Below are 72,089 nucleotides of genomic sequence, written 5' to 3'. Positions count from 1 at the left end.
TTTTAGTCACACTAATAGTTGTGTAGCGGTTCCACATTGTGGGTTTGATTCACTGTTTCCTTAGTGAGTAATGGTAATCCACATCTTTTCTTATGCTTATTTCTCATATGCATATCTTCTTTAGTGAAGACTCTGCTCATATCTTTTGTCCATTTATTACTGATTTGTCTTCTTATTTAGTTTTAAAGTTTTTTATCTGATACAGATGCAAGTGCTTTATCAGATATATGGCTTGCAAATATTTCCTCCCAGTTTGTGAGTTGTCTTTTGATTCTCTTAACAGTATCTTTCAAAGAGCAGAAGTTTTTAATTTTGATGAATCCACATTTATCTTTTATGTTTCATGCCTTTGATGTCATATCTAAAAATAGAAAATTGCCCAACTTAGTTCTAAAAGGTTTTTATCCTCTTATTCTATAAGTTTTATAATTTTAGATTTTACATTTAGGTGTTTATATTTACATTTAGAATAATGTAGTTTGTTTCCCCAACTTTGTTCTTCTATTTCAAATTTGTTTGGCTTTTGTATGCACTTTGTATTTCAAATGAATTTTAGAGTCAGTTTGTCAATTTCAATAAAAAATTGGATAGCAATTTGGAAGGCATTGTTTTGAATCTAAATATATATTAGTTTTGGAAGATTTGATTTTTAAAAATATTGAAAAATTAGACCCATGAGCATAGTACATCTTTCTATTTATTTAGATCTTTAACTTTTTTTTTTTTTTTTTTTGTGGTACGCGGGCCATTGCGGAGCACAGGCTCCAGACGTGCAGGCTCAGCGGCCATGGCTCACGGGCCTAGCCGCTCTACGGCATGTGGGATCTTCCCAGACCAGGGCACGAACCCGTGTCCCCTGCATCGGCAGGCGGACTCTCAACCACTGCGCCACCAGGGAAGCCCTAGATCTTTAACTTCTTTCAGCAATGTTTTGTTATTTTCAAATGTTCAAGTCCTACATATCTTTTGTCAAAGGTATCTCTATACAGTTCATATTTTCAATGTTAACGTAAATGGTATCATTTTTGTAATCTCAGTTTGTGATTGTTCATTGATAATTATAGAAATAAAATTCATTCATGTTTATTGATCTAATATTCTTTAATCTTCCTAGAATCATTTTTTAGTTCCAATAGCTTTTTTGAGGATTCCATCACATTTTTCACATAGGTGATCATGTATTTGGTGAATAAAGAGATTTTAAAATTTTCTACTTTTTCCTTTCCAATTTGAATGTCTTTAATTCCTTTTTTTTGTTCTTTAATGCACAGGCTAAAGCCTCCTGTTAAGTAGAAGTGATGAGGAAAGTCATTCTTGTCTTTTTCCTCATCTTAAAAAGAAAGCATTTATTCTTTCCTAATAATAGTCATTATTCATCAATGATGAATGTAACATTTATCAATAAGGATGATAGCTGTAGGTTTTTCAAAGAGTACCTTCAACAGGTTGAAGAAGTTCCCTTTTATTCTTAATTTTCTGGGTTTTTTTTTTTATCAAGAATAGATGTCAAATTGTGTAAAATGGGCTTCCCTGGTGATGCAGTGGTTAAGAATCCGCCTGCCAATGCAGGGGAAACTGGTTCGAGCCCTGGTCCCGGATGATCCTGCATGCTGCAGGGCAACTAAGCCTGTGAGCCACAACTACTGAGCCCGTGTGCCACAACTACTGAAGCCTGCAAGCCTAGAGCCCATGTTCCACAACAAGAGAAGCCACCACAATGAGAAGACCGCGCACCGCAACAAAGAGTAGCTCCCACCTGCTGCAACTACAGAAAGCCCATGTGCAGCAACGAAGACCCAACGCAGCCAAAACTAAATAAATAAATTATTTTATTTTTAAAAAATTGTGTAAAATGCTCATTCTGCATCCATAAAATAATCAAATGTTTTTTAAATTTTGATTTTTAAAAAGGTGGATTATATTTATTGATACCCAAATGTAAAACCAATCTTGCAATCCTGAGATAAACCTCACTAGTCCTGATGTATATTGTATACATTTATATTTATATATAAATATTTTACATTATTTATATATTCATTTATATTTATTGATATTGTATTCTTTAACCTATAAACATATATATACATATTTATGTATAGATATATTTACATATACAGTTGACACTTTGAACAGCATGGTTTTGAACTGTGCAGGTTCTTTTTTTTTTAAACATCTTTATTGGAGTATAATTGCTTTACAATGTTGTGTTAGTTTCTGCTTTATAACAAAGTGAATCAGTTATTCATATACATATGTCCCCATATCTCTTCCCTCTTGCGTCTCCCTCCCTCCCACCCTCCTTATCCCACCCCTCTAGGTGGTCGCAAAGCACCAAGCTGATCTCCCTGTGTTATGCAGCTGCTTCCCACTAGCTATCAATTTTACGTTTGGTAGTGTATATATGTCCATTGTGCAGGCTCTCTTATACAGTATTTTTTTAGTAGTAGTAAATATTACATACAGTACTACATGATCCGAGGTTGTTTGAATCTATGGATGCAGATACAGAGGAACCTTGGTTAGGAAGGGACAACAATAAGCTATACGCATTGTTCAAGGATCAACTGTATATAGCTGGATTCAATTTGTAAATTTTTTTTATTATTTATTTATTTATTTATTTATTTTTTGCGGTACGCGGGCCTCTCACTGTTGTGGCCTCTCCCGTTGCAGAGCACAGGCTCTGGACGCGCGGGCTCAGCGGCCATGGCTCCCGGGCCCAGCCGCTCCGCAGCATGTGGGATCTTCCCGGACTGGGGCACGAACCCGTGTCCCTTGCATTGGCAGGCAGACTCTCAACCACTGCGCCACCAGGGAAGCCCCAATTTGTAAAACTTTTTAAAGAAATTTTGCACAAATATTTCTGAAGACTATTGTTTCTAACTTTATTTTCTTTCAAAATTTGTCTGGTTTTGATACCATGACCTCATACTGGCCCTTCTATAAAAGCTTTTATTGAATTGCTATTATCTCTTTCTTCAAAGTTTGGATGAATTCCCTAGCAAAGTCACCTGGGCTTGAAGTTTTCTTTATGGGGAAGTTGTTAACCACAAATCAGCTTCTTTTTACAGATAAATGGCTAAGAAGTTGGATTTTCTATATAAATGATCATATCATATGTAAAAACAGACAGCTTTATGTCTTTCTTTCCAACCTGTATACCTTTTACTTCCTTTTTGTCTTATTGCACTATCCAGAAACTCCAGTATGATGTTAAAAAGGAGTGATGAAAGGGGACTTTCTTGCCTATACCTAATCTTACTGGGAAAGCTTCAGGCTTCTCACTATTAAGTATTATGTTAGCTGTAGGCTTTTTTTTTTTTTTGGACAATCTTTATCAAGTTGAGGATGTTTCACTCTATTCCTAGTTTACTGAGGGTCTTAAAATGAATGAGTGTTGGATTTTGTCAGATGATTTTTCTGATACAGTTGTGTAATTTTGCTTTTTTAAGCCTGCTGCTGTAATGAATTACATTAATTGATTTTTGTTTGTTGAAACTGCACCCCTGGAATAAATCCCTCTTTGCCATGGTGTATAAAATTCTTTTTATACATTGTTGACTCTGATTTGCTAATATTCTATTAAGGAATTTTACATCTATGTTCATGAGAGAGATTGGTCTATAGTGTTCTTTTCGTGTAATGCCTCTGTCTGGTTTTGGTATTGGGGTAATGCTGGCCTGATAGGATGAGTTAGGAAGTATTCCCTTTGCTTCTGTCTTCTGAAAGAGATTACAGAGAATTGTTATACTCTTTTCTTCAAATGTTTGGCAGAATTCATCAGTGAAGCCGACTGGAACTCATGTTTTTAAAGGTCATTCATATTACTTCAATGTTTTTAACAGATAAGCCTATTCAAATTGTCTATTTCTTCTTCTGTGAGTTTTGGCAGACTGTGTCTTTCAAGAAATTGGCCCATTTCATCTAGGTTATCAAATTGGTGTGTGTAGAGCTGTTCATAATATTTCTTTATTATTATTTTAATTTCCATGGGATCTATAGTGATGACCCTCTTTCATTTTTGATATTAGTAATTTGTGTCCTCTCTCTTGTTTCCTTAGTTTGTCTGGCTAAATGTTTATTGAATTTATTGATCTGTTCAAAGAAGCATCTTTGATTTTGTTGATTCTATTGACTTCCTATTTTAATTTCATTGGTTTCTAGTCTAATTCTTATTGTTTATATTTTTCTTCTTCTTTTGATTTAATTTGTTCTTCTTTTTCTAGGTTCCTAAGGTGGACACTTAGGTTATTGATATTAGATCTTTCTTCTTTTCTAATATATGCATTTAATGCTATAAATTTCCCTCTTTTGCCTTTGCTGCATCTGAGAAAGTTTGATAAGATGTGCTTTCATTTTCATTTAGTTCAGAATATTTTAAAATTTCCCTTTAGATTTCTTCTTTGACTCATGTGATTTTTCTTTAGAAATTGTGTTGTTTAATCTCCACGTATTTGGGGGCTTTCCAGTTTTCTTTCTGTATTGATTTCTATATAGTTTAATTCTATTGTGATCTTGGAGCAGACATTGTATGGTTTTTATTCCCTTTAATTTTTAAGGACTAAATAAAATAACAAATATATTTGCTAGTTGGGAGTTTTTTAAAATATCTGGATGCTCTGAAGGCATTTAATATAAAACTATAATATCGTACCACTCATGGGCAACTGAAATAAATTTTTCTTCTGGTAATATAGAGTTATAATGATCATGTTGGGCTTTCTTCTTTCAAGTTGTACTTTTTCATATATATATATGTATGCATATGTGTGTGGATATATATTCCTCTTAGTCTCTACCCTAGAGATCCTCTATGTGCAGAGGTATAGCCAAGTCTCTTGACTGTCATAGCAAGATTCCAGATATAGAAACAGTTATTCATCAACCCTCATTTTGAACCCCAACCCCAGGCCCTCTACATAAAAGAAATGTGTGCAATATCCTGGGAAGGAAAGAGCTGTGTGGAAAACTGAAGAATTGTTTCACTAAGAATGTCAACCCCTCTGCTGGAGACCCCCTTTTTTCCTTCCCCAACTTCTGAAAAAAAATATGCTTCTCTTCTTTCCAGGAGGTAGAATAAACAATGCCCATCATAGGAGGGAACAGCAAGTAAACTTTGGAAGGAAGTAGTAAAGGGAATAAAGGTTACCTAAGTATCAAAAAACTAGAACTAATTAGTGGCCCCCATGTTGGGACCTCAGCAAAAACAATGGCTGTGTCAGTAAACAAACCCAAAGATGCAATGACTTCTTAAGTCAGGTTCATAAATTTATTAGGTTTGAGGGATATCCAGGTTACATGCACAAATATTTATACTTCTCTCACATTTTACAGTAGCTTGAACTTTAATACTTCACTGGGATTCATGGATTTTTTCTACAAATGTTTATTTGTATTTAAACAGATGTAATTTAATCTGGTGAAATAAAACCATGAAATAGGGGTAGAAAGATCAGTATCTAAAAAAGACATGTTATAGGAACAGAGGAGGACAAAGACTGTGAAACAGCAAGAGGAGAGTTAATCTAGGGAAATTATAAAGAAAGACATTACTATCTCAAAAAATAAACATGTAAAAGAAAAATGAACTGTCTAAATATGGCATTCTTATTTTTTCTTTTTTAGTTATCTCATATTTATTCATTCATTCAACCAACAGTTATTATGTGTCAGTGCACCATTACTATGTTTAAAATATATTTTTATTGGTAACATATCACATATTCTGGTTGCGAAAAATCTAATATAGGTAAAGGATTCTAGGAGAAAAACAAATAAAACAACACTAAGCAGGTAACCTTAAGTAGTAATGGATCAACAATCAGATCTGGTCTTTTGTCCTCTGTTTAAGGTTGTTGAGAATCTGATACATGAATTATTGAATTTATGTTGTGTCTCAATCTACACGTAACATTAGGTTGAAAGCATTTTTAAAGTTTTATGTTACTGGAAAAATCCATCACTGGTTATTCAACTCATTTTCAACAGAAGGGAAAAAAAACTTTTGTGTTAAGAACTAAATCAAATGAAGTCTCCTCAGAATATCTTCTTTATTATTTCAGAAAGTAAGTATTTGAACTTTAAAAAGCTAACTAAGTACATTCTAAGAACTGGTTTTTTTTTTAAATGAAGTTACCGGCAACAACAAAATCTTGTGAATCTTTTCTCCTGCTTATTTTAAAATAACATTGAAAATTCTTTGTAGAGAGCACAGCATATACTATACAAATAACAAAATCACCCACAATCTCTTATTTTTACATTCTTTTACTTATTATTCCAAGTATATAATGAAATATATGTATTTTCTTATAGAAGTAGTATCTCTGCTTTTAAACTTTTTTCAACAAAATAATAAAATGTGAACATTACCCATAATCACAATTATACCTCCATAACATCATTTTAAATGGAGACACAGTATTCCATTATTTACTGTATCATTCTTCCTAGATATTTAGTTGGTTCCCAAATTGTCACTTTATGCAACAAGCACATTGCAGTAAACATACTTGATGCATAACTGTTAGGTGACAACTTTATGTCCTTTTGACCCATTCCTAGCAGTGAATTTTGTGGACCAAAGGATATAATCATTTTTAAAGATTTTGACCTATATTCAAATTCCTATATTAAAGGTTGCAGCAATTTGCATATTTTCCTGTATATTTGGCAACATTAGATGTTAACATGGAAAGAAAAGGTGACCAACTGAAATAGATTAAACACAATTTTACTTTCTTATCTTTGAGACACTTTAAGAATTACCAAAAAAATCAACATAAAACTTTATGCTTTAACTTAACAGTTACAACCACAATCAACAAACAAATCAAAAAGTCTTATGTATTTGTTCTGATCACACTGAAAAATGAGACCCTCCTGGTTGGAGCAGCACAACTGAAATTCAAAGAAACATTGAAATAATGAAACCAAAAGATAAACCTGATGAAACTACATTTCAAAGGTGAGGCACAATGAAAAAGGGATTCCACATATCACTAAATGAGTACTTGGAGAGTTTCGGGTTTGGCCATGGGTTTTCTGACCCACTGAACCTTAAAAACTTGGTGGTAGTGGCGGGGGTGGAATTTGGGGGTGGGGGAGAGATGTGCCCCATGGCAAGGAAATACAAATTATGTGAGAGTGATTTGAGCCAACCAGAATAATTTGGAGATTCACTACTACAACTCCACTCCACAATAAAATTTGATACATTGAAGATAATTGATAATTAGGAAGAAATTGACACAAAACTAATGTATAGATACTGTAAAATAAACAACATGCAAAACCATAGAGAAGTGAAAAAGAAAAAAGTGAAAAACACATTGAGTATTAAAATCATTTGTCACCATCATCTCTTTATGCAAATTCTTATTTTTAAAATCTTCCTTTTAATTTGTTTTAGAGTTTAAAGTATAATAAGCCATTCTGATTCCTCTAAATACATATTACTTTTAGATACAAGAAGACATTTCTCAGTAATAGAGAGTGAATTTTAGCTGGGCTCTAAATATGAAGTCGTAGGAAAGAGTAAATGCAAGTCAAATTTCTAATTTCACAAATTTAACTAATTATCTAACAGGTTTCTCTGATCTATCGTAACATTTTCTGAACCAGTCTCTTACTTTTCTTCTTATTTCTTTCTCTTTTTTTTTTTTGTCTTATGCTCTCTATTTGTCTCTAAGATTACAGTAAGAATCTCAAAACTTGGGATATTTTACTGAAGATAGCACCAGTTCTTTTAGGGTTCTTTCTGTACCAAGATAAAATATATTCCATTAATGTCAGTATCAGGAAAATAAGTTTCTTTCTTTAGGCATCAGTAGACTGTAGTTGAGCCTTTTTCTATGTTTTCATCTTTTCTGGACTGTGAAATCAAAAGACTGACACAGTTTAATACACATACGGAGAAACACAAAAACATGTCACTAGATTTAGTGCAAGATGTAGATATTTTCCAGTAAATATAAAAGCTGATTTCTTTCAAGTTAGTGTGTAAATATAACTGATGTCATCACTCTGGTAGCTCCACATTAATTTCATACTACTCAAGCTGTATTCAAGAACACAGTGAAACTTTTCAGCGCAAGGATCCTATCTATCTCACTCATTTTAAAATTTCTGTGCCTTGCAAATTGTGGTGCATAAAGTAGGTACTTGCCTTAGTCATAACAAAATATCAGGTTGCCATAACAAAATATCATAGACTAAGTAACTTAAACAATAGGCATTTATTTTTCATAGTTCTGGAGGCTGGAAAGTGTGACATCAGGGTGCCAGCACAGTTGGGTTCTGCTAGAGAACTTCTTCCTGGCTTTCACAAGGCTGTCTTCTTGCTATATCCTCATATGTTGGAGAGAGAGAGCTCTGGTGTCTCTTCTTTCCAGCATGGGGGCTCCACCTTTATGACCTCATCTGAGCCTAATTACCTCTCAAAGGCCCTACCTCCTAACACCATCACACTGGGGGGGTGAGTTCTTCAACAGATGAATTTTGGGGAGGACACAATCAGTCCCTAACAGTGTTTAAACATATTTGTCAAATAAAAGTGGATTAAAATAAAGTATCAATGGCAGGAGTGATAAATCTTATCATGCCCATACAGATAGGTCAAGCATAGCAAATTGGTCAAATGCTGGGTCCCATTTGACTCAGCTCTGTACTAGTACAATTAATATATTGATCTCAGATATAATAATGTCTTACGTGATTTTTTTAATTCCCATATAAAGATGTTGACACTTTATTGTGCATATAATTTGAATGGAAGCTTCCATTAAAGATTTCATAAAGATTCTTCCATAAATATTCCAAGGATCTTCTCTCCATTTTTCATTTAATTTTTCTATATGCTCTTAATCTTGCTAGAAATCTACAATTAATTTTTTTCATGGAAGAGAGACAATGCTTATTGAGTATTAATTCTCAAACCTGTGCATAATATTTTCTTCCAAATACTTTGTGTAGTGGACTTTGCAATCCTGTTTAATGGTTGACTAACCTAATTTTTCCAAAATATAAAAATGTCTGTGCCACTCTTTCAATTCCCACTGTATAGATGTTAGTACTATATTGTGGGTACAATTTTAATGGAAGCCAGAATTTTTTCCTTATGCTTCACAATACACGGAGTCCCCAAAGTACAGTCTTAATTCCCCTCTTCACTTTCACCATAAAGGCCCTTAAATTTCTCCACTGGTTTTTTAAATTTATTTATTTTTTTTTGCGGTACGCGGGCCTCTCACTGTTGTGGCCTCTCCCATTGTGGAGCACAGGCTCCGGACACACAGGCTCAGCGGCCATGGCTCATGGGCCTAGCCGCTCCACAGCATGTGGGATCTTCCCGGACCGGGGCACGAACCGTGTCCCCTCCATCGGCAGGTGGACTCTCAACCACTGCGCCACCAGGGAAACCCTCTCCACTGATTTTTGCCAACTGGTAATTTCATAACCACTTTTTCCCCTTTCTGAGAAACTTTGAGAATTAGACAATGATATATCATGAAGCTGGAGAGGCAGTAGAATTTGGGTGTAATTAAGCAAGCCCTTGGAAATTTTTGCCTAATACCAAATTGGACTCAGTAAAATCAAATCAAATAATTTATTCTTCCTCCTCTTTCTTTAGCCAAAATATGATTTCTCCCTCAATTCAATTTTATTACAACTAGTAACATAAGTAGAGTGTACAATTTCTAATAAATAGGACTTGTGGGAAGTTATATATCCAATCACCAGTTATATAATTTTCTTGCTATAAGGAATATCTTCTAAGTTTGAAACAACCAGTGTTCAAATAACCATTTAGAGGAGAGAAAATATGAAGTCTGCTGGTAGCATGGTCCCAATTTACAGTATGGAATAAATACAGCTATTTACATGTCCTTTGTTCTCTGTTATACAAACACTAGAGAAAGGAATAATTTATAGACTCCTGCTTCCCTGGAAAGGCTGTAGTATAAGCTCAACATCTCCTAATACACATTTTAAAAAAGGGTTTAGTCTGTAAAGAAGTTAGTAATGGACAGATCAAAAAGCAAACCCAGATTTATTTGTTATTCACTAGATGAACTATCATCATGTGAGCAAAATTTTCAATAAGTATCTATGCACATAATGTTGACATTGTTCTTGTGGTAAGAACGGTTTAAATTGTGAAGGAAGTTTGAGAAAATCTTAGGGTCAGTTCTCTTAACTTTAGAAATAATTGCAGAGAATTCTGAACAGAAATCTAATTGTCCGAGCTGCAGATATTCTTAACATGTTTTCATTTAGCAACCCTGCCCTAGTTTCTTTTAATAAGAATAGCGAGTCCATGTTATTTAAGGTGTCATATATTAATTGGTTATGAGAAATGCTCAGCGACTTCTTTGAGACTTGACAGTTGCCTTGCATAGCAAGCACAGCCCTGTTTTACTTGCTGCACTCAATTAAAATCTGGGTCTGCTGAGCAGTTTCTAGGTAGAGACCCAGTCTGATAGCTAATCATTAGTTCATATCCTAATGACACAAAAACATTCCTGGAGACATTTAATTTTTAGCACCAGAGGTTTTCTTGATAAAAGATTTTTTTAATAGCGAATAAAGTCTTACTTTAAAATCGTACTTTAAAAATCAGAAATGGCATCACTGCCTAGTAAAATAAAGGAACAATCACTGAAAGGAGAAGAAAAATAACGATTGTTGTCATCACTTGACAATGTATTTAAAGTGCTACTTTGTACAATAAGAATTTCTTCTACACTCAGGAAGGAAATAAGATGGTAGAGCTAAAATAATTAGGCCAAATTATGCTTAGTTTTTCAGCTCATTTTAGAGGTGTATCTGCATGTTTATTACTGAAAGTGTGACTTTCTTCATCAAGACTTGTTCCCATTATATGCTGAATCAGAAAGAGCAAATATTTTCATCATTCTCCAAAGGAAAGTTTAAAAATTTCTCTCATGATATTATGAAAGCAATGGCTCAAGGAAAAAGACCCATCCTTTAAATTTAGGAATGCTTTGAAAATAGTATTAACTCCAAGCCATTCTGATGTAATCTCTTAGTGACTATATGTCAACTCTTTACATTATGCAACATGCAGCACCCCAGCTTTTGTCCATTTTTACTCTACCATGAAATAAATGGGCTAAGCAAAAATACTATCACCCACCTCTAAAACAATATGTCATTTTATCAGTGGGCTAAATTTTATCTTTGAGGTTTGCATAAAATGTACTCACTCTGTAGATTCATGAAAAAATATAATTGGAAACATTTACAAATTTCTTTGCTGGCACTCCTCAGATCCTGGCATCAGTGCTGCTTCTCTCTATCCCTTCACAGCCAAGCTTTCTTTTAAAAATTATCTTGTGCTAATGCTCTGTATTTCTTTAAGCCCATTCATGCCTTCCTTCTTCAGTCTAACATCTCTTCCTGTACATACTTAAACCACTCTCATTTAGGTCACCAATAGCCTCCAGATAGCTAGATCCAAAGGACATTTTTATATCTGTATTTTATTGCACTCTGTGGGTTTTGATAATGTTGACAACTTGCCACCACCTTAAATTTTCTTTTCGCTTAGCTAGTGTGACAAGATTCATTCTCATTTTGGAAGTCTGTGTTTAAATGTCACCTCAGAGGCTTTCTCTGGCCACCCTGTTTAGAATAATCTCCTGTCTAGATCCATGCCCTGTTTTATTTTCTTCACAGTACATATAACTAACTGAAATTATGTTGTGTACTTGTCTCTTTGACTATTGTATATGTTCATCCTAGGTTCTAAGCTTCATGAGAGCAAAGACTGTTCTCTTTGCCACTAACCCTCGTACCTATAACAGTGCCTTCCACACACAAAAAGGAAGCTTAATAAACGATGACTGATAAACATGAGTGAATGAATACTGGGTCCCAGACCCTTAAAGCTAACTGGATATTTTCACTTAGATGTTTTGCAAGTATCACAAAGTCAAGATTTTAGAACTTAGTTCTTTCTTCCCAAACATGATCTTTGAATGCTTCTTGTATATCTGAATTCCTTCATTTCATCACCCTTTGCATCTAAAAGGTAGACAGGATTTGGGGGAGATAATTCTGTAATTTTCTTGAGTTGTTTTTCTCTTATTTATTTCTGTTTCTTCTGTCTTAGTTCAAACACTCCCACCTACTGCAATAGGCTTCTAACTTGTCTATTGTGCCCAGTCTTGACTCCATTCAATCTATCCTCTACATTTTTACCTGCATAAACTTTCCAAAATGTAAACCTACTCATTTTCATCCTTAGGTAGAAATCTTTCAATATTTCACTAGGCTTCAACAATAAAGTGGAACTTTTTTTGCTTAGCATTGTGAGGATCTTCATGACCTCTATCTCACCCTTTACCATTCTCCTCCATGTTGTCTTCATGCTATAAAGGTACTTCCAGTGACCTAATTGCAATATGCTCTTTTATTACTCCCTGCCTTCATATATACTGTTCTCTCACATGTTAATACTCCTTCTCATTCTTCTCCTCCAATTCTTCTAGCTATTAATCACTCATTCTTTAACAACAACACTTATTGAGTACCTACTACATGCCAAGCATTGCACTAGGTGCAGAAAGTATAGCAGTGAGGAACAGCTAGACATGTCCCTTCCTGAAGTAATAGTGTGGTAGGGAAAGAGGTCATACGGTAGGGGTAGGGCTTGAGGAAGACAGAGGCATGCATTAAGTTATTTTAGAAAAGGTTATTTCATATTAAAATTCTCAAGAAAATTTCTGTGTTACACTAAAACAAAGACACAGAGGGAAGAACATTAATTTAAACTGCATGTGTTACTTGGTATGAAAACAAAATCCATAAATATCCCTTTAAAAAAAATTCAACTTCTAATTTCTCCTTTCAATGGTTGGGTAGAATGTCACATTAAAGAATCAAGTTGCATCTGGCTAACTTTTACTTTGATCTAGGTATACAAATAACAAAAACCATATAGGATCCTTAATCTCATGTGTGTGTGTGTGTGTGTGTGTGTATTGATATCTAGATAGATAGATAGATAGGTAGATAAAATTTAAATATATATATATTATTTATATATATTATTTAAACCCATCAAGTATATTTCACCTGGGGATTATTGTTCATCATTTATACAGTGATAATTTATTAGATTAATCCAAATAATAGACCAACATTGTTGTAATGATATAATTTATAAATGTAGTTATTAAAACAGATAATTATGTGAGTTAATTATATATTTTTGTACAACTCTCAAATTTGTAGAAGTTATGTTCATTCACTCTCTTGTTTAGTCAAATGCAAACCAAGTTATATATTCTTGTTTTGGAAGCTTTAAAAGTAATATACTTTTGTTCCCAACAATGTTACCCTCTTTCCAAATACTGTGTAAGGTGCCAATAAATAAAAGCTTTAGAATAAGCAAGCTTTATCTTGAACTAAAGCCTTGAACTAAAGCTTTATCTTGAACTAAAGCCTGATTGATTCTTGCAGTAAGAAAAATCTATACAACAGATAAATTGAAGTATTTACAGAACTCAATATAGAGAGCTTTATTTTTTTAAATTTGTTTGGTTGCATCGGGTCTTAGTTGCGGCAGGCGGGCTCCTTAGTTGTGGCTTGCAGGCTCCTTAGTTGCAGCTTGCCAGATCCTTAGTTGTGGCATGTGAACTCTTAGTTGTGACTAAGAGGGATGGGGGATCTAGTTCCCAGACCAGGGTTAGAACCTGGGCCCCCTGCATTGGGAGCGCAGAATCTTAACCACTGCACTGCACTGCACCACCAGGGAAGTCCCTAGAGAACTTTTATAATAACCAGATATTTTGAGGAAAATCAGGATTAAAACTTTTTTTTGAAGTCACTTACCTATTTTTATACCATATTCTCCATTCAGTTATAAATTTGCTATTTAATGAGTAGCTACTCTAAGGCTCAGTTCTTCCGTCATGACTACTTTGGTTTGTAAATAACCAAAATGCAATTCAATTTTTTGATAAAAACAGGAACTTATTGGCTTACATAACCTAGAAGTACTTGGATAGATGCAGGCATGACTGGATCCACTGGATAAACAACATTGTCAAAGTCCAGCGTCTCTTACCTCTCTACTTTCCTTTTCTTTATCTCATGTCCAGGCTTCATGGGTTGAATCCTTATCTAAGCCCTGGCTTGAATCAACCTTATTACCAACAATGCCAGGTGGAAATGATATACCTTCTCCCTAAGCATTCCATAAGTGCACATTCCTGAACCCATCACTGGAATAGGGGGAGATAGCCAGGTAACATAAGCTGAAGTATAGAGCTGGAATCAATTCCATAGGAGATTTCGGCAATTTAAAAAAATAGGGTGTTTTCCCAGTAAGGAGAAGGATGTTTTTACAATAAAAAGGTTAAGTTGCTTAGGCAGCAAAAAGCAAGAGTCATCAGCTAGACATGTAGCTCAAGGAATTTATACCTTAGTGAGAAAGAGCGATAGATTCATAATCATAATTTCCACCCAATTTGACAATTAAATTTAGCTTTTTACCAAATATTAGAATAAAATTATATCCAAAAATTTACCGATTCAATACTGTATTCAAAGCAGTGCTCTAAGCATCTAGTGGAATCAATGAGGCATAAGTAAGAGAGTCTCTGCAGTTAAGTTTATCTGTTTTAAGGGATGTGGCTAGATTTCATGTAAATAAATAGATGGTAGATAGATAGACAGTAGATAGATAGACTGAAACTGCAGCAAAGTATAAAACAAAGTAGAAATCAATCAAAATGATGAGGTTAATTCCTCCTCTCTTTTACTAGTTATGTGACTTTGAGCAATGCAACTCATTTCTCTAGGCTCTTTTGTTTACCTACATAATGGAAATACTATCTGCTATATATCTCTTACTCTTATGGGAATTAAAAATGATAAAATATCTGAAAATTCTCTTCCAGTAGTAAAACACTTTCCAAATAAGGCTTTTAAAAAGTTTCACGGGCTTCCCTGGTGGTGCAGTGGTTGAGAATCCGCCTGCCAATGCAGGGGACACGGGTTCGTGCCCCCGTCCAGGAGGATCCCACATGCCACGGAGCGGCTGGGCCTGTGAGCCATGGCCGCTGGGCCTGTGCATCTGGAGCCTGTGCTCCGCAACGGGAGAGGCCACAGCAGTGAGAGGCCCACGTACCGCAAAAAAAAAAAAAAAAGAAAGAAAAGTTTCACAAGTAAATAAGTAGTTTATGCTACTTTGTACTAGTATCTTACTGTCATTACAGTTCAAACAGTTATTTATTGTTGGTTTTAATGACTTCTTGGAGTTTCACAAATAATAGTAAACTGAAAATAAACCAGTATATGTCATTTAAAGTAATTGAGGTAACATTAGTCATCAGTTTTCCTAAAAGCACTGAGGAAAAATTAAATTAGAAGTGGGAAATTAACTGAGGTATTTTTAACATCCCATGTAAGGGAAATAAGATATAGTTTTAAACATATTAATTGAGAAATGCCCATGTCAAAAGAAAGAGTATAATTAATGGGATATACACAGACAGAGTCTCAGCAGAAGGCAAGGAAACTGTTTAAATTATTGGCTATTTTGTGGTAAATGATTAAGGCACAGGTTGGCAAACTTTTCAACAAAGTGCCTGATAGTAATTATCTTAGCCTCAGAGTAACATAAGTTCCCTGTCACAATATTCAACTCTACCAGCATAACACAAAAGCAGCATAGATAGTATGTACACAAATATGTGTGCCAGTAAAATTTCTACACAAACTATGGCCCAAGGCAATAATTTATAGACCCTTGGTGTAAAACAACAGAATCATTAACATATCTAACTGGATATAAGCCAATTTTTTCCCTTCTAACGTCTAACGTTTGTTAGCTTTTTTGCAAAAGGAAAAGTGGAAGGATTATAAAAGGTGTCTTATTATGACAAAATGTCATTTTAAATTATAATCTAGAGGTAGAAAATGTCCTAAAAGTCATTTTACAAGCCCCATTTTGATATGATTTAACTGAACCCTGAAATTGTATCCACAAAAATTACTCCATCTTCTATTTCATATTTACCCATCTCGTCACCACACACAAAAAATAATGTCATTTCTGGGCTTCCCTGGTGGCGCAGTGGTTGAGAGTCCGCCTGCCGATGCAGGGGACACGGGTTTGTGCCCCGGCCTGGGAAGATCCCACATGCCGCGGAGCGGCTGGGCCCGGGAGCCATAGCTGCTGAGCCTGCGCGTCTGGAGCCTGTGCTCCGCGACAGGAGAGGCCACAACAGTGAGAGGCCCACGTACCGCAAAAAAAAAAAAAAAAGTCATTTCAGTTATCAGATACAAACCCAAATTCTTTATTCACTAGAGAATCATTCCAGATCAACTTCATAGCTTATAAATGAGCCAAAAAAACTTAACAGGCAAAGGTCTTGATGAACATGCATTGCTCTTACAATTAAGTAGAAAAGGCCAATCATCTATTATTAACTAAAAAGAGAAGGATACATGGTAATAGTGATGTGTGTGTCTGTGTTTGTGTGTATGTATGTATGAGAAAGTGTGATATATAAATACACACACATATATATGGAAATTCATGAAAATAGTAGAAAATGTGGTAGCCATCTTTGTTTTCTGTTTTTTTTTAACTTGCCAAAACCATTTCACCATTTTTCTGGCAATAGTTCCCCCAGTTTTGAGGAATTATTCTTTTTCACTCAAGCCATGAGGGTTTTCCAGTTTCTATACACAGGCCTGAACACGTGGCCCGAGCTGAGCCAATAAGAGCCTCTGTTCCTTCCAGTCACAGTGGTTCGCTGAGAGTTGAGGGAATCGATATGGCCCGTTCGAAACTTTCCCTGGAATTTTATGATTGAAGCTGGGAGAGAGTCTCTATGTATCTTGCCAGAATTATGCTAGATGCTTATGGAAATATTCTCTAATAATACATTTCTATATATATATGCATACAAAAAGATAAGCTTTTTTAAAACTAAAATAAGATCATGATATAACTGTAATTATCCAATTTTCATGTAAAAATGTACACTCTTATTTGTAATTACATTGCGAGCTACCTTTATTAGTACCTAATTCATTTTCATAAGATATTTTATACACACACACACAAATTGACCTTCTAAAATAGTGTACCATATTTTTCTCAAATTTACATTTACAGGTACAAACAATGTTCATTTGTTTTTTACATTTATTTATGATGTTTTTCTCTGTAAAGACCTTTCAAACATTTTGTGTAGTCAAATCTGCCAATCATTTCATTTATGGTTTCTAGTTTTTGTGACTGGCTGAAAATGATCTATTACAAGAGAATCCAAACATTTTTTCTCCTAGTGGTTTTACTGTACTATAATGTTAAAATCTTTACCATTTTGAAGTAAGGGGCCTTAATTTATGTTTACTGAAATTAAGAACCAATTACCCCATCTATTGAAAAACCCATGTTTTCAACTGATTTGAAATGCCACATATATTATTCCAAAATTTCCACAAGTCCTTTGTCCTGTTTCTGAACTTATTATTTTGTTCCATTGATTTATATGTCTTCTCCTGAATCAGTAATGTACTTCTTTTTTCTTTAGAGATTTATAATGATTTTGACACCAGATAAAGCAGGTCCCACGTAATTGTCCCTTGTTTTCAAAACTTTTAAGCTATACTTAACACTTCTTCCAGATGGACATTATGGTTAGTGTACTTAACATTCTTCCAGTATTAAAGCTTTACACTCAGAAAATGTTCTTTCACACTACAAGGCTTTTACTTTTATGAGCCATTTTACATGTTTCCTCATATACAACCTAAACATTTACTTTCTTTATGTTTTGATGCTTCTCTATGTGAGTGGTCTTTTTCCCCCCACTGTATTTTCTTACTAGTTTTGTATCAGCATTTTGCCTATAAGTCAGCCATCCTACTAGACCATCATCTTAATTATAATGGTTTGTAACTGAATCAATTGAGTTTTCCTGGTAGACAACCTTATTAACTATCCATAAGGATAATTGTTCTCCTTTCCAAATCTGTGGTTCTTTATCTTATTTATCTCATCTAAAATAATTGACATAAATATTCAGAAAAGTAGTTGAACAATCTACATCCCACTGCAGTAATATCATACTGGGTTGGATGGTGTCCACATAAACTCATGTCCTTCCCGGAACCTCAGAATGTGACTTCATTTGGAAATAGATTGCTGCAGACATAACTAGTTAAGATGAAGTCATACAGGAGTAGAATGGGGCCTTAATTCACATCACTGGTGTCCTTATAAGAAGAGGAGAAGGAGACACAAAGATAGAGACTAAGGGGAAAGCACCTTGTGAAGACAGAGGCAGAGATTGGAGTGATACAAGCCAAAGGATGGCAAAGACAGTGGGAAACCAAAGACAGTGAGAAAAAAACTAGAAGAATTTTTTATTTAGAATTTTGAATTTCTGTTCCAGAATAAAACGCCTTGTATTTCCAGTAATTAAAATATTTTAAATGATATTAAAATTCAAATAATACTGAAAGTGATAAATGCATCCTTTATAAGTCAGTAAAAGATATTGTTACAACAGCCAAATATAACCTTTACTTTATCATTTGCTGAATCCTCATTATATGCAAGGGACCTTGTGTCATTTTTCTACTCAATAATCTATACATAACATTATTATTCTCAAATTTACTGTAAGGACTGAAGCTCAAATAAATTAAGTAGCTTGTCCAAGATCAAGCTATTAGTAAGGGTTGCAATTAGGTTTAAACTCTTACGTGAATAATCCCCAAACTTAATTTCTGGACCACTTTGAGGAGGTCTGGAGAACAAAGGAAGATCAGAGGAGGTAAACTGGGATGGCTTTACATCTGCGTCATAATTTACTCTGAAAACCAAATCTCTTCCTCAATATTTTCAATACTCAAGAGAAAACTGATAAGATACTTGAAAATATCCATCTGATAAATCAAGATAATCATAAAATGATTCAAAAAATTTTTATCTCTGAAAAATAGTATTAAAATAGTATTTTATAAAATAGTGTTTTATTTTTACTTAGCTTGACATTTTTATAAGAAGAAGACCTATTAAAATGTAACTTGTAACTTAGTGAATGGTCAGTTGTTAAAAAGAAGGTTTTTTTAACAATGGTCCAGTCTTGCTGTTTATGCCCAGTTTGGCTGTGGGAGAAGTAACATAGTTTAGTAGTTGTGAGCACATTCTCTGGAATCAGATTATTTGGCTTTGAACTTCAGCTATTCCACTTACTATCTGGGTGACCTTGAGCAAGTTTCTCAGTTTAGCTGTGCCTCAGCTTATTCATATTTAAAATTCAAATAATATAAAATCTTTATCATAGGATGGTTATGAGGATTACACTAGTTAATACTTGTAAGAATCTTAGAATAGTGCTTGGCGTGTGGTCAGCACTATGCAAGTCTTTATTAATAAAAAAATTATAGAGTATTCAGAAACATCATATCCTTTTCTTTACACTAGCTGTAATAAATACGGTAATTTGTTCAGAGGCCACTAAATATCTGGGAAATGTTTACCAATATGAAAGTAGAAAAATCAATCAAAAACCATTGGCTCAATTGTTTATTAATAATATCACAAAGTGAAAATAGTTCAAAATGAGTGCTCTGGAGAGGAGTAAGATGCTTAAAGATCTTACAGAACAAACTGAGGAACATCAGAGTCCAGTTTTGTTTCCAGAATTGTTCACTGTTAAAATTCTCAGAAGACATAGGGAACCAGAGGATGTGTTAATGATGGGATGGGTTGCAAGACTTTAAGCCTGAGACTGCAGTTAGCCATTAATTGGTTGATTTACAATTAGGAAGAGGGTAGGAACAGTTTGGAGGCTAAAATCTTGCTAGAATCAGCTGAAAATTTTCAGTTCTTCAGCATCTTTCACAAGAAGGAAGATGAAGAGAACGAATTTCAAGTAAATTAAGATGCCAATACGGTTTACTTTGTGAATGAGGTGCTTTACCATCCTCCAAATGTAGCCAGAGACAAGCTACTCTAGCAATAAATGGTCACCAGAGACAGAGTGTATAAATGTATAGTTAGATGGTTTATATTATACCTTTGGTGCAGTGAGTTGCACTAATCACAAATTTACACTCCAGGGGTAATGATGGTAGCAGTAGGAAGAGGAAAGCAGCCCTCAACTGGACATCATTGTCAGAGTCTTTAATATCCAAACAATGAATATTAGAAATAAGCTTTTGTGGATGAAATTAATAGACTGTCTATTTGGATAATATACAGCAAAAATGAGTTCTTATTGGTGATATAGTCAAGAAACATGAGTTGAATAAAATATCCGACAGACACTCCTCACACTTGCATAAATGGGACATAAGACACTAGCAAGTCCAATAGCCTCTAAATTTAGGGATGGTGATCCATGCCTAAACCATAAAGGATTTTATGTCCCCTGCCTACTTTAAAGGATTCACTGTCTTCTGACTCAAGCAGATGTGCAGCTGAATCCTTAAACTCGAATGCTGTTAAGTTTTCTTCAGGTGAAAATTTTAGACAAAGTGTTTGCCAAGGTTGCCAAAGACCAGAAAAGAGAGAAAGAGATAAAAAGCCAAGGCCACATCAAGTTTAGAAAACAAGTCGTATGACAGAATTTTTTTTTCTGCTTTACAATATATATGTGCTATTTATTATATATGGCAGAATTTGGTCCCTGACTCTTCCCCTTACAAACTAATTGTGGGATAGCTAATTCTTTCCTGCAACTAACATTATCAAACAAAACAAAACCAGCACACTAACAAAAATAGCTGGGGGTAACCAAATTGGCATAGATCAGTTTATATTTTCAATTTCATATCAATAATAAGAAAGTATTCCTTCTCAGTGAATTGTAGATACCCATATGTATTTAAATTTCATGTCATGCCATTCAATTATGTGTGCTACATTGCCATTTTAATATTTGAACACATTAAATTTGGGTCATGGGACACATGGAAATTTGCCTGGCAGAATATCTTGAGTCTATGGGAAAAAAACTAGCTGAGAAGCAACCATCAGGGATTTAGCTCAGCAAAAGACTAAGATTCTGCATGGGTCAGTGGGTTCTAATACCACTTTTAGGAAGTCGAAAAGTTATTGCCACTATTAACTGTCAATTGATTTATTTGACACTTAGAGCTGTGGACCGAACAGTGAGCAATACACTTTACAACAGACTTAAATTTGTAACCATCTGTGCAGTTTAGAAACAGATGGTGAATATTCTGGCCTGATTTTTTTTTCTTTAAACCTGGCTTTAAGGAAGGCAAAAAATACTCTTATTTCACAAATTGGTACATGCAGTTACATTTAACTTATTTAGTGTCTATAGGTTTTCAAACAACTGCTTTTATAAATCATTAGAGCATCTTTAAATAGAATCACTTGATTTCTTTGCTTTTGCATTGTTTCTTAAGTTAGATTTATGTAATAAAGATGAGCAATATATCTATAAGTATAAAAACAGACTAAAATAACTGTATTAACATGATCATTATATTCTGTTAAAATACTATCTCAAATTTGATTTATTTTTATTAAAAACTTCAACACTGGCAGGATGAGAAGAGGGGTATTAGGAGTTTTTGCAGTTACAACTTTGCTTTTTATTTCAAACAAGTTGCCTAGTTGTCTGCTGAATGTTTGAGACTAAAAATCCACAAAGTACAGATGGTAAAGAGATTCCTTCTGCACTGCTTACAGATATTCTTACTTGGCTTTAGAGTTCCTTAGGATTCAAGGAAACCAAAGCGTACTGCAGCGGCTTTCTAGAAATAACTAGTGACTGACACCTTGTGTAAATTTAAATTTCAACAAAATATGTTAAAGTGGTAGGGATGTTATATGGCAACAGCCTAACTCAAAAGAATGTCCAGGACCATATCCATCCACATTTTTCTTCAGCCAGTGGGAAATGGAAACACAGGGAAGAGAGAAGGATGAAGGAAAAGGATTTCCCTTTGAAGATACAATAATTTCCATCTTATGAATAATGCATTGCTAAATTTGATGGATTACAGTACAACCCCATATGTCTGCCCCAAACCTGTTTATCCACACCCAAATTTCCAGTTTATCTGCATAATTTAGTCTGGCCTGAGACCAGAAATGAAGATGGGGCCAACCATATTGGACTTAGAAGACTTAGTCTGGCATGAAAATATGGAAGAGCCAGAGCTAGCAGTAGAGTTAGGGCCAGCTGGATCCAAAGATGAATGGCATGAAACTGTGGTGGGACCAGTTCCCAAAGCAGAGACAGGGCTAAGCAGAAGGAAGGAGAACAAGTGGCCACATGGCTGAAAAGAGAGCCAGGCTTTCAGGATTCCCCTATATCTAAATCAGCCTCATTCCCCAATGATCCAGATATAAGAAGTTTTGTTTTATTTCTATGTAAAGACAGTATTTGGGATGAAGCCCAGACAACACAAGGATTTGCCAGCAACTATGGCCTAATTCAGTCAAAATTCATAGGAAAAAAATTATTCAAATAAAAAGATAAGCATGGTTACAGTCTTGTATTAATACTACAGATACCTGAATTTGAGGTTAATACTATCATACTGCTTATTGGATGACAATACCAAATCACTATGATGTGTAGAAAATTCAAATGAAGGCCACATTAAATGATTCAGATGTATTCATTACAATATATTGTGTTTAAAAATTCAGTGAAGGTAATGGTGTTGCTTTTTAAGAAAATATGATACTGAATCTTGCCTCTTATGTAGTACTAATAAGACATGACATGACAATATGACTTGTGATCTGAATCTCATAGCCCTCCTGTCTTCTGCTTTTTGAAGAAATTTCCCCTGCTTACAGGCTTCTTTCCACCAATATTTAAGCATGTTCAAGTATGTCTTATATTAAAGTAAAACATCTTTCCCTGGGCCAAGATGACCAAGCTTTTATATTCCTACATGTATAATTTGTTGGATGTTGGCCACCCCAGAAAGGAAGTGACCATGGGCAATCCCTGAAGGGCTGACAGCTGAAGACTTTCTCCAGAAAACACTCCCAGCATCTTTATCAACAAGTCTTTCATTGAGAGAGACTGAGTGGTGTATCACAGTACCCAACATGGGTCATTCCTTTCGTTGTTTGGATTTACTTCTTTAAACACATTTCTGGAAGCAATTGCTCCAGGATTCTGGTGACCTCTCCTCTTTAGGGGAACCATGGGAAAATAAAATCATTGTTCCTACAGTTGCAACTGGTTTCATCATCTCCTTCATCCATTATCCATTTCCCATCCTTAGCAACCACCTCTGCCATCTTGGTGGCTTGACTCAAGATTTTCATCTCTGAGAGTTCTGAGCCCCTGATCACTGTGCTTTTTTCAGACCAGGGTTGATGAACTTGTCCATTTACCATCAAAAGAGCCACTTAATTGGATTATCTGGCTGACAAACATATGCCTTCCTCCTTTCTTCATTATGTAACAGCATCCCTGTCACTTTCTAATAAAGGTCAATTACCCCAGCCTGGATAGTGACTCTTTTTGCCTTCTGGTCCCTTGGAACAAGGAGCCTGAAATCCTCAGACAAGTTACAACTTACAATTCAATGTCTCTGTCCTTGACAGAAGGATACCCCATTTGAGAATTAAAGTCTTTAAACCAGCAGAGCACACAGTTGCAAGGACTGGAAGTAAAAATTCTGCAAGTGAGGCCATCTTTTTTGTTATCTGTTTTTCTTCTGAAAATTAATAGAATTTATCAATGACTATTTATTTTTTCCTTTTAGTGACTAGTTCCTTATGATTTCTCAAATACCTAATGTACCATGAAGGCTAATGCATCCCCTTCCACCAATATACCATCCCAATTCTTTACCTTGTGCCAGGGTTAACTGCTCCACCTACGACCAATGATGAAATCCTCAACGTCCGCTGAGTAGCAAGTGATCCAGGTACAAACTTCATCTTTAGTACCTGCCTTCACAGACAGGTTGCGTTTTTCTGGAAAGATGTTTTAAAGTGGAGTTTAGCATGCAGGTGGTTTATTAAAGAATAAGTGAAAGGAAGTAGGAGGGAACAGAGGGAAAATCAAGCTGTAATGCAGACTTAACAATTTTGGGCAACGCTATAAGAAGCTCCACAGCTAGAAAGGTTCTTCAGTTTTTTGTCAATTGGACAGAGATGTCCAGAGCTTTATATATCTGCATCAGTGAGTCATAGGATGTGGGTTGTCCATAGAGGGGCTTGGGCTTTTTTGCAGCTTTTTTTGCATACCTTGGTATACCTTGAAGGTGCTGAGACTAAAGGTTGTCTATTGACAGCACTTGTAACACATAGTGCAATAAGTCCTTCATTGAAGGAGAATCTAGTAGGTGCATAACCATGTTCACCACTCTTGTAGTTATGGAAGTTGCCTTCAACTCTATACTACTTGTGAGTGGGATTTTTTAACATATAGCTTAAATTTGATAAACACTATCATATTATTTTCAGATGTTCTTAAACATTTGTATTCCAATAACCTCAATATAAGTTCCAACTTCTCACAGTCTCATCAACACATAAATGAAGTTAGGTAATAACATACCTTTCTGATTATAGCCCTTCTATTTGGTAATAGGCAGTTTTTACTACTTATATTACATCTCTTCTTATAACTTTTAGCCTTTGGGTGTTCCCTCTGGAAGTTGCCTTTTCACTTCTGTTAGCCAGTTTTCTACTGAGTGTTATGTCTTATTTCTGTATGTTTTTTAGGATTTAATCTTCTGTCAATTTCATATGTTGCAAATATGTTCCCACTACTTAATCACCTGTGAAATAATAAAAAATATAGGTAGTGGTCTCTGTTCCTGGTTCCTGACACAGAGCTCTAAAACACTTGTAAATAGGGCTTCTAGGAGAATCTTTTGTTCAAGTATTTGGTCTTTGACCTTGGTTTATGGCACAGAACTCCTAAATCCCTTGCAATTTTTTTAGTGATTAGAATGACTTTTGTTCCAATGTGGTGATTCTTGGTGGGCTCCTGGATGGGGGCTGGCCACCAGAAAGATCAAGCCATGATTAGAAACTTGGTACTTTCAGCCACATCCCCCATTCTCCAGACTGAGAAGAGGGCCTGGAAATTGAGTTACCAATCAATCATACCAACATACAAACCCCAAAAGTATATGTAGGTCTAAGAGAGATTCCAGGTTGGTAATATGTCTACTAGCTAGGAGGGTGGTTTATAATATCCTTTATAGTAAACTGGGAAACAAAAGTAAGTGTTTCCCTGAGTTCTGTGAACCATACTAACAAATTACTGAACTCAAGGAGGGGGTTGTGGAATTTATAACCAGTCTGTCAGTAGCACAATCTTGGACATGCAGTAGCACATCTGACAATCTTGACATTTGGAGTAGTGACAGTCTTCTGGGACTGAGCACTTAATTCACGGGATATGACACTGACTACAGATATACAGTGTTAGAACTGACTTGAATTGACCAGCTGGTGTTGGGAAATTGGTTGGTGTGGGGAAAAATTTACACATCTGGTGTCAGAAATATTCATTGTGTGAAAAACTTAAAATGGATTAAAAACCTAAATGAAAGGCCAGTCACTATAAAACGCTCAGAGCAAAACATAGGAAGAGCACTCTATGACATAAACCACAGCAAGATCTTTTTTGACCCACCTCCTAGAGTAATGGAAATAAAAACAAAAATAAACAAATGGGGCCTAATGAAACTTAAAAACTTTTGCACAGCAAAAGAAACTATAAACAGAATGAAAAGACAACCCTCAGAATGGGAGAAAGTATTTGCAAATGAATCAATGGACAAAGGATTAATCTCCAAAATATATAAACAGCTCATGTAGCTCAATATTAAAAAAACAAACAACCCAATCAAAAAATGGGCAGAAGTCCTAAATAGACATCTCTCCAAAGAAGACATACAGATGGCCAATAGGCACATGAAAAGCTGCTCAACATTACTGATTATTAGAGAAATGCAAATCAAAACTACAATGAGGTATCACCTCACATCAGTTAAAATGGGCATGATCATAAAATCTACAAACAACAAATGCTGGAGAGGGTATGGAGAAAAGGGAACCCTCTTCCACTATTGGTGGGAATGTAAATTGATACAGTCACTATGGAGAACAGTATGGAGGTTCCTTAAAAAACTAAAAATAGAATTACCATATGATCCAGCAATCCCACTACTGGGCATATACCCAGAGAAAACCATAAATCAAAAAGACACATTCACCACAATGTTCATTGCAGCACTATTTACAATAGCCAGGTAATGGAAGCAACCTAAATGCCAACAGACAGAAGAATGGATAAAGATGTGGTGCATATATAAAATGGAATATTACTCAGCCATAAAAAGGAATGAAATTGGGTCATTTGTAGAGACGACAATGTATCTAGAGACTGTCATACAGAGTGAAGTAAGTCAGAAAGAGAAAAACAAATATTGTATATTAATGCATATATGTGGAACCTAGAAAAATGGTACAGATGAACCAGTTTGCAGGGCAGAAATAGAGACACAGATGTAGAGAACAAATGTATGGACACCAAGGGGGGAAAGCCACAGTGGGGTGGGGTGATCGTGGGATGAATCAGGAGATTGGGATTGACATGTATACACTTATATGTGTAAAACAGATAACCAATAAGAACCTGCTATATAAAAAAATAAATAAAATGAAAAATTTTTTAAAAATAAAAATTAAAATATAAAACAGAAAAAAAGTTCTTCCCTTCACATAGATGTATTTATATGAATGAATTATTTTCATCTTATATCTTTAAATACAAAAAAAGAGGAATAAAATCTACCTTGAACCAAAAAAGAAAAAAAACCAGAACCTACCAGTAATACAGAGGAAAACCCTATCAGGGCACCGGCTTCAGTGGTAAACAATTCTGAAGTTGGTCAGAGGTGGGGAATCGTCTCCCATGCAGCCAGCAGCACCCCCACAAGGAGCGTCCTCATTGCAAAGCTGGAGGACCGTGCCAAGGCATCTCTGAGTAAACATAAGCTGAGCCCCAGGCCAGCTGCTGGTGAACTTTTCCCACCCTTCCCAGGTAAGACACCTAAATGTGTGCAAGGACTTGAAAGCCTAGAGGAAGGGCCGTGGAGCCACACCAGCGACAGCACGCAGGCCGACTTGGTGCCTGCAGGCCAGCCAGGATGGTCCTGGCCCCGGGCGCTCTTCTGGAAGCTTTCCATTTCCCTGCCTTAGATACCCCTCCTGTCCCAGCCCCCACTGCTTTTTTCCTTCCTCACCTCTGCCCGGGGAGAAATTCCAGCGGCAGGTATGGGTGACACATCCTCTTCTTTAGCAGGTGGCAGCCTGGCAACTCCTGTAGAAAGTCCAGCAGAGCCCCACTCACACCGGGCCACCCACAAAGCCGTGACCCCTCACTCCCTCCCAACAGCCCAGCTCCGAGACTGCTGACAGGGCAGAGAATATGGCGTCAGGCACAGCTGCAGGGGCTCTTGCTGCCTGGAGCGGTGTTTATATTGACCTCAACCCAGGCACACCTGGGGAGGGCTGGCCAGCAGGGTCAGGTTGCCCAGGTCAGCCAATCCTCATCCCTCAGGAGCTCACAGTTGCAGAAAATGGACCTTGCTGAACCGGCCAGGTCCAAGGAACAGGTGTGGGCTCCTGAGAGTCAGGATAGACAAGGGGCTGCAGCTCTGGCTTGCTTTCTGATAATTTTATCTGACCCATGAGTGGGAGACAACTTCAAGAAGACCTTCTCCTCATGAGAGGAACCCAGGAGTCAGAGAGAGGAGGGGTGGTGGGTGGAGACAGAGGCCTGGTGCCCTGGCTGCTGTGGACGTCTCTGGAAGACCAGGCAGAGGGAGGCCACACAGAGTGATGTCCAGGGTCACAGACCTGTGGGTCTGCTGTTTGTTAGTTCAAGTCCTGCTCTGAGGTGCTCTGTGTCAGCTCTGAGCGACAGGTGAGCTGGGGGTGCTCTGCAATGAGGGCTATGTGCACGGTTCCTGTGTGTCCAGCCCTGCCAGGGTACCTGCCCAGGGGAGCTCCGTATCCTGGGAGGGGCAAGACTACGAGTTTAATTACGTTTCATAGAATTATTATCCCTGAATCATAATTCTGTTAGTACACCAGGATGGAGATTATTTCTTAATATTTAGGTGAGAACCATTTCCTTCTGTTTTTGAGAATAATTCTGTAAACTCATTTTCAGTATTGGCACTCTTCCCCAAATCAAAGGTTTAACAAAGGAGATGCAGGCAGAATAATCATGAAAACACAAAGCAATACAACAGCAACAAAAAATTTCTAACTTGAAATAACTGCTCAAATTAGAAGAGGGTTTATATCTTCAGAACAAAAGAATTCCTCCTTGACTTCTAACCAGTCAAAATCTGTGTATTCTACAGAAAATCTGTAATGTTATTCCCATAAAACTACCCTTTACTGCTTCTGCCTCCATTAGATTTCCTAAGCACTAGTGTTTTAATATACAGGTTCAAAACAAAATCCTAATGTGATTTATTTATAATGTGTGTGTTCTGTTTCTTATCCTAGAGTCTAAAGTCTTCTCCTTGGCTGGACCACAAATAATCTTCCTGTCTGTGCTAAGTGATATCTGGAGAGTGGGAGAGGTTTAATAAATACCCTAAATCTAAAGTGTACCCTAACCCTAACCCATACCCGTACCCTAACCCCTACCCTAACCCTAACCTGTACCCTAAACCTAAAACATAGCTGTATCTTATCCTGTACCCTAACCCATACCCTAAACCTAACATGTAGCCATACCCTATCCTGTACCCTAACCCGTACCTGAACCCTACCATGTACCCTAACCTTAACACGTGCCCAAACCCTAACATGTACCCTAACACATATCCTAACCCTAAACCATAGCTGTCCCCTAACCCGTACCCAAACCCTAACCCACACCCCAACCCGTACCCTAATCCTAACCCATATCCTAACACTGACCCATACCCTAACACGTACCCTAACCCTAAACTGTAGCCGTACACTAAACTGTACCCTATCACCTCACAAAAACAAACAACCCAGTCCAAAATTGGGCAGAAGACCTAAATAGACATTTCTCCAAAGATATACAGATTGCCAACAAACACTTGAAAGGATGCTGAACATCACTAATCATTAGAGAAATGCAAATCAAAATTATAGTGAGGTATCACCTCACAGCAGTCAGAACGGCATCATCAAAAAATATACAAACAATAAATCCTGGAGAGGCATTTATTGGAGAAAAGGGAACCCTCTTGCACAGTTGGTGGGAATGTAAATTGATATAGCCACTAGGGAGAACACTATGGAGGTTCCTTAAAAAACTAAAAATAGAAGTACCATATGACCCAGCAATCCAACTACTGAGCACTAACCCTGAGAAAATCATAATTCAAAAAGAGTTATGTGCAACAATGTTCATCGCAGCTCTATTTACAATAGCCAGGACATGGAAGCAACCTAACTGTCCATCGACAGATGAATGGATAAAGAAGATTTGGCACATATATACAATGGAATATTACTCAGCCATAAAAAGAAACAAAACTGAGTTATTTGTAGTGAGGTGGATGGACTTAGAGTCTGTCCTAGACAGTGAAGTACGTCAGAAAGGGAAAAACAAATACCGTATACTAAAAGAGATATATGGAATCTAAAGAAAAAAAAGGTTATGAAGAACCTAGGGGCAGGACAGGATTAAGGACACAGACTTAGAGAAAGGAGTTGAGGACACGGGGAGGGGGAAGTGTAAGCTGGGACGAAGTGAGAGAGTGGCATGGACATATATACATTACCAAATGTAATGTCGATAGCTACTGGGAAGCAGCCACATAGCACAGGGAGATCAGCTCGGTGCTTTGTGACCACATAAAGGGGTGGGATACGGAGGGTGGGAGGCAGATGCAAGAGGGAGGGGATATGGTGATATATGTATATGTAGAGCTGATTCAATTTGTTATACAGCAGAAACTAACACTCCATTGTAAAGCAATTATACTCCAATAAAGGCATAAAAGGAAAAAAATAAAGAAATCCCAGAGATAAACCTACACACCTATGGTCAACTAATCTATGACAAAGAAGGCAAGACTATACAATGGAGAAAAGACAGTCTCTTCAATCAGTGGTGCTGGGATAAATGGACAGCTACATGTAAAAGAATGAAATTAGAGTACTCCCTAACACCATACACAAAAATAAATTCAAAATGGATTAGAGACCTTAATGTAAGACCGGACAGTATAAAACTCTTAGAGGAAAACATAGGAAGAATATTCTGACATAAATCACAGCAAAATCTTTTTTGATCCACCTCCTAAAGTAATGCAATAAAAAACAAAAATAAACAAATGGGACCTAATGAAATGTAAAAGCTTTGCAAAGCAAAGGAAACTACAAACAAGATGAAAAGACAACCCTCAGAATGGGAGAGAATATTTGCAAACGAATCAATGGACAAAGGATTAATCTCCAATATATATAAACAGCTCATGCAGCTCAATATTAAAAAAACAAACAACCCAATACAAAAATGGGCAGATCTAAATAGACATTTCTTCCAAGAAGACATACAGATGGCCAAGAAGTACATGAAAAGCTGCTCTACATCACTAATTATTAGAGAAATGCAAATCAAAACTACAATGAGGTATCACCTTACACCAGTTAGAATGGGCATCATCAGAAAATCTACAAACAACAAATGCTGGAGAGGGTGTGGAGAAAAGGAACCCTCTTCCACTATTGGTGGGAATGTAAAGTGATACAGTCACTATGGAGAACAGTATGGAGGTTCCTTAAAAAACTAAAAATAGAATTACCATATGATCCAGCAATCCCACTACTGGGCATATACCCAGAGAAAACCATAAATCAAAAAGACACATTCACCACAATGTTCATTGCAGCACTATTTACAATAGCCAGGTCATGGAATCAATCTAAATGCTCATTGACAGACGAATGGGTAAAGAAGATGTGGTACATATATACAATGGAATATTACTCAGCCATAAGAAGGAACGAAATTGGGTCATTTGTAGAGATGTGGATGGACCTAGAGACTGTCATACAGAGTGAAGTTAGTCAGAAAGAGAAAAACAAATATCATATATTAACGCATATATGTGGAATCTAGATAAATGGTACAGATGAACCGGTTTGCAAGGCAGAAATAGAGACACAGATGTATAGAACAAATATATGTACACCAAGGGGGGAAAGTGGGGAGAGGTGGGATGAATTGGGAGATTGGGATTGACATATATACACTAATTCGTATAAAATAGATAACTAATAAGAACCTGCTGTATAAAAAATAAATAAAATAAAACTCAAAAATTAAAAAAAAAGAAGTGTTCAGTGTGAGAGTAAAGGAGAACAGTGCATTATTTCTAGGCATCACGCATTTCTTAAGTTAGTTTATGGTATTTAGCAATGTTTGAGTTTGGTATAGAACATCAATGTTTGATCATAGGAATTGTACTTTTGTGGTCTTTTCTACCTTGAAGTCACAAAAATGTGCTCCTTCACTTTCTTGTTCATTTTATACTATTATTTTTTACATTTAGGTTTTGAAAAGATATTTTTAGAGTCTGCATTTACATATTCTGCCAAATTTGGATATTTATATATGGCCCCAAATTAATTAATTTCATCCTGATTTTCCATTGAAGGTATATATATATATAATTGTCCATAATATTATTACATTTTAGTCTCTATCCATATTGTAGTTAATTCTCTCCTTTTGTCCATTTAATTTATTTGTGCTCTCTCTCTATCTCTTTTCTAACCAACTGAATGTGAAGTGCCAAGGTTTGACATTTGAGTGACTAAAGGGTTATCGATGCTGTCAATATCTATGGGTTAAGTTCTGCACATGCTATTTCCTTAGATGGAGAAAATGGTAGTACCTACCTCATAGTGCTGTTGTAAAGATAACTGAGGTAATACATAGAACACTTTGAATATAGCTTGAATATAATGACCTTAATAAATGTTATAGAGTATTATTATTATAATAATCATTGTTTTATCAGTATCTTTATTTACAGGTAAATTATGAATATTATTGTAAGCTCTCTGGCAACCAACTTGAAAAAGATAAGCCCAATAAAGTGTAGAGTTCATATTCTACAAATAATAAAGACAAATTTGTTTATAGCTAAGTAATATTGTGAGACATTTATCTCTTTTCCCTTCTGTATTTTCTATTCACACACACACACACACACACCTTCAGAAAAGTAGCAGGTTTAACTTCATTGCATCAGAGTAAAGAAGGTCTGGAGTTGAATGCAAAGCAGCTTGAAGAACTTCCTGATTTTCATTTTCCAAAATATTAAATCTAGTACGTAAGAATTGAGGAAAGAGACAGAGTGTTTGGAAAACAGATGTGAACAAGTTTTTCTGCTAGACTAAAATGAGATTTCCCTGTTGGAGGTCAAGTTGGAAAAGAAATATGTGGGACTCATAAAAATGAGAATCAGACTTATCTTTGTCAGGGTCCTAGAGTGAGGTCAAGATCCCGGAAAGAAATGGCTGCTAGGAGCTTATAGGGAGATGGGACCACGGGTTCCAAGATGGCAGTCTCGCCTATTATCTTTGGACCCAATTAAGATTTGAACTCCCAAAACTGCCTCTAAATTCTCTGAGGAATCACTGCTGGCTGAACACCTGTAACCAGCTTAACCTTCAGTCAGTTCATTTCTCTATGTTTCAGTTTCCTAATTTTTAATGATATCTACCTTACAGTGTAGTTTTTCACTATTAAATGAGGTAACAATTGAAAAAGACTCCTTGACCAAACTCTAGACAATCTCCTCTGCTCTGGGTACCCTTTCAAGTTGTAATATTCCACAGTCCATTATGCCTTATGAAATGTCTAAATGAAGGCCTCTGGAAAATTTAAGTAATCCCAAATCTTTCTTATTTAGCAGTAGCACATATATCCAAATCAAGACCCAGGAACATATACATGACTTCACCTGTGTAGTTAGTAAACTAAACTTTCCAAAGATCTTTGTTATTTATGTGATCAGTAAAGAATGAATACTAAATAAGATTGGCATTTCTGGAATTGTCTGGCTAATTTCAAAACCAAAATGAAGAAAAAGGTACAAACCACTGAAGATTACAGACCATATTTAATAGTTATAATTTCTTAAAGCCTTATAATTATTTTCAGAATGGAGATAAGGAGAAAAAAAGTAAGTTTCCATATAAGTTGCTTAAAAAGGGACAGGTGGGGGCTTCCCTGATGGCGCAGTGGTTGAGAGTCTGCCTGCCGATGCAGGGGACACGGGTTCGTGCCCCGATCCGGGAAGATCCCACATGCCGCAGAGCGGCTGGGCCCATGAGCCATGGCCGCTGAACCTGTGCGTCCAGAGCCTGTGCTCCCCAACTGGAGAGGCCACAACAGTGAGAGGCCCGCGTACCACCAAAAAAAAAAAAGGGGGGGGGGACAGGTGGTGGGCTTCCCTGGTGGCGCAGTGGTTAAGAGTCCGCCTGCAGGGCTTCCCTGGTGGCACAGTGGTTGAGAGTCCGCCTGCCGATGCAGGGGACACGGGTTCGTGCCCCGGTCCGGGAAGATCCCACATGCCGCAGAGAGGCTGGGCCCGTGAGCCATGGCCGCTGAGCCTGCGCATCCGGAGCCTGTGCTCTGCAACGGGAGAGGCCACAACAGTGAGAGGCCCGCGTACCGCAAAAAAAACAAAACAAAAAAAAAAAACAAAACAAAAAAAAAAAAGAGTCCGCCTGCCGATGCAGGGGACACAGTTTGTGCCCCGGTCCGGGAAGATCCCACATGCCGCGGAGCGGCTGGGCCCGTGAGACATGGCCGCTGAGCTTGTGCGTCCGGAGTCTGTGCTCCGCAACGGGAGAGGCCACAACAATGAGAGGCCCGCGTACCGCAAAAAAAAAAAAAAAAAAAAAAAAAAAAAACACCGAAAGAGGCTGCTAATACTTTTCTCTCTTTGTCTCTTTACCATATGTTTCTTAATTACAAATTATGAGTATGAAAGTTTAAGTGCTTTAAAAACATTTTCAACAAATTTATTTCTACAGCTCAAATATTATAGTGTTTTTTCATGCAATAATAGTCCCAAATTGTACTAACTGGACATTTACTGCAAAGAAGGCCAATTCATATGAGTACAACAGGAGCTAATGAAAGGATATTGAAATAACAGAGCCACAGAAAAGTAACAAATTTTTAAATTAACATGTTAAAATTGAGACAAGCCCTGTCATACATTCTTAGTTTTTGATGAAGTCATTTAATCAACTGTTATACAGATTGCATTTTTATACCAAACTTTGCTGGAGACCAATAAATTGTCAATAAATCTCAGAATATCAATGATTCCTTCTAGCTTTGACCCTGTTTAACCTGAGCATTAATAGAACATAACTTGATATTAACTTAGCAAAGATACAAATTTGATTTTACCTCCTTAGCCACATGATCATAATGCTAATGAAAAATTGTGCTAAGAAGGTTTATGAGAAATGTGCTTGCACCTAGAAAATGACATCCAATTATAACACAGAAGTTATGTTCATCTACCTCTCCCCTAGTTAAACCTAAACCATGAGAGAAAAGAAAACTACATTCACATCTTTCTTATTTATTTGACGATTCACTTTTCTAATCCAATTTCTAAGCTCCAGACCTCAGAACACTTTGTAACCACAGATGGGGAGCAGTCAAATCTTTTTAAACTATAAAAACAGTCATAGAACTGGGTGAAAAAAAGTTGGTTAGCTAGAAGCCAGAAGAAGTAAGCCCTGCCTGACAATATCCAAAGTCAAAGAAAATCTGATTTAAACCAACAAAAACTGGGGATCAGGAATCAAGAAACATAAGAAGTTCACAAATGCAAGTTGGAAGTAAGTTTGGCCTATGCAGCAGAGAGAGAACTCAGTGGGAAAAGCCACTGCCATGAAGGCCCCCAAAGTCAGGGGTCTGTGGGCAAGTTATTACATTTTTCTTAATCTAAGTGTCCTCATGAGTTAAATAAAAGCTGTCATACCATGAGGTATGATAGCTACCTCATAAAGACAAAATGCTGCAAAAACTAACTTGAGCAATAAACATAAAACACTTAGTCATGTCTAGTACATAAATGGGCTGGTAGATGAGGGTTGTTAACAAAAGGATTACCCATTTTAACTAAAACCTACAAGGAGATGTAATATCTAAGTGGTTTCAGTTAACGTCTATAAAGCGATTGACTTTCACTTATGAACCAGAAAAACCTTCAGAAGCAGCTGAAGGGGAGATTGAAGAGTTTGAAAATCAGGGTCATAGCGTCATGGACAGGAACCAAAAACAAGTTGGAGGCACTGTCTACGGCAGGCCCTTGTTGACACTGAATACAGTGTTAGTTAATAATTCTGCAGAGCTAGAATGGATAAGCTTGATTCTGCCACTTTTCTATAATGTCAACATCTACAAATAGCAGGAATTTTAAAGCTCGACTTGGCCTTCTGTTTTGCTGCAGGAATGCACTTGGAGAAATACTCAAGTTGATTTAATGAGAACTTTCTATAGGCTTTTTAATTTAATTTCCTAACTCTCTACTGCTACATTTATTCTTGGGAGATACATTTATTTGCTATTCTAATGTACCCTTAAAGAAAATATCATTCAGTTAATCAAATGTACATAAAGTATAAAAGAGCATTATAGAATTTCTGATAGAGTTCTGAAGTCTATAGAAAGGGCTTTGTCTCACTTATGTCTTTATAGATTTTTTTTAAAGATTGATGTTGAGATTCAATATGTGAAAAATCCGATGTTCAAATATTATTACAGAACTATAAGCATGAAACCCATTCATTTTCATCACTTAGTAAATATTTATTGAGCATCTGCTACATGTACCATTACTGGGATATATGGGGAATTATGAAGTATTTATAGTGTTTCTAGAGACACAAAGCACTTTTCCTATTTATGCAGCCCCTTAATTATTTCTACAAGCCACAACCAAGCTGTTGGTTTCTGCATGTCTTATTCATCATTCATTGATTTACTTTGTGTAGGTGATGATAAAAATAGAAAATGTCCAATTTAGTAGAACTTAAAATTATGAAAATGTCATTTAAATATGGTACTACAAGAACCAAAGAATAGTGATTGTCACATGTGGATCACAGAAGGCTTTCAGTGAAGTAGATGAAGACCTAAGAGTATGATTCTATTACAACAAACTAAAATGCAGCTCCTTAGACAGCAAGCCCACCCTCCTCACTAGTTAAATCTGTTACCCAAGCATACAGTTAACCTTTGACATGCAGAACAGAGAAAACCTTAGATTGTAACCTTCTTTTATGTATATTCATAGCACTAGCATGAATATAGATATTGCCAAATTCAATTTAACTTTCAGAGTCATACAAGTTAACATTGATTCATTTCTCGGTATTTGATCATTTAGAAATATCCTTGAGTTTCCAGCCCATGTAAACATTTACAAAGCTTTTAACATAGTGTCCATGATGGTTTATTTGAACTACAAGGATATTAAAAAGGGATCATCAAATATTTTCATTAGCTAAATGAAATTAATCCCCAAAGGTAATTATATCCTAATTGACATCCTAATAGGTATTATAATCAGGATATTAAAAAATAGTTTCTATAGAATCAGTAAACCAATTTTACACATGAAAAGACTATATTTTAGGGAACATTTTAGCTCCTCATAGATTGATGTATTCATATCTTTGAATTTGTCTCTCTCCATTTTCTATTTTTAAAAAAAAAGAACTTAAAGTGAAAAAAATTTACATGATCAAAGTCCATTTCTGTGTCACCGGAGGGTCCATATTATAATGCTACTGATTTCTAGCCTCATCAAATTTCAGTAAGTACCATTTTGACAACCCCGAACACTGTGCTCGGGGGCAAGCGCTCTTTCACCTTGGGGTTTTTAGAGAAATGGTCTGCTGCTCTTTTCTGTGAAGCATGTGTTCTCCAAAGGTAGTAAGGTGGGGGGCACAGCAAACTGCCTAGAGGATGGCCAAGGATTATATCCAATTTGATAGCACATATAGAAATTGTAGCATGTTTTTCAGTTATTCCAGATGCCTTTTGAAAACGTGCTTATCAAGTAGGTTATTGATAAGGCAAATGAGACCAACCTTATGGGCTGAAACTGCTCAGGCTTGTAGTACTGCACTGTTCCAGAGGTGTAGCGCACTTGAAAGATTTCTATTTTAAAAGCGCCCACATGTGTGGGAGAATGGGTAAAGAAAGAAGGAAAGGGAGAGGATAAATCAGAGGACAATCTAACAGTCATAAATTTTTCTTGTTTTCATGTTTCATTCTAATGAAAAAAATGGATTTTCGTGCTTCCCGAGACAGTAGACTACTATTACATTTCATGTTCCCCCAACTAGAATGCAAACATCGTAAGGGCAAGTATTCTGTACCAGTCTGATATGCTTTCAAATCCACTGGTTTATGACTTAGGTGAAGTTGTTTTAATCCACTTGTTTATGGCAAAGACCGAAAAACTGTTGTTAAACATATTTTGATACAAGAATGAAGGAAGCTGTGTCAGGATGTCATCATCTCATCCGTTGTGGTTGATAAGCCCTCAGAGCTCAGCTGCTGAGGGCCTCAGCTTGGAGCTTGTAAGCAAGAACGCGTGGAGAAGCAAGCAAGACAAGGGAAGGATTAGGCCATGAATACCGAGAGTTTGTGAGGACTATCCGAGAGTTTCAGGTTCCCTCTGGACAAAGCTACCCTTTGCTGATCTCGCTCTCCGAAGACCTTGGGACATTAGCTCCTGCCATGATAAAGGTGACTTCTTTATTGGCAGTGAGGACAAACCATGCAGCAGCCCCTCCCTCCCAAGGAGATCAGCCTGCCAGTCAACACAGGCGCCCTCGTTCCCTAGCAACGTGCTCCAGCAACAAGGCACTTTTATTTTTGCGCTGCAGCTGGATGTCAGCTCTCCACTGGCCAAGTTGATGCTCCCAAGAAACCAAAATTCATAGAAAAGGTACATCTCAACTAAATCTGGACTTATTCCTTTCATGTCCCCTTGCATGGAACAATAGAGTAATTCATTTTTCATTTGTTTTGAGTATGTTATTTCTTTATTGGCTTATTAAGAGACATTACCCTGTATGCTATTGGCTTGTGAAATTCCTGCAGTGAACTTATGTTAAATATACTACTGGCAAAAACAATCTCAGTCTCTGAGCATAATTTGCCCACTCCCTCCCCTAAACACTATAGCAGGGGATTTGGACTATTTGGTTTATGCATATAGACACAGTTCTAAGAGGAGTGCCTGGTACATAGAAGATGTTCAGTAAATATTTGTTAAATGGACAATTAAATTTTCCATCATATTTTCCATGGTTGAATATTTCCCTTCTGGCATAACAGTAGGTATAAGAAAGATGAATCATAATACGAGTGGAATATTGTGACATGATCATGTACATAGGCATAGACTATGTCTCAATTCAGCTAGGTTTTAAAAAAATACACATAACCTTAGTTACAAAGAGATTCAGGTTACAAACATCATTTAATACAATTATATCATCACACTAAAAGTTTTTTTAACCCCAAATAGGGCAATAGTACCATTGCAGTTTTAGTTGTATGTAACTAGAAAGTCATGACATTTCCTCCTCAGAACTTGAGACACCATGAATATATTCATGAATCTTGACAAATAATTTGTTTTCCTTATTTTTGATATTATAAACTGTCTCTCTGTGGCATCTGTGATAAGCTGAAATAATGACCCCCAAGGAGATTTTTAGATCCTAATCCCTGGAGCCTATGAATGTTACCTTAAAAAGAGACTTTGCAGATGTGACTAAATTAAGGAACTTGAGATGCAGAGATTATCCTGGGTTATCCAGGTGGATTTAAATATAATCAAGTGTCCTTATAAGAGGAAAACAAAGGGAGATATTCCTTATAAGAGGAACACAGAAAGAGAGAGAAGAAAAGGTAATGAGATGACCTCAGCAGAAAGAGAGAGATTTGAAGACACCATGCTGCTGGCTTTGAAGATGGAGGAAGGGTCCACAAGCCAAGGAATGCGAAGAATGTAGCTGCTGAAGCTGGAAAAAGCAAGGCAGAGGATTCTCCTCTGAGCTTCCCAAGGGACCATAGCCCTGCTGACACATTGATTTAGGCCCATTGGAACTAATTTTGACTTCTGCCTTCCAGTACTGTAAGAAAATAGATTTGTATTGTTTCAATGTACCAAGGTTGAGGTAATTTGTTATAGCAGTTCTAGCAAACCAGTACAGTACCTGTCAAGATAGTTCAGGCAACTCTCATAGGGTAAGTCTATGAAGAAACTTAAAAGAGGTCAAATATTAACCAAAAAGATTGCAAGTAGTGAATTCTTGAAATCAAAGGGCAAAACAGATTTGAACTGTATTTCCTAAAGGAACACTGGATTCACTAGATTTACTCCAGTGACAGATTTAGCATTAAATGAGTCAGAGAATAAACTGTATCTCAAAATCAATAAGATAATTTTAATTGTTCTTTAATTAAAGTGGTGAAAAATATCCTTCAGGTCCTAAATGTTTATGTATTGAAAGACCCAATTATTCAAGAATCCTAGTATAAGTATCTAATAAGTATAGTATCTAATAATAAGTATCTAATAATATACAGTCACAAATCTTAAGATATGAGTATTGAATAGGTATAACATAGAGTTAAAATGCATCATAAATTTAAGTCAAAATAATATTTTACTACTGTCAATATTAAAATTTGTGCAGAAATATAGAATTTTAGATCCAGGAAAGACATTAGTAAATGTATTCCAAATAATTATACAGGTTTCTATATATATGCCAACTCTGATTGACATTAAGGCTGCCAAGAGTATTGTACTGAGCAAAATTGTGATACTTGTTCTTGTTTTGGAGAGAAATAATGATATTCCATGGCCAGCCACGGGCAAGATTGATGCAATATTCTCCATGTATGTGTTGACCTAGGTCTAGTTCAACCAGTTTTTTTTTTTTTTCAGATATGACTAAGACACAGAATAAGAATCTCAAGCACAGACTAAGTCATCAAGTGAATTCACAAGGTAAGTTAGCAGCAGTGATGGAATCTTAACCTTGGTCTCCTAAAATAAATGTTTTTCTACTTAGACTTGAAAATAACTTTAGTTGGGAAATTCAGATAATTGATACTTTTATAAGAACTGTCTTGAGTTCTGAACTCATTTTTCTTTGCTCCATGATAATGTTCCCTATATCAAGTAGAGTCATTCTACATTAGTATGAATACATTACATTAAAAGCACACTCATCCCTGTAGGCCACTAAATGGCAACCTTATGCTTCTGAAATTCACCAAATGGGTGGATAAAAATGTAAAAGTAGGGCTTCCGTGGTGGCGCAGTGGTTGGGAGTCCGCCTGCCGATGCAGGGGACACGGGTTCGTGCCCCGATCCCGGAAGATCCCACATGCCGCGGAGCGGCTGGGCCCGCGAGCCATGGCCGCGGAGCCTGTGTGTCCGGAGCCTGTGCTCCGCAACGGGAGAGGCCACAGCAGTGAGAGGCCCGCGTACAGCAAAAAAAAAAAAAAAAAAAAAAAAAAAAAAAAAAAAAAAAAAATGTAAAAGTATTAAATAATACCAAACAACCAAAGATGCTAAATATATTTTTCCTGTTAAGATTACAAATGTTTTACAACAAAGGGGAAAGAAAAGAAAAAAATATTCATACATAAGAAAGATGCTAAGAAATTTTATAAGTATCATGTTGTGTTTTTAAATAATCTAAATGTTATTACCTCTATTTTTAAGATAGATCATGGTTTTAACATGCAAAAATTATGTCCACAAAAGGGGATAGATACTCCTGGTGAAGCTAAACCTTGTTATCCAGTCATATTTACTGAGCCTCTTCTTGTTTATTCAAGCCAAACTAACAGCAGAAGAAGGTTTGAAAATTAAAGATTGCCTTTGTGACATAGTCACCAGCTTTTGAAAATTTGGAAATCAATGAACTTTTAAAATTATTAGTGTTTTTGCTTTTCAATTAAGCAGATAATAAAAATGGGCGTGTCTGCCTCACACAACACAAGATCAATAAATGACACCCAGAGCAATTAATTCTGCCTTCACATGTTGATCTTGGCTATGAGAGACTCTGCACTCTTGATTAAGGATATAGATGTCCTAGTTGGCCTTATGTAATGACTGATCAATGATGAATACAAAGCTCTGAATATCACAGGACAGTGATTTCTGAACAACGTTTCCTACCTTCTTTTCAGTGTATTCAATCTGAGGACAGTAAAGCTGGAGAAGAGTTTAATCTGAAAAACAAAATGGCATAAAACAATAGGGTGTGAAAACTGAGAACAGTAGAATTGATTCCACTTTCTGTGCCAAAGTTAATGCAGCATAGAATATCCTAGACTGATTGAAAGATCTGTAAATCAATGCACTTTATTAACAATCTCTCTTTTTCAATTCATCAGCTAATAGATGTATCACAAGAACATACATCTTTTTCCTTTTTTTCTGCTCTAGCTCCTTCAGAGCAATTGTATACCAGGGGTCTTACAGAGCCTCAATTATTTATACAACCAGATTTTGCACTTTCAATTCATGAACTGGTTGAACCCTAGGTTAACTTCTTAATAATATTAAATTGATATACGTCTAAGCTAGAATTGTCTTTATTAACTCCACATCACAGCCTCATAAGAGCACTGAGCGAAGTTGAGAGTGGTGTGCAGTTTTCTGGGAAATCTCCAATGCTGAGAACAGCAAGAGTGTTAGCATTCAGCTGGGTTCACAGGGTAGAGGCCTGTCAGAAAGAGGAGACTACAGGAGAAAATGGAATGGAGTTGGTATTGAGAGGAGTGTGTCAGAGATGCTAAGTTGATGATCTGACTCAAGCAAAACACCCACACTGGGGACGGGATATCAGGTTCCAAGCAAACTTTCATTAACAATAAATTCCTTATTTCTCCCATGCGTGAATTGTGATATTTCCACAAGATTCTCTTCTCATTTCTTTTAGTGATCTCATCCATCCCAATAACTTCAACCATCCCCCTTTCAGAGCTGCCTAAATTTATTGCACAGTGGTTCTGAGTTACACAGAGATGGATCTGAATCTTGGCATGTCAACTTACTAAAATGAACCTGTTGCAATTTAACAAAACTCTCTTATCTATAAAATGGGTATAGTATTGGCTTTAATCATTTAAGTGTATTGTGACAATGAAATAGGATAGTGAATTTAAAATGTTTAACAAAATGTTGGCCAGATTAAGTACTCAGTAAATATTGAAAATTTTAATGATAATTCCTATGCAAATTGGCTCTTATATTTCCATTTAGATCAACACACTGATTCATCCCTTTATTAGTTTAAGTTTAAATGCCTACAATTGCTTTTCCTTTTTGGTAGGTTTTTTTTTTTTTTTTTTACCTTCTCTATGGTCATTATTTGAACAATGGAAAATTCAGAAAGGGAAAATAAGAAGGCATCGTTAATCTCACTATACCATTTTCTGTGAATGTTTCACATAGTTTAGTTTTTACTTATATAACCTGCCTAATTATAATATTTCCTTCATTGTTAAATAACTACATAAACATTGTTTTAATGGTTTTATGTTATTATTTCATGTAAACATACTAGAATTTATTTAACTAATTATTCTGTTTTTATTATTTAAAAAGTACTGTAATGATTGTATGTAAGAATTTTTCTGTTTTTAAGGTTCTGTGAAATTTTTTCTTCCCCTTAATATAAGTTCCTTGAATTGATATTTCTGAGACAAATCGAATGAGCTTATACATGATATCTCTCTCTTTTTTTTTAAAGAAAATTCCTTTCCCAAAAGTTTGGAGCAATACCCATTCTCAGCCATCATACATTCTACTTACTCTCACATTTGCTGGGTCACACTTTTTAAGTCTTTGATAATTTGATAATGATGAAACTGCTTTATATTTCATATCTGTCACTTCAGTTTTCTCTCTCAACCTATCCAGCTTACAACTGCCAGATTAGTATTCATTAATCTCTGTTCATATAAGGTTCTTCCTGCACAAAATATTCAATAACTCCCCATCACCTTCCAATTGAAGTTCCAACTCTTTATCCTAGAATTGAGTATTTCACAGTGCAATCATAAATATTTTTCATCTTACCTTCTTATTTATCCACCTAAAATGCTAATTTCACCCTCCTTTGGGACTGACCTTTAAGGCTCATTCTGTATACTCTGATGAATCCCATATTGATATGAACTCTCTTCAGAGCTCCAGTTCTTATATTTTTCTTAACATCGTTACTTGGATGTTTCAAAGGCACCATAACCCAGCACATTCAAAACAGAACTAACTAAAACATGTTCTTCCCACATTCTTTTTCATTTCTTAACATGGCAACACCACCCACACAGTTGCTCAGGTCAGAAAACTTCTTCATAAAATCCACCATCTAAACTACCAGCAAGCCTGTTGTCTCTGCACAATGTGTCTCAAGTCCTAGTTTGTGTCTCTATGCCCGTTGCAACCACCTAGTCCAAGCTACCTACATCCTTCTCTGGATAATGCTGAAGCCTGTTACTACATCATCCTAATTCCATGCTTTACCTTCTCCCTCTTATTCTCCTCATATTGAGTCATTTGTAGTGAGGTGGACGGACCTAGAGTCTGTCATACAGAGTGAAGTAAGTCAGAAAGACAAAACAAATACCATATGCTAACACATATATATGGAATCTTAAAAAATGGTACTGATGAACCTAGTGGCAGGGCAGGAATAGAGAAGCAAGCATAGAGAACAGACTTGTGGACACAGGGTGGGAAGAAGGGGAGGGTGGGACGAATAGAGAGAGTAGCATTGACATATATAGACTACCATGTGTAAAATAGGTAGCTAGTGGGAAGTTGCTATATAGCACAGGGAGATCAGCTTGGTGCTTTGTGATGACCTAGAGGGGTGGGATGGGGAGGGAGGGAGGGAGGCTCAGGAAGGACGGGATATACGTATACATATAGCTGATTCACTTTGTTGTACAGCAGAAACTAACACAACATTGTAAAGCAATTATAATCCAATAAAGTTGTTAAAAAAATAAAATGTTGGCACAGTTTTATATTTGCTAACTAGCTATGAAACACATAACTAGTACAATAAATAAATACTGAAATGCTACAATCAACACTACAATACTGCAATAAATAAATAAATACTACAAAAAAGTTTAAAGAGAAGACAAGTTCTTTTCTTGTCTTTTTTTTTCACTGACTCATTTTTCTATGCATGTTTTACTTGGTTCAGTTTGTGCTCTAAATAAAAATTTTATTCTGCCTCTTTTAAATTCATCATTAAAAGATTATTATACACATTAGATTATGTCATTCCCCTAAGTAAAATCTTCAATGGCTTCCTATTGTACATGGAATAAAAATGCAACCTCTTTATCACAATTTATTAGGCCTTAAACAGTCTGGCCTCACCAATCTCTTCAGCTTCACTGTGTGCTATGTGTTACCTCATACGCTATGCTCCAGGTTCATTTGCCGCCTCTCAGCCCCTCAAAAGTGTCAAGTACTTTCTCGCTTCTCACAGCGAGACTTTTGCACATGCAATTTCTACATACAAAACCCAAGTCGGTCTCTCTTTTGTTTTTGAATTGTATGTTTGTTTTTACAATGAAAATGTAGAGGTCTGCCACCCCTATCTAATAGAAGGTACTATAAGGGATTCTCAGGATTTGAACTGATCAAGGAAAAGATATAACCACGCAGAGGCAGTAGCACACACAAGTTTATCTGAGTGACACTCTAACAGGTTTACATTCAGGTGAGGTCTCCCATAGCAAGAGATTGTCCAGAGGTTATAATGTTGAGGAGGGGGATACCATCCAGAAGAGGAGAGCAAGAAAACTCTTAGGGGAGAGAGGGATCAGATAGGACTTCAATGTATCTAGATGGATGCTGCTCAGCAACATGATGTTGAGTGTCTGGGTTAGAGAGCCCAGAAGGCAGCAGTAGTTTAGGTCTTTATAGCCTGAGAGTTTATCTACTCTATGGCTAGTAGATATTGGGCATAGTTTCTCCAGAGATGAAAATCAGGAAGGCCATAAGGCTAAAAGTCTGCTAGTATGAGCTGTGTTTAAAGCAATTGTATGTATAAAATTTTGAACTTGGCAGCAGAGGGTTTTTGAGTTCATCTTGCTGTGAAGGAGTAACAACTTATGGACCAATATACAAAGAGCATCTTTGGTTCATTTATATAGCAGGTACTTCTTTGAAAAAGTTTATTATTGCATAAAGAATTATTATTAATTCTTCCATTAATATTCTCCTGCTTTTATGGTCATGAAGACATGTGAGTTCAAATCAACAAAGTCTAGATTTTTTCTAAATATCTCCTAAGAAATCTTATTGGGAATTATGTCATATTAAACTTCTCAGCTTTTTCTAAGTCATTTTTTTTTTACTTTACAACTAGAGTCATCAGAATAAGAGATTGTGAAAATTATAACTATTAATTGTCTGCTTGGTATTAATGATTCTTCCAAAATTAGTCTCCCTAAATCTTTACTTTTTAGAATATTTCTTATCTATCCTGACCCCAGTTTACTAAGTATCAATAACATTCCCTTACTCAGAATTTGATAGCCATCCATTAGAAAGTTTAATATATATAAGATTTTTTTATATTTCTTTATTTCTGACAAAATTTTAGACTGACAAAGAAAAAAGAGAGAAGACATGAGCAACTAAAATCAGAAATGAAAGTGGGGATAAAGTATTGACCTTTCAGAAATAAAGAGGAATATGAGGGAATACTATGAACAGTTGTATGTTAAAAAAAAAAAAGTAGATAACCTAAAAGAAATGGAAAACTTCCTGGAAACACACAAACTACCTAAGCTGATTCAAGAAGGAATGGAAAATCCCAATAGATCTATAACAAGTAAAGAGATTGAATCAGCAATCAAAAATCTCCCAACAAAGAAAAATTCAGGGCCAGGGAAAGTCTAGGACCAGATGACTTTACTGGTATATTCCACCAAACATTTAATAACTAACATCAATCCTTCTCAAACTCTTTCTAAAAATAAAAATTAAAAAAAGGAAGGAACACTTTCTAACTCATTCTATGAAGCCAGCTTTACCCTGATACCGCTACTGAAGACACAGCATCAGAAGAAAAGAAAAATACAACCCAAAATCTCTTATAAAAACAGGTGTAAAAATTCTGGGGGCTTCCCTGGTGGCGCAGTGGTTGAGAGTCCGCCTGCCGATGAGGGGGGCACGGGTTCGTGCCCTGGTCTGGGAGGATCCCACATGCCGCGGAGCGGCTGGGCCCGTGGGCCATGGCCGCTGAGCCTGCGCGTCTGGAGCCTGTGCTCCACAGCGGGAGAGGCCACAACAGTGAGAGGCCCAATTAGTTAAAAAAAAAAAAAAAATTCTGAACAAAATGCTAGCCTGCCTAATCCAGCAGTATATTAAAAAGATTATACAACTTGACCAAGTGAGAGTTACCCAAGAAATGCAAGATGTTCAACATAAGAAAATTCACCCTCATTGATCATGTCTTGTTGAATAGGATCCTATCATACTGATTTGGTTCACTTTTATCACTATTTATATGAATTATAGGCCTTGATAAAGCAGGAGATAAAATTTTTGTTTGATTTATTCACCAACAAAAAGAATTTTGTCTATCAGACAGTAGCTTCAAATTATTTGGGAAAGGAATAGTTAAGATTAGAAGTAATATAATAAAGAAAAACGTGAGATTTTAAAGTTTTTTTCTTCTCAAAATAGGGAAAAATAGATTCACAGCAGAAAGAAAATTAAAAGTCACACTGTGCTTTTAGAAGGATGTTTTTTCTGGCACAAGTCTTATACAAGACATTGGAACCTTGGTAAATGACTAACGAGGCCCCACCACAAACGCAGTCTTCATGGTAGACAGATAGGAAAGAGGAGGAAAATTCCATGAATTTACTTTCCAAAGGATTATACTTAATCATAGTTAATAGATTCATAACATGAAACTAATCTTGTACTGAAGATTGTTGTATTAAAAACAAAATCCAAAGAGGAAGCATTAGGGCTAAGTTCTTCTTGGCTTTGATTCCATGTATAGCAGTGTGGTCTCTTAAAGGCAAAAATAGAAACGGAATTAGTCTGTAACCATAGAAACTGCATGTGGCAGTTAGGGAAAATACACTTAAGATGTAAAAACACCAAGTGAATCTACAGTGCATAACAAAAATATCTTCGTAGTTGTCAAACTGAAGTACGAGTGTGACTGTTGTTCACAATAGTCTTTGACAGTAATCCTAGTTCTTAAGGTGATACCTGCTAAAAGCATAAATTTTAGTGGATAGCTCCAAAGATTAAATCTCCAAAGATTAAAGGGAAAAGGAAAATTTCTTTTCCGATAATTGTAGTCTTTGAGTATGCTATTAAGAGATTAATGGAAAGCATATAGAATTTAATCAAGTTAAATTTCACTTAAGAATACATTACAGTCTTTAATCAATAACAAAAGAGTTTATTGATTATATAACAGTCCCAGTGAAAAACTAATGTTGTACTTTATTTTCTAGAAGAAATGAATGAGACTATTTATTCCTCAAGCCAAACTGAGACCTGAACATCATGAACATGACTAGTGATAAGAGCAGGTATTAGAAAACTTGAGGAGAGACAATTGATTCTTTAACAGGGTAAAGAATAGATCAAAACTGTGTAGAACTTGGATATTAAAAGTCATTAGTGTTTGAATTCACTACACTTTTTTATTGTGTACTTTATTAGAATAATATTTAAATCAAAATCAAAATGTTCTTCTGTTTACTATCTTACTCCCAACCAGACAGTAAACTCCATGGGAGTAGACATCACACCTGTTCATCATTACATTCTCAGTTCCTAGCACTGTGCCTTGCATGGAATAGGCACCTCAGATATTTGCTGAAAGACTAAAAGAAGAAAAAGACTTTAGAAAAATCAAACAAAGTGGTTAGGACCAAGTGAAGAGATGGTAAACTAGGGAAAACGAAGGTAAGAGATGAAGCTAAATATACCAAGAAGTCATTTGTGATTCCAGTCAAGGAAGAACCACACCCACTTCCAAAGGGTGATGTCAGCTTTTCTACACCCGCAGTTTTCACAAAATCTCTGGAGGATTTTGAAGCAGCTCTTAGGAACATGCTATGATTAAGAACACTTTTGTATATATGAAACTATCTGGAAATGTATGTGCGTGAAGCCTTCCAATTTTTTTGTATTTGTTTTGCCAAAGGAACCACAAGCCTGTGACTGCTCACAAAACAATCCCAAGTCCTAAAACTTTGCCAATAGAAATCAAATTAAAAGTTCTACAGCCCACAAGACATTAATTCTCTCCAATGGACATGTACAAGGAACAAATAACAACCTCTTAGAGTGTAAAGCAAGTCCAGGGGGGACAATGTACAAGGGAGTCCCACCTATACCCCTGGAATACAGGCTCAGAGACCACCAGATCTGCCAACCAAGGCTGTTATTCCATTTCTGAAGAACGCAGAGCAGATGATTTTTGTAATTTCTGCTCAATGGGATTTGCTAATTATTATGGAATAGTGATTAATGTCTGTTTTCATTCTTTCCACTTCTCAATAGCAGCTTTACGGCAGCAAACTTGTTCTTAATCTGTTATTCTATACTAGGTGTATGCTGGTTTTGGGTGAGGATCAGCAGATAACTTTTATTTTGTAGTGGGTCTGACCATGAGGATCGATATCCAGACATAATGGAAAGAATGGCAACTTATTCCTAGACTTCGAACTAGATACAGTAACGATGGCCTTTAGGGTTGTTACTTGGAGAAGGGGTGAGTATGCTCTGTGTGTGGGAAGAAGGGTACATATACATTTGATCCACTGTAGTAATTTGCTTTCAAAGAGATGACTGTGTACCCCCGGTATCTGTTCTCCACTTCTTCAAAAATAGTTTTGTCTAGAACATAGCCACTCAGCTAAAGACTGTTTTCAGCCCTTACAACTAGGTATGGACATGTTTCTGTATTCTGGACAATGGAGTGTGAGTGAATACAATATAAGCAAGTTCCTGGTTCATTTCTTAAAAAGAAAGGAGAATTTTCTGCATTTTCTTTTTCCATTCTTCCCATTGAAGGAATTCAGACGCAATGGCAGGTGCTAAAGCTGCCATCTTATACTCCTGCGGGGGCTACCATATCATCAGTCTTGAACTTCTATTATTCTGGTTCTTGTTACAAAACTTTAACCAGCATTTTGATTATTAAAGTAACAATGGACAATTCATGTAGTGTCCGTAACTTTCAGTTTCTTCATATCTAAAATGGAGATACTAATTGCAGCGGTTTCTCAGGATTATTGTGAGGATTAAACAAGGTCATGTCTTGAAAGCACTTAGTCTTTGGTACATGATAACCATTGAAAAAATGATAACTATTATAACAAGCTTAGCCCTATTTTAACTTAAACTCCTTCATATACAGAAATGACCACAATTAACCATGACACACTGCCTTCTCCATACCTGGTCTGCCTCACTCATCAAGTTACACTTTAGTATTTTAAAAGCTGATTTATTTTTAGTAAAATTAATTAAAATCTATTTTGAACCTTAATTACCTGTCATTTTTATCACTCCACACACATCACTCCATACTCAGTAAACTGTGAGAGGTAAATGACACTAGTGAAAATCTCACACAACTAAATTAGCTATTGGACCCACATTCAAACTGTATACAAAGTAAGACAGTCTTTCCTCCTTTGTAAGCCAATTTTATTTACAGAAAAATCTTTTAATCTATGTTTTGGGTAAATATTCAGGAATATTTATGGTCCTATAATGGTCCTATGTAAACCAACAGTAATCATCTCACTTAACATTGCCTAGAATTCATCCTGTGACTGGCTAATTTCACTTGGAATAATGTCCTCAATGTTCACCCATGTTGTTGCATACTGCAGGAATTCCTTCTCTGTAAGTCTGAGTAGTATTTCATTGTATGTATATACCACACATTTTAATTAATTTATCTATTAACAGACATTTAGGTTGTTTCCACACTTAGCTATTGTACACTTAAAAATCTGTTAGTGCTTTGTGACTGCCTGGAGGAGAGGGATGGGGAGGGTGGGAGGGAGGGAGATGCATGAGGGAGGGGATGTGGGAACAGATGTATATGTATGACTGATTCACTTTGTTATAAAGCAGAAACTAATAAAAACAATGGAAAAAAAAAAGAAATGGGAGAAAAAGAAGGAAAAGAAAGAAAGAAAGAATAAAATAAAGTTATTAAAATAAAAAAAAAATCTGTTAGGAAGGTAGAGCTTATGTCAAAAGTTCTTACCACAATAAACTTTAAAAAAAGAAAACATTATCAAATTTACTGACCATAATTATTTAAAATATTATAATCTGTATTTAAGTAGCTCACCATATCTCCATACTGGGAATTTTTTCCTTCCACCTACGTTCAACATTTGGTTTCAAAGTTTTGGATCTACTGAGTCCAAGAGGTCCTAAGAGCCATTATATATTTTAACAGAACGTTTCATTAATAAAAACAGATTCATTAATAAAAACAGATTAGACAAGAATTAATTTGAAAGAAAGCTTCACTAATGCTTCCTGATGGTAAATACCATTTAATGCCTTTATGGAAAAATGTGTAACCTACTATAAACCTCAGCATGTAAACTCTGAGAAATCAACTTCAGTAACTAAGAGTGGTAAGACACTATATTGACCACTGTCATGTCAATGGATATCAAACTGGTCACTGACAAGACTGGCCATCTATGTGACAGGATGTATGATTTATCAGAATCAATGGTTTTTGTCTATTCTGAGATTCTGTATTTAGCTACAAAGATTCATTTCCTCAAAAATATGGTATAAAATTGAAATGTTTATGTTGGTTCTTCTGTTTGGCTATATGTTTCTCAGTAAGTTGTTTTACCGTTCAACATCTCATTTCTCTTACTTGTAAAAGGGAAATAGTAACAGTTTTTTAACTTAAATAGATGTTGTAAAACTTAAAAATGATAATGGATATATTGTGCTCATTGCATGCTTGGAAAATAGTAAGTCCCTACCTATTCCACCTATTATCACATTTTTTAACTTTTCATTTCAAAATAATTATAGATATGTAGGAAGGTGCAAAGAAATGTACAGGTTAGTGCCATGCATCCTTTACCCAGCATCTCTCTATATTTACATGCTGCATAATTTCAGTGCAATATTAATGCCAGGAAATTAACATTGGTACAATCCACAGAGATTATCCATGTTCTTTCAGTTATAAATGCAATCATTTGTCTCTGTGTGTGTGTATTTATATGTTTGTGTGTGCAGCTCTGTGCAATTTTATCAGATGTGCAGCCTCCTGTAACTGTCACCAAATTCAACATACTGAGCTATACCATCAACACAAGGCTCCCTCATGCTACTCCTTTATAGCCATACACACCCCCTCAGCCCTCCTATCCTTACTTCCTGGCAAGGAATAATCTGTTCTCTATCTTTATGTTTTTATTTCATATTTGAATGTCATGTGAATAATAGAATAAGAATTTCTACATCCCAATTATCTGTTTAAACAACTGTTGTGTTTCCTAAAATACCATAAAAGTTCCTTGTGTTGTAATATAGCTGAAATGCTTACACTTTGCTTTGGATACTCCTAATCATTTCACGAAGAGCTATTTTCCTTAACTACCAAAACCAAAAACATAAATGAAGAAAAAGTGCATGCATTAGGGGACCATTTATTTCAAGGTTTTATTTTAGTTCCCACTATTTACAAGGTAGTATGCTTAGTCCAGGACTTCAGAGCCCAGGGCTTATAAAAGGATTTTCTGTTAAGAGTCACAGTTAATGGCTCTTAACTAATTTCCAAAGCTGAAAAAAGTCTCTATGTTAACCTCTTTCATTCCAATGCTCATTGTTTGTATTAAGAAAAAAAGAGACTAAAGAGTATTGATTTCCAACAATGTACTAAGTACTGTGCTAAGGCACCTTTTAGGCATATTTTTGGTTTACTCTTTATAATAGCTCTAAAAGGGAAGTATTACCATCCCAATTTTAAAGATCATGATCTAAGTCTCAAGGAGATTAAATACTCATATTGTGTTTCCTTTTGATTCCTTGGTTAACTAATTAGTATAAATCTTAATAATTGTACCATATTTCCCTTATAGTCAATAAAATGTTAATATTCTTATTATTAGTTTTATCTATAAAAATTTCAGCCACTTACTACTTAAAACATGTTTATTATATTTAATAAAGTAGATACTCATTACAGCAGGAATACTACTTGAGTCTTAGTTTCTGATTGTTTTAGATCATTAATCTCTCACCTCCTGCCACAAAACCCAGCCATTTAGTGGATAAGATTGTAAGGACACACAGAAGTCAATAATACCACACTTTGACAGCTTTAACAGTTTGTTGGTTTGGTAGAAATTTATAGAATCTGCAGAATCTGATTGCTCTTGCAATGACTCCTGACCACTTGTTCATTAGTCAGTACAAATATTTTATACAATTGCTCTCTCATTGCTATCAATTAAAGAGAAGGTGGTAGCAGAAGCTGCATTTCATCAGGCTGTAGAAAATGGTGAGAATTGGTTGCTGCCATTTATAATTTCCTTGAGTATGACAGGAAAGCAAGGATGAAAAGATATTAAGATTGATAAGCAACAAATGATTTTAAGAAAATAATGCATCTCTTATCTCCAAAATTCCTTTAAACTGAGGAAAGGCATAATTTCTCTAATTACAAAGTCAGAGGTGAAAGTGCCTGTCTAGACACTTAGAATGGTAGGTGCTGAACTTCTGCATGCTTGGTGGAGAGTGTGTGTGTGAGCATTTAAAACAGGCTTTGCTGTGATGTATGTCATAGAGTGTTCTGACTATGTTTTACTCTAAGAGTTTTATAGTGTCTGGCCTTACTTTCGGTCTTTAATCCATTTTGAGTTTATTTTTGTATATGGTGTTAGGGAGTGTTCTAATTTTATTCTTTTACATGTAGCTGTCCAGTTTTCCCAGCACCACTTATTGAAGAGGCTGTCTTTTCTCCACTGTATACTCTTGCCTCCTTTATCAAAGATAAGGTGACCATATGTGTGTGAGTTTATCTCTGGGCTTTCTATCCTGTTCCACTGATCAATATTTCTGTTTTTGTGCCGGCACCATACTGTCTTGATGACAGTAGCTTTGTAGTATAGTCTGAAGTCAGGGAGCCTGATTTCTCCAGCTCTTGTTTTCTTTCTCAAGATTGCTTTGGCTATTCAGGGTCTTTTGTGTTTCCATACAAACTGTGAAATTTTTTGTTCTAGTTCTGTGAAAAATGCCTCCTAGAGTAGTGGAAATAAAAACAAAAATAAACAAATGAGACCTAATGAAACTTAAAATCTTTTGCACAGCAGAGGAAACCATAAACAAGACAAAAAGACAACCCCCAGAATGGGAGAAAATATTTGCCAACGAAGCAACTGACCAAGGATTTATCTCCAAAATACACAGCAGCTCATGCAGCTCAATATCAAAGAAACAAACAACCCAATCCAAAAATGGGCAGAAGATCTAAGTAGACATTTCTCCAAAGAAGATATACAGATTGCCAACAAACACATGAAAGGATGCTGAACATCACTAATCATTAGAGAAATGCAAATCAAAACTGCAGTGAGGTATCACCTCACACCGGTCAGAATGGCCATCATCAAAAAATCTAGAAACAGTAAATGCTGGAGAGTGTGTGGAGAAAAGGGAAGCCTCTTGCACTGTTGGTGGAAAAGTAAATTGATACAGCCACTTTGGAGAACAGTATGGAGGGGTTCCTTAAAAAACTAAAAATAGAATTACCATATGACCCAGTAATCCCACTACTGGGCATATACCCTGAGAAAACCATAATTCAAAAAGAGTCATGTACCACAATGTTCATTGCAGCTCTATTTACAATGGCCAGGGCACGGAAGCAACCTAAGTGTCCATTGACAGATGAATGGATAGAGAAGATGTGGTACATATACACAATGGAATATTACTCAGCCATAAAAAGAAATGAAACTGAGTTATCTGTAGTGAAGTGAATGGACCTAGAGTCTGTCATACAGAGTGAAGTAAGTCAGAAAGAAAAACAAATACTGTATGCTAACACATGTATATAGAATCTAAAAAAGAAAAAAAATGGTTATGAAGAACCTAAGGGCAGGACAGGAATAGAGACGCAGAGGTACAGAATGGACTTGAGGACATGGGGAGGGGGAAGGGTAAGCTGGGACGAAGTGAGAGAGTGGCATGGACATATATACACTACCAAATGTAAAATAAATAGCTACTGGGAAGCAGCCACATAGCACAGGGAGATCAGCTCAGTGCTTTCCATCTAGAGGGGTGGGATAGGGAGGGTGGGAGAGAGACTCAAGAGGGAGGAAATATGAGGATATATGTTTATGTATAGCTGATTCACTTTGTTATACAGCAGAAACTAACACACCATTGTAAAGCAATTATACTCCCATAAAGATGTTAAAAAATAAAATAAAATAGTGCCCAAGGCACAATGCACCCACTTAAAAATAAAGCTATAAGGATATATTGTACAAAACAAGGAATATAGCCAATATTTTATAGTAACTAAAAATGGAATATAGCCTTTAAAATTGTGAATCATATCTCAATAAAAAAATTTGGACTTTAAAAGAAATAAAACAGGCTTTGCTACTACAATGCATTTAAGGTCAAACAACCTCTAAACTGCAGAGCTAAGTGTAAATCAGTTCCGTCATATTCCAAAGGTCTTGCTTTTGCCTTGAGAACCAAGTTCAGCAATGTTCATTCCCTGTCATAGCATTTCTTAGAATACCAAATAATTATCCATGATAAGAAATTTATATGTAAATAATAAAAAAACCAATTGTTTTCTTTTTCACTGACTTAATCTTACAGTCTTTATCCTTGAAATCTTACAGTCTTTATCCTTGATACCTTTTCAATAAGTTCAGTAATTTTTGCTGTACTAGATTCTAGGTTTGTTTCTAGAAAGACAATGCACCACAAGTTTCTTGGTATGTCTTTAAACATGGTGAGTAAAGACAGAGGCTCTCTCAAAAGCCATTTAATCTAAGTTCAAACTGTGGCTCCACCATTCACTATTATGTGACTTTGGGCAAGTCAGTCCATCTTCTGACTTCTTTTTTCATCAGTAAATCAGGGGTGAGAATGATGCCCACCTCATAGGGATTCTATGTTAAATAAAGTCAATCATCTAAAGGGTATAGTGTATTTTCTGGCCCCTAGTAAGCACTATTAAATGGGAAATATTACACTTACAGTGATGAAGGTGTACCAGACACTCTATTAATCCCCAAAGACCTTAAAATGAATAAAATATGATCCTGACTGCAATGAACTCACTGTTTAGCACGCGTTAATTCTAAAATAGAAGTTTACACAGGGGATAGTGATTAACATAGCAGAGTTGTCAGCCTAATTTAAGGAAATTAGCAATGGGTTTCTTAAAGTGCTGGAATTTGATCTGAGTTTTAAAGGATAAATAAGAGATTAACAAGACAAGAAGATGAGTATTCTTGGAGGTAGGAACAATAGGGGCAAAGGCAAAATCATTTTCAGAGAAGTGTCGTGCAATTCTGCTCAAGAAGTCAAGAATAAGATGCAAAGATGGGACCTGAGGCTAGACAGAAAATTAGGATCCTAATGTATTCTATATTAGGAGTGTGAACATTTTGATTAGAAAATTGGAGTAGCTTGGTATTTAAAAAGTTTATTTGTAAGAAAGAGACAAGTTCCCTTGAGAGTTAGTGAAAAATTAATTACAGGAAAGAGTAACAGTGGAATTAAGAAAAATTAATGTCATGAAAATAAATAATCACAATAATTGAGCTAGAACTAATGATTCTGAAGTTTTACATACCCATTTTATTCTCAATTGAAAAAAACTTACTACAGAGTGCGGCTTCTAGGAAAGTTATTAAAACAAAATCTAAATATAATGAACAAGCTGAATTAGAGGACCAGGTGGTATGGAGGAGTGACTTAGACATGTCTCAACCACCAAACACGAATTAATCTTTTTATATAGTATCATTATCATTATTGTTATTAAATAGAAAAAAGGGACAGGATGTTAAGGGTGCATTTTACAGATATAAAAGATGTATTTAAGCATTCTAGAAAGTTGCAAAACCAAGAAAGATATAGACTGGGTTTTATCAAGATGTTTTAGGGAATTCTAAGAGGAAAGAAAATAAAATGAAAAGTTCAAATAAAATTAGTTTTAAAAGAAAAATATTCAGTAAGGTTGTTGAAAAGGTAATAAAAGTACTGTCAATGACATCTTTAAAATGACAAAATTGGTTTTCATGGATAGAATAAAATATTTGAAAGTATTTTGTCTGATTATATCTACCAGCTAAATAAAATTTATATAGTAATTTTACTAAAACATTCTCAGTTTCCTGTAAGTTGTATTAAACTAGACACTTGTTAAGTTTTCATATTCTATCAACCATTCAAGGACTGACTCTTATGAGAATTTTTCAATAATTTAAGAAACTCCCTTACAGAAATATTAACCAAATAGTGTATTCTCTTAATATACACCCCAAAATTTCTCATATACATTATTATAAATCTTTTTTTAAAAACATATAAAGCATTTTGAGGTATCAAAGATGCCAATACATTTTAAGACTACATATGTAAAATTCCTTCACTGGTCATTTTAGAAAGAATTTTCAAAAAAATTAATGCATTAATAAATAAATTGCCTTAAAATATGTATGGCAGGTTCATTTACCAGTTAATTTTCACTTACACATGTGTGCATTGTTTGTTTTACTCTTCTGCCAGAAATGAAAGCTAAGATATTTTGTCAAGCCTGGTCAAAAGTTTATAAAACTTAAAGGATTTTGCTTTTGAAGATGACTAAGTTTGAAAAAGAAAGAAAATATGGGCAAAATGTTGTTTCACCTTTATGGAACCAAAATGGTTCATCCTAGCCAGTACATCTTATTATCAGGGAAGTGGCATAGTTTAAGTGGACACGAGCCTTCTGCCAGGATTTGACTCTGTTGTAGTTGCTACCTTGCCTACTGTCACTTCAGGTTGTATGATTTGGGGCAAATTAATTGACCTCTCTGCTTTTGTGGCTTTTTATCTAAAAAAAAAGAAATAAAAAAATTAGCTCAGCCAGAAAGTTGTTGTAAGAATCAAATAAGTTCATATTTTAAAGCACTTATAACAGCATCAATAATAGAGTCAGCACTATATAACTGTTAGCTCTTATTATTTATAAAAAATAACTTTTTTACTTCATATTATCATTTCCTCCCACCTCTACACACATGCATGTACACACACACACACACACACATACACACATCAAGCCATTATAGGAAGGAGCAACACAAGCAAAAACAAAGAGACAAGGTGTTTTCAGACAAAATGTGGTTTGATTGTGCAAGAGAATGAAGCATAAGGGGGGAAATGGTGGGAACTGGAACAAGACAAGAAATTGGGATACAAATAATGCTTGTAAGGAGAGCTATAGTTCTCAATACTCACTGACCTTGCTTCACTTCCCCAGAAAGACAACATTAATTCACACCTTTGTTTCAAAAAATAAACAAAAGCATTCATCAAGCACCCACTTGAGTGTGTGAGTCAGAACCAAGGTGCCACAGCACATCCGATAATAAACAGAAGATGATTATAGTTTTCAAGAATTTTAATCTATCAAAGCATGTATAAGTAATAGAACACCAGTTCTTCCAATAAAAGACTGAATGTGATTAATGCCATAATAGTATTACAAAATTCTCTCACTATTTACCATTCAGAGGAAGAGGAAGAAAATCACATCTGGGGGAGAGATAAGGGGGCACTTTTAAGGAGGGAGTGGCATTGAAGGATATACACACAAAAAAGGTTGGATTTCAGTGTCTGGAAATGTAATTTGTAATATCTTTCCATGATTTCAGTGGAATGCCACAATATCTTTCTTTTCTTCAGCAACATAAAGCCATATAATCTATAATTATGCAATTTCCAGTAGAAATATGGTTGCGTTTGTTAACACAGTTTAGGTTGTCTTTCTCAAAATCCTCTCTAAGAGTCACCTTCAAATTAAACTAATAATTGATTGAAACATCTTCTAACTTCCTGAAGTCTGAAACCTATGCCAAATGTGACATTCGCTGCCAGGAAGCCCTGATCTTTCTTGGGAGGGTACAACAAAGTCTTATATCCCATTAAATATTTAACCACACGTTTTGAAAAATTTAAGACTAAATCACTCAATGCAATTCAAATAATTGAAACAATATGTCAGATACATAGATTTGTATTGATAATATTTCCACAATTCTTATTATTAAAATTGCAACATGTCATTCATAAATAAAAATGAAAAGCAAATGTTTATGGAAAAACTCTTCAGTTTGACTTGAATGATATAAACTTTTCAATATAAAAGATGCTAACAAGCAGATAAGGTCATTTTCTGGGCCAAACATACATTATTCAAGAGAATAGCACTGTCAGACCATGGTGACCTCAAGAAAGCTAGAAAGTGCAGCCTTGCATACTGCATTCCAAATGTAGGAGCAGAGAAAAAGTAGCCCTGATGCTTGATTCTAGAGAGATGTATTTTCCTTAAACTTTCATGCTGTGCTCCATATTAAGGGTTCTATTCTCTAGCAATCTCATTTTCCCCAGCTTCTGTTGCTCAGAATTTCTTCAGATAACAAGATATAAAAGATTTTAATAGCAGAGAAGAACAGATGTGAGACTGAAACTCAGCAGGAATTTGGGGAATGCAACATGTTTCTTGTAGGAAAAATACAAGATTTTAAGGACAGAACTGGGATCCATCCCAAGTCTCCCATTTAAAGGTAGTGTGCAACACTTGCAGGTCACTTGACCTCACTAAGTATCACCATTAAAGTGACAAGACCTTCTCTGAGTTTTGGGGATGGTTAAATTTGTTAAAATATTTGGTGCATCTGGCGTATCACTTCATGTACCCTAGAGACTCAGTAATGTTGGTTCTTGCATTTTCTATGGAAATACAGATATGGAAATCGTTAAGTATGGAAGTAATTTTTGAAAATACAAAAAATGATACAATTACCAAATTTTATGTCCCCTTTTTATTTCTCACTCTGTTTCATTGAACTTTGTTGATCCCCCATTTCCTTCTACAAAATTTCTTCTTTCTTTAAGGACTTTCTCTTCTGTTTCTCATTCTATATCTCAATTATTTGTCTTGTCTGTTTGCTCTTCTCTTTATGGAATATCATCAAATATTAGATATGTTGGTATTCCTGAGGGTTCCACCCTTGCTCTCCTTCTTTATTTTGATGAATGACTTAATTTGTTCATATGGATTAACTTCAACTTTTATGTCAATAGCTCTAAAATCTTAGCTCCTGTGATTCATATATTATTTGCAAACATCTAAATTGTCTTCAGGTCGGTATATGAAACCAAAGTCATTATCTTTCCTGCTGAACCTAAGCCTCTGTAGCAGTCAACCAAAGTAAAACCTTGGATATTTTACTTTTTCCACTTCTTCACCCACAATACTCAATCTATTACCATGTTGTGTTGATTCCATTTTCTAAATATCTCTTGGTTGACCTCTTACCATTCTCACTGCTACCACTCTAGTTTTAACCCTCATCAGTCACCTATTAAAAAATTGTATCGGGCTTCCCTGGTGGCACAGTGGTTGAGAGTCCACCTGCCGATGCAGGGGACACGGGTTCGTGTGGGGCCAGAGCATTCACTCAGCTTGGGCTGGGGTGTGCAGTGAGGCAGTTGTGAAAAACCCAGCAGCTGCTAGAGCAGACCTCTCTCAACTCTGCCTCAGTGGCAAGCCTGCGCATGCATGTTCCTCATGAGTGGAGCCCAGGCTTCCCACAGCCCTTCTATTAGTCCCAGCAGTTCTCCAACCAGCCAACAGGGCTTGTGTCCCCCAAGTAGAAACCCAGGACTGAGATGTCCAATCTGTGAATGGCTTACTCCCCAGGGAGCATGTCACCCTGTGTAATTTCTCTTTTCTTCTGAATCCCCTCCCAGGGGCAGAGGGCTGACCCACCCACTTTTCTTCCCTTACTACCTGGTTACGTGTGCATCTTATACAGACGTGATTGCATAGGAGTCCTTCTGCCAGTTTCCAGTTAGTTTTTAGTGAGAATTGTTCCACATGGAGATAGATTTTTGATGTATTCATAGGGGGAGGTGAGCTCCATGTCCTCTTACTCAGCCATCTTGATCCAAACCCCCTTCAGTGACTCTTCTGATTCCACAAAAGAATAACAACAAAAACAAAATTATGGCTAAGTTTTAAAAAGATGGAGACAATCATAAGTCTTCTAGAGGCTCACAAAGATAATGGAAATTGAAATAATTGACTTGAGAATGGACAGGAACTAAGATATTGTTACCAAGCAGAGAACTCTATCCCTCCTTGATTGCAATGCCTTCATAGCTATATAGGTTGCATTCAGAGGGCTTCAGAGACATCAGCTGAAAATCTGGAGAACTTACACCTTTTTTTAACATGGAACCCTGTATCTTCAGCAGCTCCCTCATGACTATTGAAATCTCTGCTTAATTCTTTAGCTTGTCAGCAACTGATTTCCACTTTGTTTCTTGGATTCTTGCTTGTCCATGAGTAGCTAAGAAGCTGACCTAGAAGGTAAATTGCAAAAGAAGTGTCAGTTTTATTTTTCTCCAATTCTGCCCTCTCTTTTTTATTGACACTTTGAATCCTGGCTGCTTTGCCCAGTTAAGCTGCAGCAAGTTTCAGAATTTAAGACTTTTAGCTTATTTTGTTTGCATCAAAAATAGGCAAATGTCTAAGAGGAAAATGGAGGCAATTGTGAGTCTCACCTCAAAGTTCTAGCCCTTATTCTGGGACCTTAGCCGCTTAGTCCTGGCTGTCTTGGTTGTTCTCTGATGCTTCTATCAGTTGATGTTATATTTTGTCCAGGTTTCAAAGATACTGTTTTCAGGGAAATGAGTCTATAGGAAAGTACTCCATTATAACCAAAAGGTGAAAACCTTCCAGTAGCTGGGTTTATTTATAGGTCCTTGAAAAGAAGTAAATAATTCAGACTTTCTAATTGGCTTACACTATGGATGATAGAATCTTTCACCAAGATAGCAGATATAGGAAGAAGGAAAATTTGGAAAGGAAGCATGGAGGAGGTGTTAAATAGCCCATGTTTTGGTTCCTTTCGCTGGTAGCAAAGTAAGTCACACATGTGGAGCACACACACACACACACACACACAATTTGAAGCAAACATGATATACTTTATGTGGAGCACACACACACAAAATTTGAAGCAAACATAATGATACACTTTATGTGGACCCTTCTGTTTACGCTATGGCAAATAGAGTTTTCCACGACTAATAAATCACTTTATTTCAAATGTTGCCAGGAAAATGGAAATATTCTACTCAGCCAAACTTGTGAAGGTAAGGAATTTTCGTATTATTCTGCCTCGAGTACAATTGTAGCTTCTCGGTTCTTCTAGGATGAATCTTGATGTGCCTTGGTTCAAAGTACTGAAATAGGTTATATTCTGAGATAAAAAGTGTAAATGGCATATTCGATGGCTTATCTACATTATTTGTTCTTGACAATCTCAGTTTAATTAAGTTGATTTGGCAGAACAAAAATTCTAAAGCTCACAGAGCCTGGAAACAAAGATTTTTGAGCCTCTTTACTATTGCCTGATTCATGATCTTGTCTTTATTTTGCTAATTAGATAATAAATTTTATATCACTATCTTCAACACTCAGGCTGTTTTCTCAGGTTATCTGTAGTCTTCCCAATCTAAGTATTATCTTTTTGGCCAGAACTTAAAAAAAAAACAAATGAGTTTGGAAAGATTTTATGTAGTAAATTTGTCACATACTGAAGAGAGTTTGCAGAGGTCTAGGGGGCAAATATCTTTTTCAAATGGATAACTGTTCCAAAGGTCATAAGGTATACCCAGTGCCTTTAAACTAATTATATTGAAAAGCTTGATTCAGCAAATGCAGTTTACTTACTACAAACCACATTTGACCTCCTCCAAGTTTAGAAATGATGTCCATCACTTGTGACATTAGTAAGATACCTCTATAACTGTTCACTGATGTAAGAGGGCAAACATTCAACCCTGGAGATGATCTATTGTACATCTCTTTACAATCATTAGCAAATGCATAAAATTCCTGAGTGCTTTATTGTAGAATGTACTTACCTTTAAACTCACTTTTGTAAATGGGAATATTTCTCTTTCTTAATATCTAACGAGTGCACTCTCCAATTTTGGAGACAGACCACACTATTGTGATGATCACAAGAAAAGGGAATATGTTTGTTTTCTTAATTAAATTTACTTTATAATTTTAAACCAAAGTCACACAATGTATATCTTATGTGGAACCTGGACGTTCAATTAATCCGATAGTTTACCATCAAAAATAATTATTTTTTTCAACATTATATGGATCTAATTTATCTTTTTTTTTACATCTTTATTGGAGTATAATTGCTTTACAATGGTGTGTTAGTTTCTGCTTTATAACAAAGTGAATCAGTTATACATATACATATATCCCCATATCTCTTCCCTCTTGCGTCTTCCTCCCTCCCACCCTCCCTATCCCACCCCTCTAGGTGGTCACAAAACACTGAGCTGATCTCCCTGTGCTATGCGGCTGCTTCCCACTAGCTATCTATTTTACATTTGGTAGTGAATATATGTCCATGCCTCTCTCTCACTTTGTCACAGCTTACCCTTCCCCCTCCCCATATCCTCAAGTCCATTCTCTAGTAGGTCTGTGTCTTTATTCCTGTCTTACTCCTAGGTTCTTCATGACATTTTTTTTCTTAAATTCCATATAGATGTGTTAGCATACAGTATTTGTCTTTCTCTTTCTGACTTTTCACTCTGTATGACAGACTCTAGAACTATCCACCTCATATGTGACTAGAAGCAGATTTTAAAATGAAGGAGGTAAAATTAAGGAGAGGTGAGTAAATGGAGAAGTTTGTCTTAATGTATATGAGGTTAAGGTAAGCTATTTTATTTCAGCTCAAATTCCAGCATATTACATAAGCCATGGAAAAGTGTATTATATACTGGGAGAATACAAATCATATGAGGTGGCTGGCTGGCTCACAGTGATCCCCTCTTCTCTACGAATGGTCAGGTAATTCCAGAGTGCCATCACCTCTATCCTGGAGTCCATAGATACTTGCTTGACTCAGGCCAAGTTGATTCACCACTTCTATGAGAATTTAAACTTCAGTGGACCTGAAATTGACCTAAAGTCACTGACACTGAGTCACCTGCACTCAAGGAAAAAGAAGAGGGCCCTGAAATCCTACTATTCTAGTACAAAAAGAGCTCTAAGACTCAGTTATTATCTGTTCCCTTAATTCTATTACTTACTCCAATACATTTCTCATAAATTGCTTATTCCAAAGCCTCATATGCAACCAGTAGGAATTCAACTCTGAAACTGATACAAGTGTAACAGGATGTTATCTCTTTTGCCTACTTTCATACATGTGATTAAAAAGCAAAAGTTCAACCAAATAAATTTGAAGATCCCATTTGGCTTTATTCAACAATTCATGAATGGGCAGGGCTTCCCTGGTGGCACAGTGGTTAAGAATCTGCCTGTCAGTACAAGGGACATGGCTTCAAGCCCTGGTCCAGGAAGATCCCTCATGCCACAGAGCAACTAAGCCCATGCACCACAACTACTGAGCCTGCACTCTAGAGCCTATGAGCCACAACTACTGAACCCACATGCCACAGCTACTGAAGCCTGTGCACCTAGAGCCTGTGCTCCACAACAAGAGAAGCCACTGCAATGAGAAGCCCACACACCGCAATGAAGAGTAGCGTCCGCTCAATGCAACTAGAGAAAACCTGAGCAGCAATGAAGACCCTGCGCAGCCAAAAATAAATAAATAAAAATAATAAAGTTCCCTTAAAAAAAAAAAAACTTCATCAATAGGCAGCATCCCATCTCGCAATTAGAAGGGTGCTCCAAGGAGCCATACAAAATAAAAGGCTTTTATAGAAAGGAGGTTGGGGAAAGGAAGTCATTAGCAAAAGAAAAAAAAAGATGAAGGATTATTTTTAGGTCAGGACATCTTCTTTGGCAGAGGGGTGGGGAATGGTACAGCATGGGTTTTATGTCCATTATTGCCTCTTCTTCCTCTAGGGGACAGAGAGGACCCACATAACAGATTACCTCACTGGTGCAGACCAGAAAATTCCAAACTGGTTGATTAAGCTTACATTTCCGGTGAAGGTTGAAACTGCAATTAAGTTAGGTATAAAAAATCTCTGCTTAGTATCATGGGCTTTATCACAAATGACATCATCTTGGGCCCGTGGTTTCTCTCTTTAACAATTTTTCCTTTTTGATCAGACTCTCAGCCTGAGAGATGTGATCAAAATTTAAGTCATTAGTGTCACTCTCATCTATGGCTTTGCAGTTTTGTTGATCTTTGATGTGGTATCTGTAGGCCATGATGTTTTTCCTAAATACCTGTGACATTCACAGGTTACAGTTTCAGGTTTATACTTCTTAAGTTCGTTACTGTCTTTGCTTCTTTTCCAATGTTCCAGTCTTAGGAAGATCTTTTCCCTGCTGGTCAGCAGCTGTAAACATGCACTTAAAGCTTTTGAGAGGATACAACACACCAGGGGATTATTATGATTACAATAAGCAGGATGTTGAGAAGGAAAAAATTGTTTTTCTACCCTTCTAGGTTCTTCTGGCTGGTCTAAGAATTAAATTGACATGAGACACTTGCATAGGAGGAAATCAAACAGTTTAGTAACATGTATACATGGGAGAGACTCAAGAAAACTGAGTATCTCGCCAAAATGTCAAAGCCCTCACCTTAAATACCAACTTCAGGTAAAGACTAAAGAGGATGTTGGGGGTAGTAGTGTGGGACTTCAAAGGGGAGGACAATTCACATGGAGATGGAAAAGCAAATGTTTGGTAAACAAATGTTTGCTGGCCACGCAGAGATGATGGGACACAGGAATTTTAACAAACATACTTTGCTAGGTTCCTCCTTGTCTACCATACCTAGTTTATGTTCTTCTAGAGTTATCTAAGGTGATAGCTCCCTTCCCTCTAACTAAATCCTTTTAAACAGTTAATGGGAGTCTTTTGGGCCTTGTTTTCAGCTCAAAATAATCTACATGTCAAAAAAAAACATTTTGGGGTGGCAGGCAAATTTTGCTCACCTACAAGTAATTCCCAATGTTTGGAACATCCTTCTGGTTGCTAGATGGGAGGGTGCCTGATTCAAGAATCATTGAAAAATTAAGTTAGCTCTTCAGATTTATACAATTGATTTTTTAAACACATATATCACTCACTCATATAGAGGCAGGATAATATAATGATGAAGGATAGAGTTTTCTGTGATCTAGTTTTGGCTCCAAAATTTATTTAACTATGTGACCATGGGCAATACATAATTTTTTATATCTCAATTTCCTCATTGTAAAATAGGACAATAATCCCATATACCTAATATAATTGTTGCAATTAAATGAGCTAACATCACTAAAGTGTTAGATTTAAACCTGGCACATAGAAAACAATATAAGAGTGTTCTATATTATTATTTCATTGCCATGAAACAAGAGGGAAGGGGGCAGGGTACAACCTTTGAAAGAATGATATAGCCATAGAACATGACAAAAACTGGTTAGAACCAAATAGGTCCAAGATGGTGGAATATTCAACTTCCAGTCGATCTTGAGCCTCATCATATGCTCCTTGTAACACATTAGTATGCTAAATGACACACCCACCAGTGCCATGACGATTCTGAGACTAACCATAAAAAGCCAAAAAGTGGGCAGTGGCCCTATTTCTGGAAATCTCTGCCTCTTCCCCAAAATAGTTGAAATAATCTTCCCCCTCATTAGCCTATGAAATTATCCAGCCCATAAAAACTAACCACGCCATATCTCGGCCTCTCACCTTCTGAGATGGTCCACATTCTGTCTGTGGAGTTTCTCCCAAGGCTTCTTGACTTCTGAGATGGCCCACACTCTGGCTGTGGAGTGTGTTTCTAAATAAATCCACTTCTTACTTATCACTTTGTCTCTTACTGAAATTTTTCTGTGATGAGACATCAAGAACCTGAGCTTCATTAAGTCCTGAGACCAGATGTGTTATCTCAATTAAAAGACTGTGGGTTCAAGTCCCCATCTGAGTTACACAGTTTCAGCCACTGAGTAATAGGTACTACAGTTCGGAGGAAAAATAAAAGGATTCAGAGCTGGGGGCAAGTCAAAAAGCGAAAGACAGCAGAGAAAGACTAACTGTTAGGGTCTGGGGCAGATAATGCAATGGAATTTCCACAGAATATTGCTTATTATAGCTGAGCCTCTTTTGAAAAGCCATATACTTGTGTCCAAAAGTAGGTCCACTTTTGGGCTTCCCTGATGGCGCAGTGGTTGAGAGTCCGCCTGCCAAGGCAGGGGACATGGTTTTGTGCCCCGGTCCGGGAAGATCCCACAAGCCACGGAGCGGCTGGGCACATGAGCCATGGCCGCTGGGCCTGTGCGTCCGGAGCCAGTGCTCCGCAACAGGAGAGGCCACAACAGTGAGAGGCCCACGTACCGCAAAAAAAAAAAAAAAAAAAAAAACAAAAGTAGGTCCATTTTTAAAGAATATAGAGTTTAAAATTCTTTTTTCATGCAGTGACATTGAAAAAGAAAATAATGATTTTTATACTGAATGAAAATTAAACCTGTGAATTACTGAACATTAAGTGATACTATGTGTGTCTTGGCTACTTAAGCTCCTTCATTTTCTTAAAGAAAATAAAGATAGATATGTTTGAAAGAACTTATATATTAGGATCATGGCATGATGAAATTATGCAAAATAACAGAAAGAATTCCTTAACAAAAATGTTAATAAAAGGAAAAATAGTCAATGACTCAGGAAAAATTAAACTGTAGATTAGTGCCTAACACTTCTTTATGAAGAAAAGAATTATTTTGGGAACTTCCCTGGTGGCACAGTGGTTAAGACTCTGTACTCCCAATTCAGGAGGCCCTGGTTCGATCCCTGGTCAGGGAACTAGATCCCACATGCATGGCACAACTAAAAGTTCACATGCCACAACTAAGGAGCCCACCTGCCTCAACTAAGACAGTGCAACCAAATAAATAAATATTTTTTTTAAAAAAGAATTATTTTAAAACTTAAAAAATGTTTTCATTTAATGAAATAGAGACTCATAAAATAAAAGACTTATTGTTTCACTTTATGTTCTGTGGTTAAAACCTACGATAAAACACCTCAGGCATTATTAATAAAACATGTCATCATTTAATGCATTAAAAAAGTGTCATGTTGGCTATGTTGGATAAGTTTTCTGAAGTTAGGGTGAATTAATCTTTTTTTATATTAAAATAATGAAAATGTATATAAAAGTATGACCCCTATTCTCATACAATTTAAATTCATTGGAGAGACATGTATACAAATAAACAATTACATCAAAATAGTAAGGGTTGTAATGGAGTTAAGTAGAAGATGAAGCGGAAAAAGAGAGAAAAGCATTCCTGAGTCTTTAATTTTTATTTTTAATTGCATAATATTTTATTAATTTTTCCTTCTTTATCCTTTTTAGTATTTTCTTCAAGTTTTATTCTTGACTCTTTCATGAGGGTCAGGGAAGACCACAGAGTGGGTGACGTAGGAACCCATGTTAGGTGAAGAGCACAATGTGAAAACATGACAGAGCATTTCATCTTTAAGGAACTAAAAATAGTATGATGTTTCTGCAACTTAAAGCATCAAAGAAAATGCCTAAGGAAAACACTGGACAAGTAAGCAGGGACCAAATCATGAAGGAACTATGCTATGCCCAGGAGGCGTTTTATCTTACAATGAGGATACACAAATTGAAGAAATTTGCAGTTTCACAGTGCTTGGGAAATACATCATTATTAGTAGTGTTGACTAAAAAAATATTCACAACATCAAAGTTGAGAGTTATGTTTTATTCGGCGGGAATTTTTAGGACTTCAAGTCCAGGAAGCAGCATCTCAGGTAACCGGTTCCAAGGAGGCGAGGGGGGAGCTAGGATATATTGGAGTTTTGCAACAAAAGGCAGGTAATAGGAGCACAAGATTACTGTTAATTAAAGAAAACTAGAAATCTCAAGTTAAGGAATTTAGTCCTTTTCTATGTATAGGAAGATGCAAGAGTCTGGGTTCACTGAAATAATTCCTTTTATATGCACCTCAGCTATCTGGGGCCAGTATCCTGTGTTTTCATATCCTGAGTTTCCTCAGGGCTCACCTGCTCACCATTGGAGGGATGCAATCCCTGATGACTGTGACATCCTTTGTTTACTGATAGGGCGGGCGATATTCCATTTCTCAGTAGGAATCAGGTTATAAGTCATTACTATTACATGGTGTGATACTTTGATTTATCAGAAATGTATATATTTGATCATTCAGTTTATCATAAAGTTCAAGTAGCAGTAGATGAAGAGGGAGAAATAGTAATCAAAGTAGTAGAAGAGTATAAAAATGTTTGTAATGGTTTTATAGGACAAATGAGTTGTTTCTTTAAATCTATTTCTACCCCACACTGGCTTCTCCAAACAATAGGCATATTTTGTTGGAACTATTGCTATATTTGTTCTATAGATGCTACACCAAATATAAGTGCTGTGACAGAATTTGTTACCAAACCAAACTTGGATCTGCTCCCCTGTATGCAGTAAAGCCAATCTACTGACGTGGAGTTCTGGTGAAGGAAAATGCAGCATTTATTGTAAAGGTGCCAATACAAGAAGGACAGGTGGCTTGTGCTCTAAAACCCCAAACTTCCCAAAGGGTTTCAGCAAAGCATTTTTAAAAGCAAGGTTAGAGAGTGGCATACCAGGGTACATGATCGCTGGTGCACAATTCTCTTAAGTGGTTGATGGTGATCAGTCCTTGGGCTCCAGAAGGTCTGGGGGCTACCTGCTCATGATCATCAAGTAGTTAATTTCTTCTCTTTGGTGGTGGTTTTAGCATGTGAAAAGCTCAGGAAATGTGCATCAGATACTATTATCTTGGTACATACTTTAGAGAGGAGCTAAAGCGGAGGATATGGGGGAGGGATCTGTCCCGGGAAGGACCCATACTGTTCTGCTCAGTTACAGTATGATTGTTTTGCTGTAAGGGATCCATTTTTGAAGACCAGGGTTGTTGTGATTTATAAGAAATGTATAAATATATTTTCATTCAGATAACCAAAGTATGCTTCTCATATATATTTGGTCTTCATACACAGATCCTGGTTCACAGCTCCCCAAACCCTTGGAATTTGACAAGAGCAATGGGAGCATGTCTTAATATTTGGTCTCTTGTCCTAAGTGCCTGAAAACACTTCAGAGCCATAAATGGGTGTGTTGTTATTCATAACTCATGTTAATGAAAGTGACTTTTGGGAAGCACTTAAGGATGGGGGCTGGTTGTCAGGGGAACCAGCCATTTAACAGAAGGTTGGAAATTTCAGTCCTACTCCCTGATTTCCAGGGAGGAAAGGGAGCTAAAATTTGAATCAATCACCAGTGGTCAATGAGTTAATCAGTCATGCCAATGCAATGAAGCCTTCATAAAAATCCAAAAGGAGGGAATACAGGGAGCTTCCAGATCAGGGAATTAAAAAACACTTCCATGTGCCACTATGTTTACCTGATACTCTATGAGGACAGACACTCCTATGTTCAGGACCTCCCTCTACATATCTCTTCATCTGGCTGTTGATTTATATCTTTTAATATCCTTTGTAATACATCAGTAATTTAGTGAGTACATAGGTTTCCTGAGTACTGCAAACCATTTTGGCAAGCTAATTGAACCCAAGGAGAGGATCCTGGTTACCTCTGCCTGTCAAGAAGTACAGGTAACCACCTGGACTTGTGATTGGCATCTTGAATTGGAAGGGCTCCTTGAAACATCCAGTTTGTAACCCGTTGGTCAGAAGCTCAAGTAAAAACCTAGGTTTGAGATTGACATCCAAAATGGAGAGCCATCTTATGGAACTGAACTATTTACCTGTGGAATCTGATGCTAAATCTCTGGGTAGGTAATGTCAGAATTGAGTTGAATTCTCATACCAAGAATTGCTTGTCTGGTTTGGGGGCATTTTTCAGTTGAATAATAAAAGTTTACAACATAATACCAAGAAATCAACATGAACATAAGTAAAATACAATCTAGTGTACATAAATATGAAAGAGAAAAAATCTCCACTAAAAATAAAAAGTTAAACTTTATTAGTCAAATAGATCTATGTCTTTTCTGCTGGCTCTGTAGTCTTCAGGTCCCCATAAAGTCACTTTATTTGACTTACTTCTTCCTGTTTCTCTGACCAATCATAATCAGAGGGAGTGGGTTCATTAGCTACCCCTTATCCATGGAGATACATTCCAAGACACCTAGTGGATCACATTTATATATATGATGTTTTACCTATACAAACATACCTATGATACAGTTTAATTTATAAATTAGGCACAATAAGAGATGAACAGCAATAACTGATAATAAAATAGAACAATTATAACAATATACTGTTATAAAAGTTATATGAATGTGGTCTCCCTCCCTCTCAAAATATCTTATTGTACATGTTTAATGCCTTTTTCATCTTAACTAAGCATTTATCACACACTGTTGCCATTTTTGCAGTTTGAGGTGCAATACCAAAGTAGCATGAAGTTCTTTTTCCTTCTTCACAATTTCACGGATAGAAGATTCATTCTTACCATAGATCTTAGCAACCTCAGCATATAATTTCTTTTCTTTCCTTATTAAGTCAGGAATTTTCACCTTTTTCATTCAGAAGCACTTTACAGCTTCTCTTTGGTATATTCAAATTGCCAGCATCACTACCCTTGGGCTTCAGGGTCATTATTAAGTAAAATAAGGGTTACTTGAGCATGAGCACTGTGATACAGCCACAGTTGATCTGATAACTGAAGTGGCTACTAAGTGACTAAAGGGCAGGATATGCTGGACAAAGGGACGATTCACATCCTGAGAGGAATGGCATGAGATTTCATCATGCTACTCAGAACAACGTGCAATTTAAAACTTGTAAACTGTTTATTTCTGGAATTTTCCATTTAATATTTTCAAACAGCAGTTGACCACAGATAGCTGAAACCGTAGAAAGTAAAGCCATTGGTGGGGGGGATGCTATAATCAAAAATCATCTCCACACATGGGTACCCAGTGCTCAGCAACATGATGCCTCAGTGTTAACCCTTTAGTCCCTGCATTATTATTTCAGTTCTCTCTCCTATTAGGCTGACATAAAAATCAGTGTGTGCTCTATGGTGACTACTGGTACAGAGTTTTCCTTGACTGTGCTGAATCCCATGGCTAAGGTATCCTCTGTAGGTAAGTTTCTGATTGATATATAGTGTCTGTATCCTATTAGGTACATTGATGGGTTCTGATTTTCATGCCATGGTTGGTCGGTAAGGCACCTTTAGTTGGCAAGTACAGTGCTCAAGGACTGAGTAATACTCCTAATTCAAGTAATGATACCAGGGCCCAGATGCCCATAAAATGATCTGTTGTTCCCCCTGCTAGCCTGTCTCCCTAAATTCTTTCCTGCCTGTCTACTTGACACAACTGGTGAGGAGAAAGAATCTGACTGAAAATTGGGGGGGTGGACCAAAATGAGAAACATAACGGGAGGCCTTGAAACTTTCAGTGAAGAATGAACAGTCTAAGCCAGCCAATCCAAGTTTATTCTAATCTGGGCTAGCTTCAACATCCAAGAGATTAGAAGGAAGTGAAATATCCAGTAATATAGGCAGAAGCATCATTTATGAATAGAATTCCTGTAGTTAAGAGATCCAAATCTGGTTTATAGAATGTGTATCCAGATTTGGAGATGA

The sequence above is a fragment of the Mesoplodon densirostris genome, chromosome 13, assembly GCF_025265405.1.
Source record: "Mesoplodon densirostris isolate mMesDen1 chromosome 13, mMesDen1 primary haplotype, whole genome shotgun sequence".
NCBI lineage: Eukaryota > Metazoa > Chordata > Mammalia > Artiodactyla > Ziphiidae > Mesoplodon > Mesoplodon densirostris.
Note: the sequence above shows the minus strand (reverse complement) of the source record.